This window comes from Homo sapiens, chromosome 20 (genome assembly GCF_000001405.40).
Source record: "Homo sapiens chromosome 20, GRCh38.p14 Primary Assembly".
NCBI lineage: Eukaryota > Metazoa > Chordata > Mammalia > Primates > Hominidae > Homo > Homo sapiens.
In genome coordinates, this window is record NC_000020.11 from 23,972,270 (window position 1) to 24,042,559 (window position 70,290).

The 70,290-nt window shown below is 47.4% G+C and overlaps 1 protein-coding gene, 1 long non-coding RNA gene and 1 pseudogene across 11 annotated transcripts, besides 5 other annotated features; 2 read left to right on the plus strand and 1 right to left on the minus strand.

Moving 5' to 3' along the window:
- Positions 12,607-13,603: an enhancer, noted in NCBI's record as "H3K4me1 hESC enhancer chr20:23965513-23966509 (GRCh37/hg19 assembly coordinates)". NCBI's record gives its function as "activates a minimal SCP1, AML or CMV promoter by ChIP-STARR-seq in naive H9 embryonic stem cells {active_cell/tissue: H9 hESC(naive)}" and the evidence as "EXISTENCE:reporter gene assay evidence [ECO:0000049][PMID:30033119]".
- Positions 12,784-16,510, minus strand: GGTLC1 (gamma-glutamyltransferase light chain 1). 9 transcript variants are annotated; one of them, XM_011529392.3, is made up of 7 exons: positions 16,340-16,510; positions 14,508-14,660; positions 14,167-14,315; positions 13,807-13,934; positions 13,593-13,705; positions 13,398-13,511; positions 12,784-13,093 (listed from the first exon to the last, which is right to left on the minus strand). In XM_011529392.3, exons 3-7 carry the CDS (start codon positions 14,250-14,252, stop codon positions 12,947-12,949), a joined length of 588 nt encoding a protein of 195 aa, XP_011527694.1. In that variant the 5' UTR covers positions 14,253-14,315; positions 14,508-14,660; positions 16,340-16,510; the 3' UTR covers positions 12,784-12,946. The 9 variants fall into 9 exon arrangements, with proteins under 9 accessions (XP_011527694.1, XP_005260922.1, XP_011527695.1 ...); XM_005260865.5 differs by having other exon boundaries at positions 14,167-14,376; XM_011529393.3 differs by lacking the exon at positions 14,508-14,660.
- POM121L3P (POM121 transmembrane nucleoporin like 3, pseudogene) lies at positions 17,023-18,178 on the plus strand (annotated as a pseudogene).
- Positions 21,479-22,198: an enhancer, noted in NCBI's record as "H3K4me1 hESC enhancer chr20:23974385-23975104 (GRCh37/hg19 assembly coordinates)". NCBI's record gives its function as "activates a minimal SCP1, AML or CMV promoter by ChIP-STARR-seq in naive H9 embryonic stem cells {active_cell/tissue: H9 hESC(naive)}" and the evidence as "EXISTENCE:reporter gene assay evidence [ECO:0000049][PMID:30033119]".
- LOC107985438 (uncharacterized) lies at positions 21,839-24,288 on the plus strand. Of its 2 annotated transcripts, none has more exons than XR_001754556.3 (3): positions 21,839-21,858; positions 21,977-22,606; positions 24,187-24,288. It is a non-coding gene; the product is annotated as an uncharacterized LOC107985438 (long non-coding RNA). The 2 variants fall into 2 exon arrangements; XR_001754555.3 differs by having other exon boundaries at positions 24,184-24,286.
- Positions 22,919-23,637: an enhancer, noted in NCBI's record as "H3K4me1 hESC enhancer chr20:23975825-23976543 (GRCh37/hg19 assembly coordinates)". NCBI's record gives its function as "activates a minimal SCP1, AML or CMV promoter by ChIP-STARR-seq in primed H9 embryonic stem cells {active_cell/tissue: H9 hESC(primed)}" and the evidence as "EXISTENCE:reporter gene assay evidence [ECO:0000049][PMID:30033119]".
- Positions 46,186-47,385: an enhancer, noted in NCBI's record as "MED14-independent group 3 enhancer chr20:23999092-24000291 (GRCh37/hg19 assembly coordinates)". NCBI's record gives its function as "activates an origin of replication core promoter dependent on BRD2, BRD4, P300/CBP and CDK7 cofactors, and independent of MED14, by STARR-seq in HCT116 cells {active_cell/tissue: HCT116}" and the evidence as "EXISTENCE:reporter gene assay evidence [ECO:0000049][PMID:35650434]".
- Positions 62,623-62,917: an enhancer, noted in NCBI's record as "tiled region #10846; HepG2 Activating DNase matched - State 8:EnhW". NCBI's record gives its function as "activates a minimal TATA promoter and a strong SV40 promoter by Sharpr-MPRA in HepG2 cells {active_cell/tissue: HepG2}" and the evidence as "EXISTENCE:reporter gene assay evidence [ECO:0000049][PMID:27701403]".

Consider the following 70,290-nt stretch of genomic DNA (forward strand, 5'->3'; position numbering starts at 1 on the left):
AATGCCTTGATGATGAAAAATGCATAAAATGAAGCCCTCGATTTAAAATAAATCAGGCGAAATGTAAGATGAATGTAATCAATTCTAAAATTAAAAAGATTAAAGTACCAACAGTGGCTGCATCATGAAGACCATCCTGGTCTACGGTGTTTCTGGTCCATTCTAGAACCTGTGCCCACAGTTGGGTGAAAATGATCCCGATAGGATGAAAAAGCATACTTTGCTTAATGGAGGGAGGGAGGTGGAGAGGGGTTGAAAACAGAAATTGATCAATGTGTTCTGGCAGCCAGGGGCTTGGCTTTGCCTTAGAAACTTGCTTTGGCTTCTTCAGAGTCCCGGGGCAAAGGAGAATGAAAGGCCATCGGCTTTCATTCATTAAGGGGTTGGCTCAGGCTGGAGGGCATTTCCCCTTAATTAGAGGTTTCTCAAAATGGATTAATGAACTATCCTAGAAAGAGGGCTCTGCCTTCAAATTGCTGTGTGAAGAGCTATGTACTCCATTCTTGCTCTCCCAATCCCTGTGTGTACTTAGCATTTTAAAGATCCCAGAAGTCCTTCAGTCAAGACCCCTGGCTCCCTTTGTTTAACTCAGTGTTCTCCGAGCTTATTGGACTGAGGACCATCAGGTGCCCACAGACCAGGGCCAGGGCAATCCTGCTCAGTTTCACTGAGCGCTGCTTGCTCGGATCCCGACTCCCGTGAGAAGTCAGGATGTGGTTCCTGCTCAGAGGGTTTCCCAGTTCTGTGCAAAAGTTGGCATGCCTGCAGAGACACAGTGAGGTCCCAGAGCAAAGTAGAGGGCATCAGAGCATGGGCTCTGCAAGCCACTGTCGGGGGCTGAGTCCTGGCTCTGCTCAGTAGTGCTACTAAGAAAATTGCTTATCCTTTCTGTGTCTCAGTTTCCTCATCTGTAAAAGGGGTGCAATGATAATACCTGTCTCACAAGTGTCTGTGTAGATTGGGCACATGAGGCAATATGTGTAAAGCACTTAGAACAGCACCCGACACACAGGACATGCCCCAAATTGGTAGCTGTTGTTCTTAGGAACTCAGGTGCTTTCGGCAGCTCTGGCTAGAGTGGAGCCTTAGACCTCTTGTGCATTACAGCAAGGGGAGGGCATCTCCACATGTGCTTATTACTTCTCCAAGTAGAAACTGTGAGTCCATGGAACAATGCAGTTACACCTTCTCCTTTCTTTATTTGGAATACAAGTTTTCTGTTCTCTATCTGTGCAGGTGTCCATATAGAAAGCCATGAGCAGAAGGACTTTAAACAGAGTGCATTTGCCAAGATGGGAAAGACTGTGGGAGATGTAGCTTTAGGGGACCTCTGACAGACTGGCTTCGGATGTGTAAATTTGAGACACCTATTAAATATCAAAACAGAGATGTTCTTGGGAAGTATAAGCTAGAATTTACAGGCAAGATGAGGACAGGAGTTACAAATTTAGATGTCATCACCAAATAGATGGTATTTGAAGCCAAGAGACTGGAAGAGATTCCCAAGGCAGCAAGTGGACAAAGGAGAGAAGACCAAGGGCTGAGCCCCTGGAAGCCAAAATTTAGAAGTCTGAGCAAAATTATAGATTGTGAGACAACATTGTTGGCTATAAGAATGAAGAATGGATGACAAAGGTTTGAAGTTGCTTCTGAAGCTTGGTCTTGCAGGAACTGAAAGCTGTTGGGTGACACAATGACCAATTTCAAGGATTCTGTGCCAATGATCCATGTCCAGAAGGGATAACTTGTATTTCCTTAATGCCTGGCAGCATGGAGATTCTAAGAAGCTTCACCCTGAGGTCACTGTCCAAGCTGGGCAGGGATGCTGCCCTCCCAGCTCTGGTCCCCTCAAAGCAGCTCTGAGGATCTGACTGCCAGTCAACAGTGGGTTCACTCCTGTGAGGAAGACCTTAGTGGCAGGTGTCAAGAAGGGCAGCAGTGGGAGTTGATTAGTTCTCTGGGTAAAGGTTACAGGCTGTACATTATGCACAGAATTCAAGGGAAGCTGGTAGCAATTTCAAATACAAGTATCATTTTGCTAAAGCGAAGTATGGCTTAATTGATTGGCATTATTTTAAAGTATGAATCTTCTCAACTGTAGTAGCTGCAGAAGTGCCTGGCTTTCTTCCCTGGTTCGAGAAAGATCACCATCCTGAGTTCTGTGACTCCCTGGCTTGAGGATGAAATGGTCCAACTCTGTACTGCAGGGGAGTGTTGCTTGAGGCCTTCCTCTCCATCCCTCATTTCATCTTCTCTGCCTGACTGACCAACGGTTTCTACTTTGTGCCTGGGGAGATGCCTCTTAAACTTGAAGCCTGGAATTGTCACCCATAAATGGGGATGCTTCATAGAAATCAGCTCTCTATCCATTCACCCATTCATTCACTCATATGTCCATTCATCCATCCACTCACTAACCTATTTATCCACCCATCCATTGTCCATCTGTCCACCCATCCACCCATCTACCCATCTATGTAACCATCCACCCATCCAACAACACAAATTATTAATCTATCACATGCCATGAGCTCTGCTGGGGCTGCTCCTGGGAGGAGGCGGATGAGTAGACACAGTGCAGTGCAGCACCATAGGTAGAGGGCACACAAGGAGGTGCACAGGTGGGGAGCTAGGAAATCTCTTTACAGGAGCTGTCATCTAAGTCTATCTCAGTGATTCTGAACTGCAGATGATTTTGCTTCCTACGTGACATTTGGCAATGCTTGGGGACATTTTTGCTTGTCGCAACTAAAGAGATGGGATCGACAGCTGTGCATGGAGGCCACATGACAAAGCCCACAATGAAAAGAATAATTTGACCCAGCATATCCATAACGCTAAGGCTGAGAAACCCTGCCCTGGAGTGACAGGCGAGTGGTGAGGAAGGTAGAAAGGGGCTGAGCGGGTCTCAGGGAGCACTGGGCATGTAGGGGGCGTGGTCCTGCACTGTCGGAGCCCTTGGGAGCTAGGAGTGACAGAGGTGCCAGATTCTCAACTGTCTTGAAGGCAATTGAGAGAGGCGACTGGTTTTAAGCAGGGGAGGGACCTAATCAGGTTCAGGTTTTCAAAATGTGAACTACTCCAGCAGCAGTGTGAAGGGTGGTCCCAGGCAGGGGTGGGGGCCAGCACCAGGAATTGGGGGGGCCACAGGCACATAGGGGATGCCTCCTACCTGTAGGACCTCATGACCAGGATCCCTGGTATTCTATGTTTAATACTTTCACTTTTGAATATATGGTATACTGCACATTCCTTTTGCCACATTTCAATAGTTCTTTATCTTTTTATCTTTTTAAAATGTATTTTTTTTGTTGTTTTTTTGAGATAGAGTCTTGCTCTGTCTCCCAGGCTGGAGTGCAGTGGCACAATCTTGGCTCACTGAAACCTCTGCTTCCTGAATTCAAAAGATTCTCCTGCCTCAGCCTCTCCAGTAGCTGGGATTACAGGCGCCTGCCACCACACCCTGCTAATTTTTTTGTATTTTTGGTAGAGATGGGGTTTCTCCATGTTGGCCAGGTTGGCCTCGAACTCCTGACCTCAGGTGATCTGCCTGCCTCAGGCTCCCAGTGTGCTAGGATTACAGGCATGTGCCATTGCGTGGCCTTTTTTTTTTTTTTTTTTTTTTTAGAAATTGTTTTTAATAATATTTCTTCCAAAACACAGACCAGATGATATGAAAGGGACTGTCACTGCATTTGGGTCTTAGAAAGTGGGTCTGGGGCAGCCATGGAACGAAGGCTGGACCCTTGCTGACATCAGAAGCACCCCTAGAATCACACTGTAGCTGGAGATGAAATTCATGGTAGTGCCCAGAAAATGGGAGCAGCCGCAGCCCGCTCCAGTCATTCCGAACGTGGACAATTCCCTAGCAGAATTCTAGGCTAGCCCATTTTTCTGGCCTTAGTTCTGACTAACCAAATGAAAGATTTAATTTAACCCAAAGAAAAATCAATTTCCCCTTTTAATTTTAATTGGACCTTTCAGCTGTTGAGAGCACTGCAAAATGAACTTCATTCCCTGGATCCAGGTATCTGGATCTGTTGGGGAAAAAAAATTAGAAACTATGTATAAAACTTAAAAATATTCAAGCATCGAAAGGTTATTTAGGATGAAAGTTTTAAAACAAGTCATCAGCAAGCTGCTACCACCAAGTGGAGACTTATGCAAAAGTTGAGCAAGTCCACTGAGCTGAGAGGACAGAAATGAAGTCACCTGTGCTGGGGCAGGGGCAGGGACACTGGGGGCAGGGAGTGTGTGGGCAGAGAAGCCAGAGACGTCCAGGCCTGTGGAAGCCAAACAGGAGAGCATGGGCCGGAAGGGCGGTCAGGATCGGGGGACGATCCTAATAATACTACTAATCTAATAATACTTTTCTTCTTAAAGTCTACTTCATTAAAAATAGTTATGCTGGGCATGGTGGCTCATGACTGTAATCTCGGCACTTTGTTGGAGGTCGAGGTGGGTGGATCACTGAAGCCCAGGAGTTCAAGACCAGCCTGACGAACATGGAGAAGCCCTGTCTCTACTAAAAATACAAAAATTAGCCAAGCATGGTGGCACATGCCTGTAATCCCAGCTACTCAGGAGGCTGAGGGAGGAGAATTGCTTGGACCCAGGAAGTGGAGGTTGCGGTGAGCTGAGATTGTGCCATTGCATTCCAGCCTGGGCAACAAGACCAAAACTCTGTCTCAAAAAAACAAAAAAAAAAAGAAGTTACTAGCTAGTTTCAGTAATTCTTAACATCCAGGAAACTGGATGTGAAAGCTTTTCAGAGAAACTAAACCAATAGGTTATACATAGAGAGAGATTTATTTAGGAATTGGCTCACATGATTGTGGGGACTAGCAAGTTTAAAATCTGTAGGGCAAGCCAGCAGGCTATAAATTCAGGTAAGAGTTGATCTCGAAGTCTGGAACCTAAAATCTGTAGAGCAGTCAGCAGGCCAGAAACTCAGGCAGGGTTTGTGTGTTATAGTCTTGAAGCAGAATTCCTGCTTCTCTTGGAAACCTCAGTTTTTGTTCTTAAGGCCTTCAACTGATTGGAGGTGGCCCACCCATATTATGGTGGGTAATCTGTTTTACTTAAAGTCAATTGACTGTCAGTGTTAATCACATCTATGAAATATTACCTCCCAGCAAGATATTGACAAGTATTTGACCAAACAACGGGGCACCATAGCTTAGCCAAGTTGACACATAAATTAACCATCAGGAGCGAGTAGAATATCCAAAAAACAACATACTAGGGGTATTATATCTTATATAGCTATTATAATTATATAAAACATATAATTATAGAATGAAGATATTAAGATAACCATTAGAACAAAAATATAAACTTTTCTTTCTTTCTTTTTTTTTTTTTTTTGAGACCAAGTCTTGCTCTGTCACCCAGGCTGGAGTGCAGTGGTGCAATCTTGGCTTACTGCAACCTTTGCCTCCTGGGTTCAAGTGATTCTCCTGTCTCAGCCTCCCAAGTAGCTGGGATTACAGGCACCCGCTACCATGCCCAGCTAATTTTTGTATTTTTAGGAGAGACGTGGTTTCACCATGTTGCCCAGGCTGGTCTCCAACTCCTGACCTCAAGTGAGCCACCCCCCTCAGCCTCCCAAAGTGCTGGGATTACAGGTGTGAGCCACCACACCCAGCCAAAAATCACCTTTTTTACAAGGATCAAAACAGTCATTATGCTGGAGATGACAGACCTCACTGTCACCATGCTCCTTTTGTATGTCTACTAGGCACGGTGCTGGGTCCACACTCACAGAAAGCTTAGGAACTCGCACCCAGGGGCTCCAGCTGTAGCAGAATCCCAAGAGTAAAACCTGGTGCTGAAAGAGTAGGAGATGGGGCCGGGCACCACGACTCACTCCTTTAATTCCAGCACTTTGGGAGGCCAAGGCGGGCGAATCAAGAGATAGAGACCATCCCGGCCAGCATGGTGAAACCCCGTCTCTACTAAAAATACAAAAATTAGCTGGGCGTGGTGGCTGGCACCTGCAGTCCCAGCTACTCAGGAGGCTGAGGCAGGAGAATCATTTGAACCAAGGAAGCAGAGGTTGCAGTGAGCTGAGATCGCGCCACTGCACTCCAGCCTGGTGACAGAGCGAGACACCATCTCAAAAAAAAAAAAAAAAAAAAGCAGGAGACTGAACTCTGGGAGGGCCTCCTGGTGAGAGGTGAGCACAAAGGGGAGAGATGGAGGCAGGAACATGGGCTTCTGGTGGCCCCAGCAGACCCTGTGGCAGCGTGGCCAGGGTCCTCTGCAGGGAGGAATCTTGGCCAGGATGATGCTGTAGCAGGCCTCTTCCTGAGGCCTCCAGCCAGCCCGGCCAGGGACCCAGCATCCAGTGACCCCTGTTTCGCAGCAGCAGCTGGGGCCAGCCCCAGGCTCTCTTCCACTCCCAGCTTCTTAAAACAGGAAGTGGAGAGAGTTGTTTGATAAAACTCTCTCTTCACCAAGGGAGAGTTCGAGGGGATGCCAGCAGAGGGAGCTTTAGAGTAGAGACCCCTACCCAACCAGTGACAGTCACGCACACAGCAGGGCATGCTATGGAGACCCCCAGACAGTCACTCGGGGAGACCCAGCAGGTCCAGACTCTTCAGAGATCTGTGGCAGCAGGTCCCCACTCCCAAAAGCCACGTGCCCACGGGTGGTCTCTGGTGCCTGAGACCCCAGTCTCATTTGCATCTTTGCAACTTTGAGTTTAAGTGGGTGTCGCATCCTTTATGTCCTCCTGAGCAGAGGAGGGGCACAGCCTGGGGTGGCAGCTGGCGTCAAACCCTCAAATCCCCTGAGAGCCACTGGGGAGACTAAGCAGTCCCCAGCCCCCACTTGTCCCTGAGCTGCCATTCTCAGCCCTGTGGGAGGAGACAGAAAGCCCTGAAGAGAAACCAAAGGACCAGGTCAGGAGGGGCTGGGGGGGTGGCATGAGCAATCAGGGCAGGGAAGGATGGACAGATGGGGGAATGGAGGGAAGAAGGAATGAATGAAAAGGTGAATGAATGAACAAAGAGAGAGAACGGCCACTCCTCCCTTGCTTTAGTTTACGAAGTACTGGGATCCTCCCAACAGCCTGCAAGACAATTTCTGGGAAGCAGACCAGGTGGCTGGCAGGGAGGGGAGGCTTGCCCTGGCTTTTGTGGGCCCAATGGGAGGCAGGGGGCAGGAAGGGGCATCCTGTATGTGTCCTCCCTGCAGCGGCAGCAGCACCTTCCTGGAAGAGGGTCAGGAAACACCCACTGTGGCCCCTCTCCATCACGCCCTCATCCAGGACACCAAGTATCAGTCACTCAGCTCACGAGACCCAGGCCCTGATTCAGGGAGAGAGGATGTGAGGGGTGGGGCACCGGGCTCCTCAGGACTGAGAGACCTGAGATGTGGCCCCGGGCTGGGTGTTAGGGCAGACTGGCTATGGCAGCATTGTGTGTACCCCAGCAGGCCAGTACCCACGCAGGGAGCCTCCAAACCCCTTCACCCATGACCCTGGGAGAAGACCCCAGCCTTGGAGAATTGGCCTCACTGAAGGGGCCTGCACCGGCCAGCAGGGTCAGGCGGGGCCAGACAGGTTCCCACCTGGGATATGCAAATGGGCCTCCTGAATCCTGGAGCCAGGTATGGACTCACACACCACCATTGTTCCCAAGTCCCCATCTGCCCCACGGGCACACCCTGCCACCTGTTCTGTGCAAAGTCCCTGAGGCTGTCTCCTTGCGCTCAAGCCCTGCAGGTGTTGAAGCTCACACACACAGCTCCTGCTTCTTGGGCCAGTGCACGTTCACACACACGCGCACACACACACTCACACACCCACACATACACATACCCACACACAATCACACACATTCATACACACCCACACCCCCATACTCACACTCACACACTCACACACACCCACAAACACCCACACATACACTCACACACACATTTACACACACCCACACACTCACACACACACTCATAGTCACACACACCCTCACACAGCAAAACACAATCACACACATTCACACCCACCCACGCCCCCCACACTCACACTCACATACCCACACACACCCACACACTCATACACACACAAACAAACACAATCACACACATTTACACACACCCACACTCACACATACACACACAAACACGATCACACACATTCACACACACCCACACCCCACACTCACACTCACACATATACCCACACACACTCACATATAATCTCTCACACACACATATGCTCACACACACACTCTCACATACACGCCTTCTCCAGGAGGGGCTGGCTGCCAAGGGCCACCCAGCTTCCTCCCACGTCTCACTCACCCTACAATATTTGAGCAGACCTTGGAGTCAGCAGCAACAGCGGCGTGGGCAAAGGCCTGGGGGTCAAATGGGGCCTGGTGTCGAGAGAGGACCACAGCCAGCACAATGACAGCCAGCGCCAGCCCCAGCCCCAGAAGGACCAGGCCAACCATGGCTCTGCAGTCCTGGACCGTGGCTCTGCGGCCCAGAAGGAGAGGGGAGGCCGGTGGGCAGACGGAGGGACAGATGGGTGGGCAGATGAATGGACAAGAAAATGCATAGATAGACTCACAGGTAATTGGACAGATGGACAAACAGGTGGGGGCTGAAGACAGACACGAAGATGGATCGACAGATAGGCCAGATAGCTAGACAAAGAGGACAGTAAGAGAAAGATGGTCAGATAGACAATGGGACAGAGATGGGCTTACAGATGGGCGGACAGACAGACAGGTCTGAACAGCGGGCTGCCAGATGGACAGATGGGTGAATGGACAGACGCCTGGCAGCTGTGGCGAGTTGCTGCCCTCACCAAGTGCACACTACGGAGTGGCCAAACTCACGCCTCAACTTCTAGTTTTCAGCTCCTGCTTGTTGCTGGCAGGAGGCCAGGCAGCAAAGTGTCTGAGGGGAGTTTTCCTTGCCTACAGAAGTCAGCTGCTGTGTTAACTCCCTCACTGCTGGTAGGTCCAAAGGCCCCACCTACCGCCCGCCAGAGCCCAGGGTCACACTGTCGCAATGTGCAGGAGAACTTGGTGCCTGCTGCATTGCGGTTGCCAGGTAGGGGCAGGGCTCCCCGGAACCTCCACACCATTTCCCGGGTTCTCAGCAGCTCTAGGAAAGCAGAGCTGGGGCCGCTTAACTCTGCCCTGGATCCGGCAAGGCTGCCCCCGTCTCAGAGTGGAGCCCTGCTCCCCAGCTCCCATCTCTATCCCCTAACCCTCTCCTCATGGCCCAGCCTAGTCAGCATCAAGGTGGAGCTGAACAGAGGCAGAGGGAGGAGGACCCAAGGTGGTGTCACTCAGGACCCGGGTTCAAGTCCTTATGCTTCTGCAGCCTGGCCTGGGTCCCCCAACCCCCCAGGGTGATCAAGGGCTTCCCAGTCTGCACAGACGACAGGGGGACTTGACAGCATCAAATGCTGGTGACTACAAGACGCCCCTGTGGGGAATGCAGACAGACCATGCCTCTAGCCCTTGGCACCCGGCACCATCCATCCCTGGGACTTGCTGTCCTGGAAATGCAGCATGGACCTCCAGGGAGGGGGGCTGTGCCATGTGGGGGCTCCACCCCTCCTGCAGCTCTTTCCCACCCTGGCTGCAGGTCTGCTTCCCTGAATCCAAATCCGCTACTACTGTGCTGGCAGCGCAGCCTCTCTGGGGACACTGGCCTGGCTCTGTTCTCCCCAGGCCTCAGGGTGCCTAAATGGGAGGCAGCCAGGAGAGTGAGGACCCACTGAGGGGCTCTGTTGACCAGGCTCAGCAGGGGTGCAGGTGATGTGGGCTGGACTTCTTCCCACGTGGCCCCCATAGTCCTCCGCACTTCCTCCCCAGCTGAACACTGCCTGCTCCAGATGTCTACACCTGGAGTCTGGGCCCCTCCATCTGGGCAGCAGAGAAACTGAGGCACAGAGACAGACTGTGTCCTTACAGGCCACACAGCCTGCCAGGCCCCTATGTCTGGCCAGAGCCCCTGGTGAGCCTGGGCTGCAGTGATTGTTTAGAGGCAGGCTGTTCCCACGGCTGCTTCTCATGGTAGGGGGGCCTGCGGACGCCTCCTCCCGTCCCCACCCGACTCCCAAGCCTCAGTGACATTGCTCAACCAGGAGCTGAAGTGCATTCCTGGGCTCAGGCCAGCCCACCCACCCACCCGCTGCAGTCCTGGAAGCTCAGAGGCCTGGGCAGCAGGAACAGTGGGGGCAGCAGGAACAGTGGAGACAGCAGCGTGGGGGACGTCCCCCCTCCTCTCTCCACCATCCTGGTCAGGCAAGAGGACAGGGTGCAGGGACCGCCTGAGCAAAGGCCCAGGGAAATGAATGGGTGTCATTCTGGTCCTGACCTGAGGCACAGCCAGGAAGGTCCCTGTGGGGAAAAGAAAGAGATATCAGACTGTTACTGTGTCTATGTAGAAAGAAGTAGACGTAAGAGGCTCCATTTTGTTCTGTACTAAGAAAAATTCTTTTGCCTTGAGATGCTGTTAATCTGTAACCCTAGCCCCAACCCTGTGCTCACAGAAACATGTCCTGTGTCAACTCAAGGTTTAATGGATTAAGGGCTGTGCCAGGATGTGCTTTGTTAAACAAATGCTTGAAGGCAGCATGCTTGTTAAAAGTCATCACCACTCCCTAATCTCAAGTAAGCAGGGACACAAAACACTGCAGAAGGCCGCAGGGACCTCTGCCTAGGAAAGCCAGGTATTGTCCAAGGTTTCTCCCCATGTGACAGTCTGAAATATGGCCTCGTGGCAAGGGAAAGACCTGACCATCCCCCAGCCTGACACCCGTAAAGGGTCTGTGCTGAGGAGGATTAGTAAAAGAGGAAGGCCTCTTTGCAGCTGAGATAAGAGGAAGGCATCTCTCTCCTGATCGTCCCTGGGCAAAGGAATGTCTCAGTGTAAAACCCAATTGTATATTCCATCTACTGAGATAGGAGAAAACTGCCTTAGGGCTGGAGGTGGGACATGCTGGTGGCAATACTGCTCTTTAATGCATTGAGATGTTTATGTATATGCACATCAAAGCACAGCACCTTTTTCTTAACCTTGTTTATGACACAGAGACATTTGTTCACATGTTTTCCTGCTGACCCTCTCCTCACTATTACCATATTGTCCTGCCACATCCCCTTCTCTGAGATGGTAGAGATAATGATCAATAAATACTAGGGAACTCAGAGACTGGTGCCAGCGTGGGGACTCCGTATGCTGAGCGCAGGTCCCCTGGGCCCACTTTTCTTTCTCCATACTTTGTCTCTGTGTCTCTTTCTTTTCTCAGTCTCTTGTCCAACCTGATGAGAAACACCCACAGATGTGGAGGGGCAGGCCACTCCTTCAGGTCCCTGAATGTCCTTCCTCAGGAAATGATGGGGGAAGGGGCGATGAGAATGAAGGAGAGGATTTAAGTCCCTCACCACCCGAGGTAGTCCTGGGCTGAGCCCCATGGGACCTGGAGAACCAGGGTGTACCCCACCAGTGTGTCGAGTCGAGGAAGCCTTGTGGCCAGCTCCCACTTCTCTTGCTGCTGTGCAACCCAGAGCAAGGCCTGCCCCTCCAGCTTCAGTCTTCTCCCCTGTAAATGGGGCCACGGCCTTTCCTCTCAGGCCAAAATAAGGATTGAGGCCGGGTGCAGTGGCTCACCCCTGTAATCTTAGCACTTTGGGAGACTGAGATGGGGGCACTGCTTGAAGTCAGGAGTTAAGACCAGCCTGGTCAACATAGTGAGACCCCATCTCTATTGGTTTAATTTTTTTTTAAAAAAATTAAATAAATAAAATAAGGATTGAGGAATGACTTGTACACCATTTGAGCCCACCTCCGTCTCACCCCTGCAGAGCCCCAGAGACACAGCCCTCCAGAGCTCAGACCCAGTGGGACTTGACTCCACAGGCATAAAACCCTGTTTGTCTATGGGCCCTTTGGAATCACCAGGTTTTCGGGGCTCCTGAAGGATAGCCCCGACCTGGCCTCACCTGGCCCCTGGCCCCAGTGCCCCTGGTGATATCCAGGTGCTGGGCTGTGATCACCGCCTCCCACCAGCCCACCTCCACCAGCCCTTCCCAGAACCCTGCCCCAGGTGTTGGAACTGTGCACAGAGGAGGGAGCAGGCCCTGAGGGAGGCCTGGAGGGGCTGCGGATGGTGAAGGCTGCTGTGTCTAGCTGTTTCCTTCTGGACCCACTCCCTCTGGGCTGCGTCCCCGGCTGGTCCAAGCCCTGATCCCTGGGATCTGGGGACATCTTCCCGTTTGCTGTTCCCTGAGAACCAGGCCTCCCTCTGGAGAGGATCACAAGCTTGGGTTTCACTCTGGGCTTGCTCTTGGAAACCCCCCAGGGGCGTGGCTCTGACCGAGATGTTTTCCTGCAGCCTGTTGCCCAGTCCCCATTCCTCGGACCTCAGCTTCACATCCAGTGTCCTCGGCAGGGTGAGCTAGACGCCTACGGGTCTGAGAAGGCGCCCGGGTTCCCAGCATCAGCTGGCCACCCTCTGCCTAAGAAAGTGCCAGGGTCGTGGCACCCCCTGGTGGCTGATCCTAGGTAGTGTCACTGCCCAGCCCCAGTAAGGGAGGGCCTGGCCCCAAAGTTCAAGGGATCAGGGTGGAAAGGGGCAGGGCTTGGTGTGAACCTTCCCCTGGCCCCCAGCCATGTGCCTGGCTCTCCCCATGCTGAAGATGCTGAGGCTAGTTCCAGTGCCCGCATTGTGAAGATCTCCGAATCCCACCTCTCTGTTCCTCCCCAGCCAGATGGCTCCATTTCACACACAATACACTGAGGCCCAGAGAGTGGGGAGACAGGCCAGGGAGGCCACCTGGAGCCTGGCACAGTGGCCTCATTTATTGTGCTGCTCTGCTGCTCACAGGAGAAGCCTGTCCCCCAAAGTCCTCTTCCTCGTCCTGGTGAGTATTTTGTTCCTGGATTGCTTGTCAGCCTTGTCCGCCTGGAGCAATCAGTAGCCAGCAGGTTCCCCACCTTTCCTGGAGTCCGAGGCAGCTGCCCAGCCACCAGCCATGCGGACGATGGCTTGCACCACAGCAATGAAGGTGGACGTGATCTGGGTGTGATGGTGCCGGGTCTCCAGGGCTGCAGTCACTTCCTGGGGGTGGGAGGAGAGGGGAAGCCTGAGCAGGGCTCCAGATGCCACCTGAACCACACCTGTGTGGTCACAGGCCTCAGCCCAGGTGGTGCCATTTCAGGCCAGGTCATCAGGAAGAGCAGGTTGGGGCCTGCTGGGTCTCATTGGAGCAAGGGGTTTGGCCCTCATGGCACAGGGGCTCCAGATGGCCCAGGCACTAGAGAGAGGACACCAACCATTGTCCACTCTGTGATGATCCAGGCCTCCAGCCCACGATGCCCTGGGGCCCCACACCGTGACTCAGTTTCTCCAACCCCCAGCCCACCTGGTCAATGTTTCTCTCCACTGTCGTGACGTTGGGCAGAAGCTGGTTGTGCAGCCGGGGCTCCTCCACGGCCCACTTCACGTCATAGCCGAACCAGAGGTTGTAGATGATGGCCTGGGGCATGGGAGTGTGATCAGCATGGCTTGGGGGCTGTGCAGGGTGGGCACGGCCAGGGAGAAAAGGTGTGACACATACCAGTGCAGTGGCCATGGTGATCTGCGTGCCCCCGGCAGCTCCCACCACCATCCGGACCTGGCCGTCCTGGCCCACCATGATCGTCGGGCACATGGACGAGAGCGGCTGCTTCCCTGCGGCCAATGGGAGAAGACAGGGATGCCCGTCAGCTGCCTGCCCAGGACACCCGCCCCTCTCCACCCCAGTCCCCCACCCTCGGACCTCCACCCCATACCTGGCTGGATGAAATTGGCAGGTGAGGGGGGTACCCCAAACTCGTTGGTGATGCTGGTAGAGCTGAAGTCATCCATTTCATTATTGAGCAGGATCCCGCTGACTGGGGAGCGCACCTTGGAGCCAAAGCTATCGCCCAGCCAGGTCAGACAGTGCCCGACCTTGCCTGGCCCAGCCTGGTCCCTATCCACCCACTGAGGCTCAAACATACTCACTGAGAGGCTCAGGATAAGCTACCAAGGTTGGGCCTCAGTTTCCCACCAGGAAAAGAGGTGATGGAGCCACCTTACTGGATAAGTGGGCAGTCCCTGAGCCACCCTCCCCTGGCCCTTTCCCACCCAGGCGGCCCAGCAGCCCCTACTAGAGGTTGATGGTGCTGGTGGCGGACACAGCACTGCCGTCCTCTGCGACCACAGACAGGTGAGCAGTGCCCCCGTCATCCGGCATGTAGAACTCGGGCTTGTAGTAGGAGATCGGGTGAGTGGTGTCGTCAGAGATCTGGGCCCGGAGCTGGGCAGAGAAGAACTCGGAGGTCATGTCGCGGACCACCTGCCGAGACCCCAGAGCTGGCCTAGGGAGGTGGGGAGGGAGGGTGGGGAGGGGGCACAGGTCTCAGAAGGCCCCTGACTGTGGCTCTGACCACAACCCTCTGGCACCCACAACCTTCCGTGGCTCCCCAGGACCCAAGGGCAGGCCCAGGACCTTGCATGACCAGTCTGACTCCCTGTCTCTGTCGCATTCCAGCAACTCTGAATGTTTGTCTGCCTGGTCCTCAGCCTCCAGACCCTTGCTGCATTCAATCACTCATTCCTTCATGCAAAAAATATTTCTAGAGTTTGCACTGCATGCCTGGCACTGGGGAATCAATAGGAAACAGACACTTAGGTCCTGCCCTCATGCCAAGAAAAACAAACACACACAGCGAAAGTGCTGAAACCACAAGCCAGGTAAGGGGAATCAAGAGGCATGAGGTATGGGCAGAGTGGTTAGGGAGAGCTTCTCAGAGGAGGCAATGTGTGAAAAGAGCCTGGAATGTGGCCTAAATGGTCAGTGCAAAGGCCCTGAGGCAGGTGGTATAGGCTGGTGAGCGATAGGCAGAGAGTGAATGGAGTGGGGTGGGGAGAAAAGGCTGAAGATGCAGGCTGGGGCCCATCCCACAGGACATCCTAGGTCCCATAACAACTGGCTTTTGCTCTGTGCCATGCAGGCTTAGGGCAGAGGAATGAGCAGGCTGGGGAGTGTTTTCACAGGGTCCCTCTGGCAGCTATGACGGGGATAAGGATAAAGTCCAAAGGGGAGGCTGTGGGTATCAACCAGGCAAGAGATGATGGCCTGGGTGGGAGAAAGAGAAGAATCAAGGATGGCGCCGACTAGCGAGGTAAACTCTGCAGAAGGGGCAGGTTTGGGGATGGTCAGGAGCTTGATTTTGGATACTTCATCAGACCTGAAGAGCATGGGTGCACGTATAAAAAAAATAAATAAATAAGCATGGGTTCACGGGCAAGGGCGGGCTGAGAGATGAACATGGAGGTATTGACATTGAGTGGCTGCTGGATGCCATGAGCCTGGCCAAGGTCCCCAAGGCAGTGGCGAGGAGGAGATGAGGAGGTCAAGGAGGAGACAGAGAGGATGGACCCGAAGGCCGAAGAAAATGCCTCAAGGGAGTTTCAACACCGGGCGCGGTGGCTCACGGCTGTAATCCCAGCACTTTGGGAGGCCGAGGCCTGTAATCCCAGCACTTTGGGAGGGCGGATCACGACGTCAGGAGATCGAGACCATCCTGGCTAACACAGTGAAACCCCGTCTCTACTAAAAATACAAAAAATTAGCCGGGTGTGGTGGCGGGCGCCTGTAGTCCCAACTCCAGAGGCTGAGGCAGGAGAATGGCGTGAACCCGGTAGGCGGAGCTTGCGGTGAGCCGAGATCAGGCCACTGGAATCCAGGCTGGGCGACAGAGGGAGACTCCATCTCAAAAAAAAAAAAAAAAAAAAAAAGAGTCTGGCTCTGTTGCCCAGGCTGGAGTGCAGTGGCGTGATCTCGGCACATCACAATCCCTTCCCCACCCCCGGGTTCAAGTGATTCTTGTGTCTCAACCGCCGGAGTAGCTGGGACTACAGGCGCATGCCACCATGTCTGACTAAATTTGTATTTTTACTAGAGACGGGGTTTCGCTATGTTGGCCAGGCTGGTCTCCAACTCCTGAGCTCGTGATCCGTCCGCTCCGACCTCCCAAAGTGCTAGGATTATAGGCATAAGCCACCACGCCCGGCCTCTTTTTTTTCTTTTTCTTTATTTGGAGACTGAGTTTTGCACTTGTTGCCCAGGCTGGAGTGCAATGGCGCGATCTCAGCTCACTGCAATCTCCACCTCAGCAGGAGAGCAGGAATCTTCAGTGATCCACGGGCAGATCTGCCGCCATTGTGGGCACCTGTTCCTCCCGCGACCTTTGTGCCCGTGTCTCTCCTTCCAGTACCTATTGCATGACCCCCCACGTCCGCCTCCCGCCATTGCCAGCAAGTGCCTTGCGCGGGTACCTGGCTGCGCTTATTAATCCGTTAAGCTCACTCTGTCACCGGCGCCATTAAGTGCTCACGCGCCCACTCCCTCAGGTTTAAAAGGCGCGTTGCCCGGCAGCAGAAGAAACTGCTGGCTTCGCCTTTGGCCGAGTTGGCGGCTGGACGAGGACGCAGAGCCCAGCTCTCGAGAGTTCAAGCAACCGACGGTTCCCCAGGGCTCCCAGGAGCGGTTACCTGGGCACTCTGTGCCCCTCCTTCCTGTTCGGGCCCAGGCCTAGGACCTGCCAGTAGGGCTCAGTTGCCTGGAGCCGGTTCAGCCCATCCCCCAGTTCACTTTGCTTGTGGGATCTCCCCGTTGCTCCTGCCTGTGGACTGAGTGGCAGGCCATCCTACAAGCACCCGGACACTTGACATCAGTGGTGTCAAGACAACTCTAAGAAGGTTTTCCGTGATCCTGCAAGCCCTGCGTTCCTTCCTGGGATCCTGCTTTCAATTTGATTGCACAGGTACCACAGCAAGCCAGTGCTGTGTGCTCTGAGTTCCAGGGCGTCCTCCAGCTCAGCCACTCCACTGAGCACAAGGACTCTCTGTGGGGCCCAGGAGCCGGGAGTCACCCCTTTGGTGTCCAAAACACCCGGCTGTCCCCAGACTTGTGTCCAGGGAAGACAGTGTTGAGGGCCCTCAAGGAGAGCGGGGCAGGGATGCCTGAGCAGGACAAGGACCCTAGAGTCCAAGAGAATCCTGATGATCAGAGAAGGGTCCCCGAGGTCACCGGGGATGCACGGTCTGCATTTCGGCCCCTGCGGGACAATGGAGGCCTCTCTCTCCCTTTGTGCCCGGGCCCGGGCCTCTGCAGACAGACCTCCATACCCAGAGGTGAGAAATCAGATATAACCAGACATCCCAGACCTCCTGGACGAGCTCCTGCACCAAACGAAATGCCATCTCCAGCTCCTGCAGCTCCACGGGAGGCTTGCCGGGGCTAAAGCGGAGGAGGGGACCAGCCTCATCCCACAGCCAGCTGACCCTCAGTTCCTCAAAGACAGTGGGTGAGGACAGGCTTCAGGCTGTCTCTTCGGGTCACACCCAGTGTGAAAAGGCAGCAGATATAGCACCAGGGCAGACACTCACCCTCAGGAATGACTCCTCCATATCCGAGGCCTCTAGGCCCAGTATACACAAGTTTCCCCTGCTGCCATGCAGGCGAGGGGAGCCTTTGATGCTGCCACCTCCCTTAGAGCTGGGGTACCGGGTCACTGTTGAAGACCTGGACCGGGAGAAGGAGGCAGCATTCCAGCGCATCAATAGTGCACTGCAGGTTGAGGACAAGGCCATCTCGGACTGCAGACTCTCACGGCCTTCCCACACTTTGTCCTCACTTGCAACAGGGACTTCTGGTCTGCCTGCCGTTTCTAAAGCACCCAGTATGGATGCACAGCAGGAGAGACACAAGTCCCAAGACTGCCTGGGCCTACTGGCCCCCCTAGCACCTGCTGCAGAGGTCCCCTCTACAGCTCCCATGTCTGGGAAGAAGCACAGACCACCAGGCCCCCTGTTCTCCTCCTCAGATCCCCTTCCTGCCACCTCTTCCCACTCCCAGGACTCAGCCCAGGTCACCTCGCTGATTCCTGCCCCCTTCCCAGCTGCAAGCATGGATGCGGGCATGAGAAGAACAAGCCCTGGCACTTCTGCTCCTGCAGCCGCAGCAGCCCCTCCCCCCTCCACATTGAACCCCACGTTGGGGTCACTACTAGAGTGGATAGAGGCCCTTCACATTTCTGGGCCTCAGCCACAGCTGCAGCAGGTGCCCAGAGGTCAGAACCAGAGATCCCAGACCTCCCGGACCAGCTCGTGCCCCAAACGAAAGGCCATCTCCAGCTCCTACAGCTCTACGGGAGGCCTCCCGGAACGAAAGCGGAGGAGGGGGCCAGCCTCATCCCACTGCCAGCTGACCCTCAGTTCCTCAAACACAGTGAGTGAGGACGGACCTCAGGCTGTCTCTTCGGGTCACACCCATTGTGAAAAGACGGCAGATACAGCACCAGGGCAGACACTCGCCCCCAGGGGTGGCTTCCCCAGATCCCAGGCCTCTAGGCCCTGTAGACACAAGTTTCCCCTGCTGCCACGCAGGCGAGGGGAGCCTTTGATGCTGCCTCCTCCCTTAGAGCTGGGGTACCGGGTCACTGCTGAAGACCTGGACCGGGAGAAGGAGGTGGCATTCCAGCGCATCAAGAGTGCACTGCAGGTTGAGGACAAGGCCATCTAGGACTGCAGACCCTCATGGCCTTCCCACACTTTGTCCTCACTTGCAACAGGGGCTTCTGGTCTGCCTGCCATTTCTAAAGCACCCAGTATGGATGCACAGCAGGAGAGACACAAGTCCCAAGACTGCCTGGGCCTAGTGGCCCCCCAGCATCTGCTGCACAGGCCTGTAGTCCCAGCTACTCGGGAGGCTGAGGCAGGAGAACGGCATAAACCCGGGAGGCAGAGCTTGCAGTGAGCTGAGATTGTGCCACTGCACTCCAGCCTGGGTGGCAGAGCGAGACTCCGTCTCAAAAAAAAAGAAAAAGAAAAAAAAGTTCTTGTGACATTTGTGTATGAAATCAGCCTTCACTACATGGATAGGACCAGCACGCTTCCGCGGCACGACTCTGCAATCTTACTACATTTTTTTTTTATTTTGTATTTTATTTATTCCTTTTGAGACAGAGTCTCACTCTGTCACCCAGGCTGAAGTGCAGCCGAGATCTCGGCTCACTGCAACCTCCACCTCCTGGGTTCAAGCAATTCTCCTGTCTCAGCCTCCCAAGTAGCTGGGACTACAGGCACATGTCAAAACGCCCGGCTAATTTTTGTAATTTTAGTAGAGATGGAGTTTTGCCATATTGGTCAGGCTGGTCTCGAACTCCTGACCTCAGGTGATCGACCTGTCTTAGCCTCCCGAAGTGCTAGGATTACAGGTGTATGTTTATTTATTTATTTAAGATGGAATCTTGCTCTGTATTTATTAATTTATTTATTTGAGATGGAGTCTTGCTCCATCGCCCAGGCTAGACTGCAGTGGTGCAATCTCGGCTCCCTGCAACCTCTGACTTCCAGTTTCAAGCGATTCTCCTGCCTCAGTGTCCCAAGTAGCTGGGATTACAGGTGCCTGCCACCACAGCTGGCTAATTTTTGTATTTTTAGTAGAGACAGTGTTTCACCATCTTGGCCAGGCTGGTCTCGGGCTCCTGACCTCATGAGCCACCTGCCTCAGCCTCGCAAAGTGTTGGGACTACAGGTCTAAGGCACCATGCTCGGCCATATTTATTTATTTAATTATTTAGAGACAAAGTCTTGCTCTGTCACCCAGGCTGGAGTGCAGTGGCGCCATCTCAGCTCACTGCAGCCTCCGCCTCCGAGGTTTAAGCGATTCTCATGCCTCAGCCTCCTGAGTAACTGGGACTACAGGTACTCACCACCATGCAGGGATATTTTTTTCTATCTTTTTGTAGAGACACAGTTTCACCATGTTGGCCAGGCTGGTCTCGAACTCCTGACCTTAGGTGATCGGACAGCCTCGTCCTCTCAAAGTACTGGGATTACAGGCATGAGTCACCATACCTGGCCTCTCACTACATTTAAGTGATGCCATGGCTCATGCCTGTAATCCTAGCATTTTGGGAGGCCAAGGCAGGTGGATTACCTGAGGTCAGGAGTTCGACACGAGCCTGGCCAACATGGGGAAACCCCGTCTCTAGTAAAAATACAAAAATTAGTCAGGCATGGTGGTACAAGCCTGTAGGCCCAGCTACTTGGAAGGCTGAGGCAGGAGAATCACTTTAACTGGGAGGCAAAGGTTGCAGTGAGCCAATATCATGCCACTGCACTCCAGCTTGGGTGACAGAGTGAGACATCATCTCAAAAAAAAAAAAAAAGAAAAGAAAAACATATGATGCCGGGGCATCTTGGCCTCAATACCTGCATGAGCACAGTCATGTCCAGGCCAGGGCTGCTGGTCGAGGTCCGGCCCCATCTCTTCCAGCAGAAAGGGAGTAAGCTTGCAGGGAGGCTGGGGGACAAGATCCCAGGATCTCAGCCTCTGCTCATGGATGAGCTCTGAGACCCCAAGTGAGCTGGGGGTGCTCCGTGCGCATTGGTTTCCCCAGCTGTCAAGTAAAGGGATTGGATGAGGAAGTCTTGTCAAGGTGGAATGATCTCAGATTTGGGGCAGCAGTGAATGATCCCGCTCCCTGGGCCGTGCCAGTGTCCCGGCCTCAGCTGAACACAGCCCCAACACTCTGGAATGGGGATGAGGGGGCAGTCAGCTCTTGCTCCTAGTAAGAGAGATGCAATAGGGCTCTGTGGCTGAGCTGGGTGCCTTGCCTCACACCTGTAATCCCAACCTTTGAGAGGCTGAGGCGGGAGGATTGCTTGAGGCCGGGAATTTTGAGAATAGCCTGGACAACATAGCCAGACCCCATGTCTACAAAATAATAATAAAACACACAGCTATAGTCCAAGCTACTTGGCAGGCTGAGGCAGGAAGGTCCCTTGAGTCCGGGAATTGGAGGCTGCATTGAGCTATAATCGCACCACTGCACTCCAGCTTGGGTGACAAACTGAGACCCTGTCTCTAAAAGAAAAAAAATCGGCCTGTGAGCATGGGTTTGATTTTCAAACAGGACCCGGAGGGTAGGGACAGACAGTGCTGTCACCCTTAGGTGCTGAACACTCAGAAACAGGCCAGCGGCAGCCCTTTCCTCACCTGCAGACACCAGATTGGGCAGGACACCACGTGGCACTTGCAGCTCTTGCAGTGAGGGCAGAACCCAGTGTCAACCCTTCTGCCTGTGGGAGGGGCTGCTGAGGCCTGCGGAGAGGCCAGGGTGGAGGCTCGTCCCCTTGTCCAGCCCTTGGCATGGTCTCCATCAGGTTCCCAGCCCACCAGTGCAGGGCGCCCCTGAGCCTGCTGCTGCCACGGGCCCGGTCTCTACCCAGGACGTCCCCCCACCCTCGCAGTGTCAGGGAAATTATCATGGTGGCGGTGACACTCTGCAGGCAGGGCTGCTGAGAGAAGCTGAGAAGGGTCACACTGCAGGCAGGGGCCCATGTGACAAGCCCCTCTCACCCCGAGAGAGCTGACCAGGCAGCTCACAAGCAGAGCCACATCCTGGGAGTCCGAGAAAGGTCCGAGAAAGCTCAGCCACCTCATTGGCTATGGGCAGCCTTTGTCGTGTGAGCCTTGCTCTCCTGGGGAGGCTCAGGCTGACGGCTGATGTGGGCATTGCCGAGGGTAACCTGTGGCCCAGTGGATATGGCCGGGTCTCCTCAAGCTGCATTCATTCAAGTAGGACCCAGGGTGCGTGCCCATCTCCAGCCCAGGGCAGCTCCCCTGTAAGCTGGGTGAGCTACTGAAGCCAAGGCGGGAGGCAGCTGACAACACCCACGGCCCATGTGGAGGTGGTGGAAAGGCTGGACTCAGCAGCAACACCAAATCCCGGACCAGGCAGAAACCACCCAAGACTGAGGGGCTCATGCCAGAGCGGTGGCCACAGGTAAGAACCCGGGCCCAGGCTGTGTGTGGCGGGAATCCTCCATGTCCCAGGGCTTAGCATAGCAAAGGAAGATCAGCTGGGTCACCCTGGTGGCCATCTGTCCCTGTCCCACCTGTAGAGTCAGAACAGCCTCTCCCCAGTGGGGATCATCTCTCTCTGCCAAAGCAACAGCGGTCCCTGCCCCAACCAGACTACCCCACTCAGTGGAGTTACGGATGCTGCTCCAGCATCCTAACACTGCCCAGCTGGCGCCTGCCTGTGCTCACCCACACCCCCAGGCCGGCCTTCCCTGCAGCCTGGGCTTGGCCACCTTGGCCTGATTGAGCACTGAGGCCTCCTGGGCACCCAGCCCCATCACTGCACCTGCTGCTTCCAGCCCCACCCCACTGGCTCAGGGGTCCTTCCCAGCGGCGCTGATCATGAAATCAACATGCAAGCAAGTCGTCTCAGGAAACTTTTTAATGAAAGTGTCGGCCACGGTGGTGTGTAGGTGGCTGAGCTCAGATTGCAGCTGCTAAGACACCAGCCACTTACCAAGAGAAAGCCAGGCTGCTTCAAACCCAGGGCCCGAGGCAAAAAAGCATCACTTCCAGCCGGGGAGTCTGGAAGCCACGCCTTGTGGGAGGTCACACTGGCATCTAGGCCTTCGCCTGCATTGCAGAAGGAGAGCCGGGTCCCCCTCCTGGAGAACGCTGCGTTCCCCAGCCCCACACCGGCTTTGCCACCACACAGGCTTTTGAGGCAGGAGGTGGGTAAGACGTAGCTGTAGACCCAAAGCAACCACCAGCCCTGGGACCCTGCGGGAGAGGAGCACTTTTAGAACATGGAAAAGTGTGGTCATCCCATCATTAGACAGCACACATCCTACATAAATAAAAAGTCGTATGGGGAAGGAGGTTGGGGAGGGAATAAAAAATTGGCACAGACATTGATAGACTGGTTTCCAGTTTCAAGGTAACAGATGCACATCATGAGACCAGAGGAGGCAGAGACAAGGGCTGGATTTGGCTTTTCTAAGCAACATGCGTTCCTGCCCACGGCTGAATGGTCGCTGAGACAGATGGAAGCCAGGACAGGGGAGCCCACCGGGCCCAGATAGGTACAGAGAGCAGAGGCTCCTGTTCTGTCCTCGCCACCCACGAGGGTGACACTGCTTGTAAATGGTGGCCGTGCTCTCCCAGCAAGAAAAAAGCACAACTAAATCCACACTGCACACAGACGCAGACAGAAAGCCTTCAAGTGGCTCTGTTTTCTGCTCCCTGCCTTGCCAGGTCCACAAGCAGAGAGGAGTGTCAGGTGCATGGCCCCACTGTCAGGCTCCCTAGTGAGCTGCGGGTTCAGCAGGAGTTGCCCACTGACACACAGGGGACACCCACTCCTCCCACCTTGGGAGCGGTTGCCCGACAGAGCCGCACTGGGTGCTGGTGTCATCCAGGGACCCCACACACTTCCTTAAATGTGATCCTGCTTCCCTCTGGGCAGCTGCATCCTCTCCTCCTGCAAGATTGTCTGGAAACTTGGCTCTCAGTTTGCTCTCCCTTCTCTCCTCTGCCTGCCCCAAACCCCTCTTTCTAAAAAAGTGATGCCGTGTTCATGGGGTTATTTCTTGAAAACACTTGGCGGCCTCCATGCTTCTGTTTTCTTTGAGCCAGGTGGTCAGGAGGGCTTACAAAGAATGCCTGGGCTTCCCCGCAGGTGCCGGCAGATGGGGTAGCGAATGGTCCTGTGCCTCCACCTGCTCCAGGAGGGAGTCTCCCATCTCTAGGCCTGGCCCCTTCCTAACCCTCCACGTATCCTGTTCTCCAGAGACTTCAGAACCCACTCCTGAGAACAGCGGAGCCAGGCGCTTAGAGGAAGACAAAATGTTATTAATTATTAATAACAAAATGTTATTAATTATTAATATTAATATTTAACATTAAACAGTAATATTTAATGTTAAATATTAATATTGATATTTAATATTAACTATTAATGTTGATATTTAATATTAATATTAAATATCGATATTTAATATTAATATTAATATTTAACATTAATATTTAATATTAATATTTAATATTAATATTTAATATTTAACATTAATATTTAATATTAATATTTAATATTAATTATTAATATTAAAGGAGAAATTAATGTAATTAAAAATAATCACTATGCATTGTTCTGAAATGGCACTCGTGAATTATTTACACGGGAAATGCTGCCCCCTGCTGGCCACCTTAGGACACTAACACCGTGCTTTACCTTTTTCCATTTTCTCTCTTTGGTTGGCATTTTTCTTCTTTAAAAAATTTACGTTGATAGACATTTGCTCATCTCTAGCAGGTACCGTTGGGAATGAATTCTGTGCTGTTGTTGCCAATCCTGGAATGAAGTGAGACTCCCCTCCTCAGCCTCCTGACAGAGTCATCTCATTTCTTCTTTGAAAAATTAAAGAACGAAGGTAATGTGTTTTATCACAGAATTCGGCTTATACTCCAGTGTGGAAGACAAATTTCTGTTTAAGCTAATACTCTCTGCCCAGATGATTTTTCATGCTGCTGTATAATTGAGCCAGCTGCGTAAGGGAACATGGATCTGGCTTGTAAATAAGGTTGCTAGGGGAGCTGAATTATAAATGATAGAAAAAGTTAATCTTTCTCAGGTTAAAAATGTCATAAATCTCTGTTATTAAGGTGTTTCATTTTTTTCCTTCCCAAGTTCAAATTGGATTTTGCATATGGAAAGATGAAATCACTTGCATCCATAGAACTTTATCAGGGCTGTGTGAGAATTATCTGAAGAGATACCAAGAAGCACAGCAGGCTTACACATAGGCAGGCATGCACTGTGAAGTGCTCTTTGTAAATTCTAGAGTGTGGCTTGTAATTTATAACACATATTTTACTTTATTTAGGTTGTAACAACTTGAATCTTCCTTTCCCAATAGCAAGCAATTCCAGGCGGGGGATCTTAGCCATCATTTCATTTCTCCGGCAGCAAACAATATAATGCTAAGCAGGGGAATTCTGCTTCATGACTTGAGTTGATGTTACTGAGCCCTGGAGCACATTTATAGCTGATAAGAAGCATGTAAAAATCCTTATTAAACAATGAGGAAGAGGTGACATGAATGCTGACCTCCTTGGTCTAGAAAGACCAGGAATATTGTTGCTGTCCTGTAAGAGTAGTCAATGGTCAAGCATACCTGTGTGCTACCTGAGCAAGAATCAGAAGACAGCCCCCTACCTTGGCATCCAGGGGTAATCAGCAAGTTACCAACAGAAGTACCACATTTAGATTTCTCCACTATGAGCTGGGATGGGAGACAGAAGAAAACAGCAGGCTTGAGGTCCTTATGACATTCTGCTTCAGTGCTGGGGAGTGTCCTCAGACTGTAGCAAAGTAGGGAGGTTTTCATGGTTATTGGATTTCTCAGGATGCTAAACTGTGGTCTGCTTTTAAAATAAAAAATTAAAGACTTTATTTATTTATTTATTTTTCTTTCTCTCTTTTTTTTTTTGTTTTTGTTTTGTTTTGTTTTGTTTTGTTTTGGAGACAGAGTCTCGCTCTGTCACCCAGGCTGGAGTGCAGTGGTGCGATCTTGGTTCACTGCAGCCTCGGCCTCCCGGGTTCAAACGATTCTCCTGCCTCAGCCTCCCGAGTAGCTGGGATCATAGGCAAGCGCCACGACACTCAGCTAATTTTTGTATTTTTAATAGAGATGCGGTTTCACCGTGTTGGCCAGGCTGGTCTCGAACTCCTGGCCTCAAGTGATCCACCCACCTCAGCCTCCCAAAGTGCTGGGATTAAAGGCATGAGCCATCGCTCTGGGCTTGTTTAATTCTATTTTAGCTTCAAAGGGTACACATACGGATTTTTGATGTAAGGCTGAGGTTTGGGCTTTGATTTAACCCATCACCCAAGTAGAGAACATGGTACTCAATAGGTAGCTTTCCAGCCCTTCTCCCTTCCCTCTCCACTTTTGGAGCCTCCAGTGTCTATTGTTGCTAACATATGCCATGAATACCCATTGTTTATCTCCCACTTATAAGTGAGAACATGCGGTATTTGGTTTTCTGTTTCGCACTAAACCATGATCCTTGAAGTCATTTTCCTTTGAATTCCTGCTAGGAATCAGATTTAAACAAGAACAAAAGTAAAGACCAACATTGATGAACCGTTTATTTCCAAAAATTTGGAAAAGTCTGACAGAATTAGATTAAAAGAACTTTTGGTGACCTATTTATGTTCTGCCTCACTGAACACAGTCTGTGAACTTGCAGAATAAGGCAGGTGGGCCCAGGGTCCCGGTCCCACGGCCTGGCCTGACCTCAGAGGCCATGAAGCTAAGATAGCAGAAGCAAGACAGAATCTTCTCCTTGTATGAGTGCTTCTCTCAATATATCCATCCAGAGGCCACCGGAAACAAAGCATGATGGCATGGGCAGAGGAGCCCCCTGTGGGGCATGCGAGGTGCTGAAGGTGTGTCCATATGCAAGTCCTCTGTGAGGCAGAGTGTGCGGGCAGTCGAGTGCCCTTCCATCCTCTGAACTGAGAATGTCAAGGCATGAGATGGGCATGGATGAAGATCTCCCAACCGCACAGTCCAGCCCCTGAGCAGATAGATGCTCATCACACAGTGGGAACTGCATGTCGCTATGCTCCCAGCTGACCTACTGTGGGGAAGAGGGGGAGAATCAAAGAGAAGCCACGTAGTCACAGCTTGGAGAAATACCAAGTTAACTCTGCATCCCTTAGAAAATGAGTAAATCAAGAAAACCAAAATGTTGCCTCCCTCCTCCACCCCTGAGAAAACACACTTCAGATCTGGGGAAAGAGAATATCATGCAGATATGCAGAATAAGAGCATGCACTGGCATTTCCTTGCCTAGAAAACCGGCATCCTCAATAGCATGTAAATAGGCATGGCTGTGTAAGCCTGGAGCAGAAAGCTGCGGAAAGATGAACGGAGATGAAAAGACAGCAGGTGGTACAAAGAGACTAGAGGATAGGATGCAAAGGCAATGCAATGAGATGGAAAATGATCTGCTTGAAATACGGATTTCAACAAAGGTCCTTTTGAAAGAAGGACTTTTGCTTGGTAAATAACATGGATAGAACTGCAGGAAGTGAAATCCCTGATGGAAAATTTTTGAGAAACCCTCATGGAATGCATAAAATACGGACAAATAGGTATGATCTGTAAGAGGGTGAATGACAGGTGAAGAAAATGAACTGTGAGCTAAAGACATAGGTGCCCCTGACAAGGTAACATGGGCAACTAGCACAGTTGCCATAATCAAGAGAAGGATTTCTTGAATTAGCACAATTCAAGAATTTTTTTCTTTTTGACAGTGATCCCCAAGGAATAATACCTGGAGTCCTAGAACAAAGTTTTATTTAGAAGGATGAAGGGAAATCCCTTCACCCCACAAGCATCCAGAGAGAAAAAGAAGTTACTAACAAAAGAATCAAATTCATTCTTCTGCACTAAGGTTTAAATAATACTTACAGTTTTTGGAGAGGGAAGATTATCACAAACAAGCTTCATTCACATCTGAAAATGAAATGGTCAGACACTCAAAGACATGTATCAAATTTTATTTTTGATACAAAGAAGTTAAGCTGATATCATAGAAATGAAGAGCTCTGGGATGAGAGAATGGGGAGGGTGGGATAGTAAAAAAGTGGGCTGGGCACGGTGACTCACGCCTGTAATCCCAGCACTTTGGGAGGCCAAGGTGGGTGGATCATGAGGTCAAGAGTTCGAGACTAGCCTGGTCGATGCGGTGAAACCCAATCTCTACTAAAAGTACAAAAATTAGCTGGGCGTGGTGGTGTGCACCTGTTAAAAAGAGAGATTATGAATAGTGAAAGGGAGAATTAACCTAAAGCACTGTCATACATTTGTTAATCTAGAGGCATGTATTACAACTAATATTTGTTACCAGGAAAAGTATAAAAATTAATTACATGGAGAATTCCAAGGTCTAGTTTATATATTTAAAAAATCAAAAGTCGGGGGGTAGAACATGAAGAAGGAAAATCATTCTAAATTCTAAATATTGTATATCTGAGGCAGCAGAGTCAAAAGACACATTTCCTCTGTCTCTGTGTTGTGTTGTGTTGTGTTGTGTTGTGTTGTTTGTTGGTTTATTTGAGACAGGGTATTGCTTTGTCACTCAGGCTGGACTGCAGCCGTGCAAACATGGCTCATTGCAGCCTCCACCTCCTAGGTTCAAGGGGACCTCCCACCTCAGCCTCTTGAGTAGCTGGGACTACAGGCATGCATCACCATGGCCAGCACATTTTTAAATTATTTTTAGATATGGGGTCTCACTATGTTGCCCAGGCTAGTCTTGGACTCCTGGCCTCAAGCAATCCTCCTGCCTTGGCCACCCAAAATGCTGAGATTACAGGTGTGAGCCATTGCACCTGGCACATCTTTCTTGATTTGAATAAGGAATTATAGGTTGAACAATTAAACCAGAATGTAAATGTAATAAACCATTTGAGAAAATAAAGTGAAACATAATACTCTTAATATTTATTCCAATATAATAAAATAACAAATATGGCAGGGATTACAATAAAGGTAAGTAGGCTGGGCTCTGTGAAAAAAGATGTATACTTTCTAGCTGCATTAAAACTCAGTATCCACGTATGTGCTTACATTCTAGAACAGTTTAATGAATAAAACATTTAAAATTTAGCTTGTATATCAAGAAACAAAACGACAACATAGATGGCAACATGGTTTTCAAAGAAGTAAAATTCAAGGAGGAAAACAAATAGGTTGACTGAGAAAATATTATAAGGGACATAAACATTCATAAACATTAATATACTGATTAATATTGCATGAAAATATATAAAGCAAAAATTATCCAAATAAAATGAGAAATTGAGAGATGATCTTTACAGGATTTAGGAATGTAGCTCTCTGAGCCCTTGATAAGCCCAGCAAACATGTGACAAAAAACGTCGTAGAGAATTAAAGTCGGATTGAAGTAATTATTACCTTTTTGTGTTGGAAACACACTTTTAAAAATGTTTATAAAACATTTACAAAAATCATCAGAATTTCTACAAATTTTTAAATGGGAAACACTTGTCATACTCCCATAAAGCTACAGTAAAACAAGAAATGAATATGAAAAATTCTGCAAAAATTAACCAGATATCTAAAAATACTTGTATAAAATTATTGGATCAAAGGAGAAATGAAATTTCAATTTTAAGTTATTAGAATACTATATATCTTAAAATTGAATTAAACATGCAAAAAGTACAAATTTACAGACAAAATAAATAATGAACAAGTTATATAACAAAATAAGTTTAAAATAAAAAAGTAATTCTTGGGAAGCAAAAAAAGAAAATAATAATGAATAATAAATTAATTCATTAGATTTTCATAATCTAGTTCTGTGGTGAAGCTGTTGGCAAATCTCAAGGAAAGATAAAAATAACAACCAAAAAATAACCCAATGTGAGAAATGATGATATTAACAGAGAATAAATTCCATAATCTGTATCCTAGTAAATGATGAAAACTTCTGGAAAGACTGATTTGAAGCTGATTCTTGACTTCCATGTCCTATGGGATTTCTTGGAGAGAGAGAGTAAGTGTGAGGCTTTGTCCTTGACAGACAGGAGAGCCTGTGGGGCTGCGGGAGAACTTAAGGCTTATATATTGCTGTGTAGCAAAGCACACCCACTTAGTGACTTCAAGCAATGGCCATTTGATTTGCTTATGATTCTGCAGTCTGGGCTGGGTCAGCTGGGCAGTTCTCCTGATCTCACACTGGTCAAGCTGACAGGTCATCTGGGCTGGGCTCAGCTGGGATGCTGCAACAGCCTCTGTCTTTCTCTCCACTAGTTGCACAGTCTTGCTCTCTCCAAGGGGTCTGTCCATCATGGTACCTGAGCCTTGGGGTTTCCCAAAGCAGAAAAGCGGAAGCTGCTGGCTCTTTTTTAAGCTTAAGCCTAGAACGGGTACAGCATCACTTCCTCCGTATTTAATTGGGTAAAGCTTTTACAAGATCATCCCAGACTTGAGCAGGGCGAACCACCTGAGGGTATGAACACCTGAGGGCATGGTTCTTGGGGAGTCATGCATGTAATTGAAAGACACAGCTATTCTGGGGGCTGTGAAGGTTATTTATACCCCAGTGTGGCTTGACCAGCCGAAGTCTATGAGTCTCTCCAGGAAAGAGCTGCAGTGTGCAGGTGCAGTTCGAGCTTTCTGGTCTTGATGACCCTGGAGAAAGAGAAAATTGATGTTGGGTTGGATTGTGTGCAGCTTCTCTGGTTGGGTGAAGACTGTGTTTGGCATTTTGAAGCAGAAAAACGTCCTTTCCATGTTCCAAAATGAAGGTGATGATTTGCCAGCCCACTCCCTGCACATCCTCAGGGAGCAGGAGTCATACATCTTCCCTTGCTGTTGAAGTCATCCTGCCCCAGACGCCCTAAAAGCCTGATGGGTCTGGATGAGGAGAGGACACACCAGGAGGAGCAGGCAAAGAAAAGTTTCAGCTCCTCCGGAGCCCTTGAGTACGTGCAGAGCAAGGAAGTCCAAAGCAAGTAATGTAACACTCAGCTCCCCCTGAACTGGTGAGAGAGCTACATGAGAACTTAACAAAAACCACAAATGACAAGCCCTAGGAGACGTAGCTAGAACACAAAATACTCTCAGGATCTATAGACAGAAGAATGGATTTTTCAATTAAATGAAAATGTTTAACAGATGAAGTGAGAGATGGTCACAGCGGATAACTGATATACAGATGTGGGGGACCAGGTAGACATTCTGCAATCCTGTGAACACACGCACACACATGCACACTCACACACATGCACACACGCACACTCACACACACATGCACACACACATGCACACTGACACACATCCACGCACACACACATTCACACACATGCACACACGCACACACACATGTACACACATGCACACACACATGCATACACATGCACACAAGCACACTCACACATACATACACATGCACACGTACACACACCCACACACGCATGTGCAAACACATATGCACACACGCACACACACATACACGCACACGTATGCACACAGACGCACACCCACGCACACTCACACGTGCACACACACGCACACACATGCACACACACAGAGACACAAAAGCCACAAGGCAATATAAAGAGACCTGAAGAACAAATCCAGGATACCCAATATGTGAATAACAGACCTTCAAAATGGTAAACAAAAAAGAACCAGTAGAAGAAAAGTCACACTCGAAAATTAAGTGTATGTGATGAGAGGCCAGAATGATTATCCCGGTGGGTCTCACAGTGGAAGCAAGTGTGAGAAAAACAGTCTGTAACTTCGCTTTGGACATACTCATATTACAAAAGTGTGGCCCCTAAGAGGATATGCTACTGTCCCGTGGGATGCCAAGCCTTTTGCTCTGTCAGGGTGCAGATTTCAGGTGACATATATTAGCTTAATGCACTGAAAGAAACCAAAATATTCTCCCCTACCTACTGAGGATTATGGAGCTTAAGAAGATTCAGATGCAGGGAGACTCCGCCCTGCCTCTGCTTGCCAGGTAGCAGGACAGCAATTTACAAAACCAAGGTATTCTTCCTTCCTCTCTGTCATTCCCACCTAAAGACAGGCCCCTTTCCAACACTTGCTTATAAGCTCAGAGACAGCCACGCCAGAGAATCTAGGAGCTGGCTTTACTCTTCCCACAATTACTTTCCCATGTATCTCACTTTTTTTAAGCCTGAAGATGCTCTTTTCTTTGTCTTGTCACTAAATAGGATTTATGGCTCTTTGTTAAAATAATTTTTTTTTAAGTGGAGTCTCTGTTGCCAAGGCTGGAGTGTAGTGGCACAATCCCGGCTCACTGCAACCTCTGCCTCCCAGGTTCAAGCGGTTCTCCTGCCTCAGCCTCCTGAGTAGCTGGGATTACAGATGCCTGCCACCACGCCTGGCTAATTTTTCTGTTTTTAGTAGAGACAGGGTTTCACTATGTTGGCTAGGCTGGTCTTGAACTCCTGACCTCAAGTGATCTGTCCGCCTCGGCCTCCCAAAATGCTGGGATTACAGGCGTGAGCCACTGCACCCGGCCAATACTTTTTAAGTATTGGCCCCTAAGCCACTGCCTTGAGAGAGAAATAATTTTGAACTGAAGCCTTTCCCAGGTGATGGGTACAGCAAGTGTTAATAAACTCCTGCTGGGTTTTCTCTTGTTAATCTGACTTTTGTTTTCAAGCAAGTCTAAACTAAGAATCTATAAGGGAAAGAAAAGAAATTACATTTCCTCACCTATAGCACTGAAGGAACCCAGGGAACTTCACCCAAAAATATGGCTCCCTAGTATAGTGAGTATTTTGAATTGAAAATCCTTAGAGATCAACAGAGGCCAAGAGAGTTTTCCCTTATCTGCATAAAGACCGACCCCCAAGGAGAACAGTTGCTTTCCTTCTCCTCCCTGTTATCTCCTTATCCACTGCAGAAAAGAATCCCGAGGAATACCGCCTCGCCTGAGCAGGCCCTTTGGCCCTCTAAGTATGCCATCCGTCCCCTTGACAACCAGGCCCCCTCCTGAGGCGGTCCGGGGTCAATCACCACATTCGCATAGAAACAGACACTTGTCACTTTGGAGACTCCAAGCTTTTTAGGAGCTGTGTGCCAGGGAGCAGGACAAAAACCAAATATATATTTCTTATCATAAATCACAATGTCATACTACCGTCTATTCATCCCTCCCCTCGGGACAGATAAGCTTGTCAGTTATCCTTTGGGTGGCTTACAGAAACATCTAACCCCACAGGGATGTTCTAAGAGGCTGACACATAAGAAAGGTAGAGGACATCCATCAGCTGTGCCTACTTAGGGCTCAAGCAGACCTGGTTATATTGCAGTCATTTCTGTCAACAAGAGCCTCCTGTGGCCCTGATGCTACGTAGCCTTAAAAATACTCTCCCCTGGAAGTAGACCCCTTTACCAGCCCCAGCAGACCAAAGCAAAATGAAGTCACTCATGCTAAAGTTCCATGTCACCAAACCAAAACTAAGCTACTTGACCTTCTGAGAAATCAGGAGAGAGAAATATAACCAAAGAGGCCAGCTTTAGCTGGCACAATAAGGAAGTCTGTCCTGCGTTAACTCTCACAAAGAAGTAACCTAATGCTATTAATTGATCAGTTATTTTTCTATGGTTTTGTTTCCTTGTTTTCCCCTTAGAAAACTCACTGTTCTGCTACTGGTTGGTGGAAGCTTTCAAGCTTTCATTTTATTTTGTAGGATGGAGGCTGCCCTGATTCACGAATCACACATAAAAGCCAATTAAGATCTTTAAATTTGTTGTGATTTTGTCTTTTGACACAACTGTGGTTATTTATTCTGCTCATGAATTTGAAGATTGCAGGGCTTGGTGGAGAGAGCTTGCCTTGCTCTCTGGGGCACCCTCTGGGGCAGACCCCTGGAGGGTAGAGGACCTGCTTCGGAGATGTCTTACTCTGGGGCTGAAGTGTGGTTCCAGTCGTTGTCGGGGAGGGCAGCAAGGGCGGTGGGCCCCAGGTTTTGGTTTCTCTCCACACGGGGCCTTCTCCAAGGTCTGCCTGGGCTTTCTTACAGCACGGTGTCTGGTTCTAGGAGTAACGTCCCAGGAGAACAAAGAGGAAGAACCTAGAATTTCCATGATCTGGTCTCAGGAGTCACAGGGCTTCACTTTGCTCTACTCTGTGTTGAGGCAGTCAAAGAGGTCTACTCTGATTCAGAGGGGGGGACACAGCCCTGATATCTTGGTGTCACAGATGACCTGTCACTGTGTAAGGAGATTGTGGGGGATGAGAGATATTGATGGCGCCATCTTTGGAAAATCCAATCTGCCAAAACTCTCCTGGGAAGTGATGACTTCCAAAACTCTCCTGGGAAGTGATGACTTCCTTCCCAGCCTGGGGGCTGGAGGTCGGGCAGCCTAGAAGGATCTGGGCTGTTCACCTTGAAGAGCGCAATCACTGAGGAGGTGGGTGAATTCCTTCCTGATCCTGGTCGGAAGTCAGGACTGCACTGAATGCACCTCGTGAGGGGGGCCAGCAAGCATGGCAATTGGGGCACTGGAAGGGTTGGGTTTTCCTCAGCGAGAGGGACCAGCAAGAGCAGAGATGTGATCTGCGTCTCTGCCACTTCTTCAAGCCTTAAACTACAGCCCTCAGGTTCCTTCCACCCTCAGCAGGAAGAATGTATATCTTGCTCTGTTGTGATTAAACATTTCTCCTTGATGAAGGCAGGGAGGTACCAGGGAGCTGCTGATCCCTCAGGCTCAGCTGTGTCTGTACCAGTGCCTCCAGCATCTGCTTATAGATCCACACACAGCCCAGCATTTTGTTACCTATATTGATCACTGATGAGGAATTGAATGGAGTCTGGAATTTGGTTTCTGGTGAAGAAACTAGGGCACAGGAGCCGAAAGCCACATTTTCAGGTGTTTTCCTGGCTTTTTCCCCTCAGCGGAGACAGATTCTTTGATTAACGCAGAGCTAGTGTCTTTGCAGCTCCTAAGTGATCGATATGCTACTGGTCTCATCCGGACCTCTCAGCTACTCCAGTGAGTTAAGGCGATATTTAAAATGCTCACTGCAACTGCTTTGCATTTCTCCGGTGTCATCTACCTTGCTAATTGCTTGTGTTAAGCAATTAGCAGCTTCGCCAATCAGCCTGGGGTGTGCTGGCTGTGGGGATGAGATTTCTTCATGACTTGCTTTTCCCAGTGGATTGAGTGCATATTTCCAATTGGCATTAGTAAGGTTGAGTTTGCAATAGCAGCTGCCAGTGCCAGCTCCAGCCTGGAGAACAGGGACAGCCCCTGCCCTGATTTTTCCTCCCACTGGTCTCCCTTCATGTTTGTTATATCACCCAACCCCAGGCTCACAGGAGTAACTGAGGAACGGAAGCATGAAGCACAGACTATGCCTCCAGTTGTTAATGAGCCAGACCAGGTTTGCTGCAAAACAACCAGGTCACAGTAGTTTGGAGCACAGCTTCCATGCCTCCTAAAGCACAGTGACAAATTGCTATTGGGAGTTTTTTGTTTTTAATTAAATTGGGAACAAGTGCTCCTGGAGCACTGGCAATGTCTCTGCTGACATGCACGGGGGCGCACGTTGCTCTGACACCCACTTCTATGCATGTGCTGAGGACACAAGAAGCTAAGCATTGCTCTGCCTGAGACTTAGCGCCTTCCATGAAGATATCTGAAGCTGAAAAATATCCCGTGTCCGGACATACTGTGAATTACAGCACACTCAGCCAAAAATAGATCAGAGAGACTTTCTGAGAGTCACTCACTTCTCTGTCCACTTCGGAGAACTCAGCTTTGATTGGCATTATGGACAAAACAGATCTGATTTCTGTCCTCAACAGGCATTAAACAATCCTAGGAAAATACATCGCATATTATGATATGTGCTATGAATAATAATAATCTTAACAATCACAAACCATGATTAACATTAAGGAGCAGTTACTGTGAGTCAGACATTGTTCTAAGCAACTGACATTTATCAACTCATTTGATGCTTACAACAATTTTTTCATTATTATCTCCACTTTACAAATGAAGAAATTTAGCATAGATGATGTGAAAACACCTTGCCAAAGTCAAGAGCTAATATGCTGTGGAGTCAGGACCTGGATGTGCAGCCAGACCCCAGGGCTCAGCTCATAACAGGGGAATGTGAATTCAAAGTCATGAGCTAATATGCTGTGCAGTCAGGACCTGGATGTGCAGACAGACTCCAGGGCTCAGCTCATAACAGGGGAATGTGAATTCATCCTTTGCTGGTTTTCTCTGGACTCTTATCTGGTCAGACTTGAGTCCCCACAGCCCTGCAGACACTGCTCTTGTCAAGGTCACCTTCATGATCTAAGCCCGGGGGTCTGTTCTCAGTCTTGGCCTCCCTGAATTCATCTGCGGCTTGCACAGCTGATTCCTTGAAGCACCATGGACGTGTGGCTGCAGCCAGATCCTGCTGCTTATCCTTCTACCTTTCTGTTCCTTGCACACTGTTCTCCTAGTTCCTTCTTGTCTCCCAACGTCCAAACCTCACTGCCCTGGGCTCACTCCTTGGACCTCTTTGCCGTTTTATATGTGCTTACTTCCTTGATGACCTCGCCCCATCTAATGTCTTCGAATAAATCTATATGGTGATGATTCCAGTTTACCTTGTGTTTTGACTTTTCCCTCAACCCTGGAGGACCAGCAAATCTAACTACGTACTCAGCATTTTCATTTGGATGTCTAGTAGGACATTTCCAGGGTGATCTGCCCAAGATAGAGCTCCTGTCCACCCTCCCATCCTACTACCAAACTGACCTCATTCCCTGGCCTTCTGCATCCTGCCAGTGGTAATGCTCTCCTTCCAGTTGTTCAGGCTAAGACATTTGGTGTTATCCTTGATTGCCTTCTTGGCTTTGTTTATAAAAGATGCCCAGAATCTCCCTGTGCCCAGCACGGCCTCTCAGCACCCTGGTCCCAGCCCTGCTGCCTCCAGGCAGGCTTGATGCAGCAGCCAGTTTTCCTGTTCCTGGCATCCCTGCTGCAGCCACACAGGGCCCTGGTAGTGTGCAGGGATGTGGACCCCCGCATGGTCTAGAGCTTGACTTAGAAATTCAACTTTTGCTTCCGCTTCTGATAACTGTGCTTCTATGAGAATGTCATTTAGACTCTTGTGGACGGAAAATGGGCCTGATATTAGTTTTTGCCCCTCAGAGTTGTTGATGTAGGTAAAGAGTTTGAACTTAGGTCTGGCTCATATTGAGGGCTCTACAACACTGCTATTATTATGAACGCAAAAGGCAAAGCACAGGACCCAGGGCTCAAATCCTCCACTGGCCTCCAGGTCGAAGTGAAACATAAACCACAACAGTGGCCTCCAGGGCTTCACCTTTCACCTCTGCCCCCTCTTCTTTTCTCCAGTCACCTCCTGCACTCACTCTGATGTGCCAGGCTCTGGCCTGTGGCCTCTGCACGTACTGTTTCCTCTGTCTGAAAGTCTCTTCCCCTATGAGGCCATCTCTGGTTTCCTATTCCACGTGGCAGTGCTGCTCCCAGGCCATCCACTCTTCACCCAGCTTTCCCTTCCTGCATAGCAGCTGTCACCACTGACATCACACTGGTTATTGATCTTGTTCGTTGCCAGTCTCTCTGCTAGAATGTAAGCTTGGTGAAGGCAGTGGGTAGGAGGGAGTACTTTATTCTCTTCCACATCCCAGCCTCTAGAGCCATGTTTTAACTGCCTACACAGTAGGCAGTTAATAATGGATGTTAATTGAATGATTAAATTAAATATAAAAACAGCTGGCACTTATTGGGTGCCAACAATCTTGCATACTGATTCCCATTCAATCCCACCATAGCTCTGTGCCATAGGGCCTTATTTTTAGATCTTTCACTTTGCTGATGAACAGAGTGAAGCACGGCGTGGCTGATGTGCCCAAAGCCAATGGTGGGTGGGTGTGAAGCCAAGAGGCACCTCCGAAAGCCTAATTCTAGAGCTGCAACCATTCTGAATTTCAGTGAATTCTCAACCTGTCTGCTGTGTACATTTGCTTCCTCTCAGTGATCTCTATATTCTGAGTGGGGTTAGACCCTTGAAGTGTGGCTTGTGCCACTGAGGAGCTGAATTTTTAATTGGCTTCATTTGTATTAATTTAAATTTACATAGTTACACATGGCTGGTGGCTATCTTATTGTACAGTCCAGGTCAGCATGGCCTCTTACCAACAAAGCCCTCTCTTTCTCATTGTCTTGTGCCAACATTTCTTTTAAAAATAGATGTCTGCTATAGACTGAATATTTGTGTTCCCTCAAAATTCATGTTTTGAAATCCTCACTCCCCAAGTTGATGATATTAGGAGGCAGGGCCTTTGGAAGTTGACTCCAACATGAGAGTGGAGCCCTCGAGAATGGGATTAGTGCCCTAATAAAAGAGGCCCCAGAGAGCTCCCTCACCCCTTTGCCATGTGAGGAAGCAGTAAGAAGGCACCATCTCTGAAGCAGAGAGCAGCCCTCAGCAGACACTGAATATGCCGGCGCCTGGATCTTGGACTTCCCAGCCTTCAGAACTGTGGGCAAGACGTCTCTATTTTTTCTAAATTATCAAGTCAAAGATATTTTGTTTCAGCAAGTTGAATAGGCTAAGACAATGTCCTTACAGCCAGGTGAAGTGGGCCCTTCCTTTGACTAAGAGAAATGCATTATCCACTGTGGCAATGTCATTGAAGGTCATCTGCTCATTGTGGCACAGAATTTTTGCCTGTCATTTTGCCGAAGATCTCATTTGCTTTCAAATTGCAAGTCTAGCAGAATCCCAGGGATCAAGTGGCCCTGATTCTCTGATTGTGTGTAATAGTAAATATTCTGTAGCAGTTGGAGAAGTGTGTTAATAGATGTCAACAGAGATGCAAGGTGATGCTTGTCAAATCACTGATTTTTAGAGCAGGGGGTTTTCAGAGTAGGTCTGGCAGGAATGGGTATGTTCCTTCCCCCAAGGCCATGACACCTTTTATTCAAACATAAATCATTCTATTCTTTCACAGACAGACAAATGAGACAACTCTGGGATTGACCAAAGGGTATTCTTTCCATTTCAATTCCAACTTGTTGGTTCTGATATTCCTTTGGGGGCCACTTTTATTTGCCATGCTATGTTGATTGTCTGAGGAAGTAACTCAACAGGAAATACAATTATTGCAGAACTGTGGTGCTGTACTGCAAATTTCACAACAGAGTTGCTGGGATTCCTGGTTCTTAGGGCCCATGTTTGTTGAGGTTCACAGCAGCATAGGATTGACAGAGCAATGCACACCTGCATGGATCCCTTGGCTTAGGAATGGGAGCGTTGCAGTTGGCTGGGACTGCTGACACTTAACTGCAACCCAGGGATCTCTCGAAGCAGTTGCTGGTTTGGCTCCAATTACTGTCATGTATCTAATACTTTAAAGGGTATGCAAGAAACACAGAAGCAAAACCAATTTCAGACTCAGCTTTGTTCTCTCAAGGATCCCCATGTAGCCCAATGCTTGGGGAAGACGGCTGGATGAGTGGTGGCATGCAAGGTGGTTAGAAAGCTGCTATTTCCAAGTCATTCAGACCAAGCCTTTGAAGGACACTCATGGCCTCAGTCACTCAGTATGCACCTACCAGCCACTTTCTCCTGCGTGCATCTCTGTCATCACTGTGTTTTGTCAGTGGAGGCGAGACGCAGTGCTGCCCAGGGCTGGGATGGTGGTGAGCACGCCTCATAAACATGCTCTGTGAGTGGGAGAATTCGAATGCTGCATGCCAGCTGACTTTCTGTCACCCACACTGACCCTCTCAATACTGCATGCTGAGCTCCACTAACTCCCATACTATGTAATTGATGGAGTGGAACAAACTTCACAGCAAGTTAAATGCAGACTTTATTCAAGCTCCAAGGGACTTGGAAAGACCTTCAGCCCAGTCAGCCCAGATGAGCCCACCTCTGTGAGCCCCTTGATTTGGAATGGCGGCTTGTATGTCTGTGTCAACAGGAAGCTCACTGCATTGTGACTCAGGTGAGGAGGCCTGCCCTGGGAGCAAACTCCTCTGCAGCCATCATCACGACAGGCACAGCACAAGGGTGAGTCTCTCATCTGGCCAGAGCCTCCCCAACCCACTGGGGCAGCAGTCACATCAAAGGCCTGCCCTGCGATGCACCAGCCTGGAGGGGGGCATCATGCCCATTAGGGCTTTGGTGCCTCCAGTGGGTACAGAAGTCTGGAAGAGCTGGGAATGTTTCTCTCGGGGGAAAGGTTGACTTTACGTGCAAACCAATTTATATGTGTCTGCCTTTTCTGGAGGATGACCTGGAAAAATGATGTGCACATACTATCCATGCACTGAGAGACAAGGTAGGACACCCCATGAGAGTGGTACAGGCAGTTATTTTGGGTGCTAAGCAGTTAGGGTGATTTTTGGCTGGAGGTATTCAGGGAGGCTAATCTCTGGCATTTTGATTGGTGGGATCAAGAAGGCAGGGAAAAAGCTACAGAGATAGGGATAAGGGGAACCCACGCAGGCTGGAGTTTTTGGAGAGTGGAGTGAGGTGGAGAATATGGCAGCACATGGACCCTAACAGTATCACAGCAGCCTGTGGACACCAGTCACAGAGCTCAGGTCCAACTCGGAAAGCATCAGGAGCATTTGAGAATTTGGGGAAAGAAAGATCTCATCAAGGTGGGCTTCTAAGAAGACTCCCCCTGCCAGTTGAGCAGGAAGCGGGAGGGAGGATGGAAGCCAGTGTCTCCCCCTGCCTCCTTGCAGAGGAACGATGTTTGTAACAGCAGGTTCTTGGGGGTGGATGTGGTCTCAACTAAGATGGCAGGTCCAGGGTGACACCAGCGGGATTCAGGCTCTGCCAGGTCACAAGTTTTGGAGATGGTGACTACACCTGCTTTGAACTCCTAAAAACCAGTAATGAATGCCCCAGGATACAGGAATGGTGTGGCGGGTACAGGGCAGCCTGTCAGCCTCCAGGTCCAGCCCATGGCCTTCCCCTATGGACCTGTCTCTGGTAGGCCTTGCAGACCCTTCCCCTGGCAGGGCAACCTTGCCACACACTCCTCATCCCCTCATCCCCCCTTGCCCAGGCTTCCCTACTTAGCCAGTGATTTGATTTCCTTTGCGTATGAGTGCATCCGCCTTCCCTCCTCTTCATAACACGCCTGTACCCGTGGCCCACTCAGTCCTGCACCTTGACTCAAATCTTTTTGTGATTGTCCTTCAGTGTGACCCCCTCTGAATGGACTCCCTCTTCTCTCTGTAAAGACACTCGAAAACATAAATAGTCCTCCGAGCAAACCTATCACTCAACCCCACTGCCTTCCTGCTTCACATCCTGTGACATCGAGGGGAGACCAAAGGCTCCAGGGAGGGGAGGACCTCAGGAAAGGAGCCTCCTAGCTCCTGCCTCTGCCCCAGGAAAGGAGTGGACAACACACACCATCGGCTCCAGAACAAGATCGCTTTGTTCTGTTCATTGTTACTGTCCTGTGTTTGTTCATTATTCCCCATGTTTCCTAATATATGTTTTCTAAGCCAACACATTAGTTCAAATTACTGCATTTTTCTTGAATCTTGACAAGAAAATTATGTAGGAAGTAGATTTGAGTTTTTGCATAGCTGTGTCTACTGTGACCCAATGGACTTTCACCCTGAACCTTTCATTTCTTGTGCAAATCACACTTCTCTGCATCCTTTCCTACCATGTTACTCGAGAGCTGCGGCTGAGTAACGTTTTAGCACAGCATCAATTTCCCTGGCATTAGGTCTTGATTTGTCCAGAAAATGAAAACTTAAGCTCTCTCAAGGACACACCTGAAATTTTATCCCTTTAGAACTAGTAGCTTGATTTTGTCAATGATGATTTGATCCTGTTGAATTTCTGACCCTTTCAGGTAAGCCCTGGACCAAGCCACAAAGGTAGCAAGATTGGTTTTCGGAGTTTCTCGTAGGCTGTTCTTCTTGCCTTCTGTCACACTCACTCCATCAGGGCCTGTTTGCTGCCCAGATGAGCCACACACATCGGCTGGATGAAATGAAACTTGCCCTTCTTGTCCTACATGTCTGTATCTAAAAGTATACATTTTGGAAAGAGGCCTTATTAATCTAAATACTTTTTATTTTAAGGTAAGAATTTTAATTTCTATTTCATTTGGTGATATTTTGTTCATATTAGTTGTCCTGTGGGTTTGCAAGGAAATCCGTCAAGGTTACAAAAGAACATTTTATAACTCTTATTTTTAACCTAGAAATAGCAAAGAAACAAAACATTAGTACTGTTTTAAACATGGGTGGACACTTACAGCTCATTTGGCTTAAATGATGGCAGGTTATCTGTTAGCTGAGGATTCAAGACATCTGAGGGAAGAGTGGGGTACAGGGAGCAGCGTGGGGGCTGAAATGCACAGTGTCATGTGTGTGGGAGTGTGATGTGCATGCAGTGTGCATGTGTGTGTGGGATGTGTGTGATAGATGATGTATGTGTGCCTGTGATCTGGTGTGTGTGTATGTGTGTGTGCAGGTGTCTGCGTTGGAGTAGTTTAGTGGGAATCCCTGACTCCTGACAGCTGATCAAGCTTCCCACCTCCACCATCCCCCAGGAGATGTCTGAACCCTGTCTGCTTTCAGCAAGAATCCTACTAGGTCGGGTTAGCCAGATTCCCCCACCTACAGGCCGGATGCTTCCTCTTATTGATTTAGCATCCGCTGACCCCACCCTGCTCTTTGGTGAAAGTCCCCACTGTCCATGCTGTAGGAGTGACCCATGTTCTACTTTGAGGCTTCTTTTATCCTACTGCAATCATTCCTGAACCAAATCTATTTTTACAGCTTTAACTATTGTCCAGTTCTGGTTTTCTTTAGCGGAGGGAAGCAGCCAGGGGGGTCTCCATAGTCAACTTGACCTTGATCTTCATAAAGGTACGAAGGCACTTTCAGGCCAAACTTCTAGTGAACCTGGGACATTTTGGGAGCTAAGTGAGCTGCCAGCGGCCCTAGGATCAGAGTGGGGAAGGGACTAGGGTTTTCCTCAATCTCAGGCTTAATGACTGGGGGCATTTCAGCTCCACTTACTGCTCTGTCTTTCATAACTTTGTCCAAACCCTTTTTTGGGATTCTTCCAGAAGCAAAGGGAAGCACAGTGTTGATTACTCGCTGTGTGAGCAGTGCGTTCCCTTCTGTGCTATATGAGTACTTTGCTCACATCTTACATTTCACTTTACACATGTGTGTCAGGGTTTGGGAAACCAGTCTCGTTTTATCCTTGACTTTATTTTTTGGCATCTTGACTGGAGCATCTCTATGTGCATGCACCCTCACTGCCATCTCCTGGGTTCTCTGTTCCAGTGTCTTGTGGATTTTCTCCTCCCCTATTTCTGACCATGAAAGGCAGCATCCCCGCTGCCCTGCCCATCGGTGGCACTGCTCCCTGCAGTTCTCTGGCCAGATTCAGAACCCACAAAACGAGACCTTGTCTCCCTTTCCCTTTTCCAGCCCAGACTCAGACCCAGACCCACCCTATGCAGCCTGGGACACCCTTGCAATGGCTCCCAGCCTCCTCAGCTCTCTTGCAGCGCTTGTTATTGTAAACCAAACCCATTGCTTCCTTTCATATACCTGGTGCTAACCTAACCTGTCCTGATTCCCTTTCTCTACTTCTCGTGTCCTTCCAATACTTCAAAACTACATTTAATACTCCATGTTCACATGAATCATGTATGAAAAGAAAAGCTATTGATTTATATTTTCTTTTTTGTTGTTTTAATGATATGCCTTCCTTCGCATTCTCATTTTTGTATATGGTTGCCTATTACAGCAAGTTCCTCAAAGAAAAATGTGAAGTGATGTCTGTGGCTTTGTATTATAAGGTAGATATCTTAAATTCCTTCTTTTAAAAAATAACTATATCAGGTCATTATTTATCTCTAAAAGAACTAACTTTTATTAATAAACCTTAAGGCTCATTTGCCACTCTACCTACTCATAGGAACTTCTAATAAACTCATCTGTATAAGAGGAAACATCCTTGGCATGTCATGGGTCTTTGCAGAGATTAATGTAGTAAATAAGTTACATCGAACAGTTCCTAACTCTGCTCTAGTGACAACAGCAGCAGCTGGCCCCCTTGTCCTCATGCCCACTCCCTATACAAGAGTGGATTCTGTGCCCTTACTTAAGCATCATTGTCTCCTTGTGCAGTGTTCACCAGGACCCGCAGCGGGGTGAGTTTACTAAGATGGTGTTGAGTCCTGGTTCCCAAGGACAGGCCTCACAGCCTGTGTCAGAAAACAGCACAGGGGAGGTGTAGGTCCGAGAGGTGGGTTGTCCATTGCAGTCCACCTATCACCTTCTCCAGACAACACAGCGGGGCTGCTCTGTGCTAGGAGTATTATTGCTTTCTGAAATTGTGCAGGGATCTATGCACTGCTCCTTTTAGTTTGAAATACTTTCAGACTGTAAGCAGTTTAAACTAGATAAACTGTATTTCCTTCCAGCTAAAATATTCTCTCATCCTGTCTTCATAAAACCCATGCATGCAGAGAATCCAAAAATAAATCACGCAATGCATGTCACCTTCGTTTCCCATTGCCTTGCAGCCCAATCAAACAAAAATTCCTTAAACACAGCCTTATTAAAGTCACTGCTTTGTAACTGCTGGGAATATGAAACAAGCAATTTAGTCTCACTTGAGGGACAGACCCCACCTTCTGGTGTTTGATTCTGTGCCCTTCCTATCTGAACCACCTTCCTTGACGATCTCTGCTGTTAGCTTAGAAGGAAAACACTATCCATGATTGTTCTATGTTCCCAGCTGATTGGAGCTATGGAGGTGAGGTGTACTTGAAGCTGGAGAACCTCCTATGCTTGATATGTTTTATGTTTTGCAAATTCCTCTAAATACACAAGAATGCTAGTTGCTGAGACAGGCAGGACTGCAAGAACTTGGTATTTACCTAAGACCCTGTAGCACTTTTCTGTAACACTCCAAAATCCTGGCACCTCCTGGCCATCATCCTCACTGCTTCTCCCACAGAGTCCCGGTCAATCATTAACACCAGCCTCACTCATCGCTCAGCCACTCAGTACGACAATGATGGTGGGAACGCAGATCTGCTGTCCCTCTAATAACTGTCGAGTAGGAGATCGCAGAATGTCAGCTCCAGAAATGGCTCGCATATTTCCTGTGTGTTATTGCTTTTTAACCCAGATCATCTTGGAAGAGAAATAGCTTTCATTTATATTCTAAACTCATGCAAAGGGTGGTAAAGCTTGCTGATTCAAGAATCTGATTTATTTTACAGAAATTAACATAACCACTAAAATCAAACCCATTCCCTTCCCCAGTGTGGTTGCTAAAGTGGCCCAATTATGATAAAGAGAGTGCAAGAGTATGAGTCTCATTTTCTGCTCATCTATTTTATTTTGATGCCTTTATTAAATGCAGGAGGCACGGCTGCTCTGATGGGTCTCCTCCCTTCACTCCTCTGGAACAGCCCTACCTTGCCATCAGCATCTGGTTTTTTTTTAAACAATATGTCTTCTGATTTAAACAATGCCTTTATTATTGTATTAAAATATACATAACATAAAATTTACCATCTTAACCCTTTTAAAGTACACAGTTCAGTGATATTAAGTACATTTACATTGTTGCACAATCATCACCAGCCCCATCTCCAGAACACTTTTCATCTTCAAAACTGAAACTCTGTACCCATTAAACACTCCCCACTCTCCCCCTCCCAGCCCCTGGCAGCCACCATTCTACTTTGTCGTGACGAATTTGATGACTCTAGCCACTTACATAAGTGGAATCATTGTAAGTAATGAATCACTGGCTTATTTCATTTAGCATAATGTCCTCAGAGTTCATCCGTGTTGTGATATGTGTCAGAATTTCCTTCCTTTTTAAGGCTGAACACTGTTCCATTGTATGGAAATGCCACATTTTGGATACTGTCTTATTTCTCTACCTGTATTTCCTGGAAACAACTTCCCACTTAGCATCTATACCCAAGCTCTTAGCTCAGTGTGTGCTTTAGAGGGAACACAAATCAAGGAGGATTTACATGTTTTTTACCCCTTTGAGGTGTTTTAGACCCTGGCTTATAAGTGAAATCAAAAAACAAGGGAAAGAAATGCTGAACATGAAAAAAAAAATTCTTCTGAAGGAACAGAAAAGAATACCAGGGCTACTTAGAGAAAACTCAGGGCAACAGAGTTGATATAAGGGCGTGTAACTCATGGTAAATGCAAGGGGAGAGTCCACAGACTCAGCCAGAAGACACAGCAATCGTGAGTCGAGGCAAATGGATCAGGGTCTGTGGCCAGTGACTTCTTGGTGTGAGGGACCCAGAGGAGGCTCATTCCCAGCACAAGTCCCCAGAGAGCTGGACAACAGCTTAGGGCTCTACAGGGAGCAAGAACCTAGGCAAAGGTGATGGTTCTCAAGGACTCAGGTAGATGAGACAGGTGAGCAGCCTGCTCCAAAAGATAGGCATGAGAGTGAAATTTCTAATATTCTCCCCTGGCTGGTTCTCTCTTGGTCCTGGCTGGTGACAGCTGTGGCCAGTTGGGGAAGGATTAAAGTGGCAAACCAATCTGAACTTCTTAAAGTTTCCCCCAAATGTTATATTTGCTTCAGTGGATTCCACGGTTGAGTCTACAAATATCAGAACTTTGGGTGTGTGAGCTTGTGTTCTCTTTTCCCTTCTCTGAGACTGTCTGTGCAGTCCACAGTCCTAATGACCATCTTCCCATCCTTTGGCAGAGCGGCTGAGCTGCCATCAGGAAGAAAGGTCTTGTGAGTAGCTGCACAGTTCATCCCCACTGTAGATCACAGCTCAGGGCTTTTCCGTTGAGCACTACTGATTCATTCTGGGTTGCCCCTTAGTTCGATTATGAGGTGCTCTGTGTAACACGGCTGTCTCTTGTAAGCCTGCTCTTTCCAAGACAGAAGAATGAAGATGTCTTCAATAAAGGAAGTGGATAATACTGAGCCCTTCGTGACATCCTTTACAAGCTGAGCATGCGCAAGCACAGGGGCAAGTGCTCCATAAACTACCAAGTTTAGTAGGGGTGAGGAGGTCCTACTAAAGGACTGGAGAGACCAGGTGAGTGCAGAATGAGAGGAGCTCCTGGGGGTTTATGTGGCAACAGGGGCCATCCCCTGGAGGTGGTGCAGATCCAACAACCCTGCATCCTTTAGCCTGGCTGTTCTTTCACTGTGACTCGGAATGGGGAATCAGTAGCCAGAGAACAAAGCCTTGTGGCAGCTGCTCTCACAGCCACACCCACATTCCCTGGACACTGACTGCTCTCAAACCCTCATGTGGAGTACTAGGGTGTGTGCCGGTGACTCCCCAGGGCTTGCTCTCCCCACTCACAGGAAGTGCCAGAGCCCAATTCCCCAGGAGCAGCCTTCAGCCAAGGAGGATGGGGTGCTGGGTGGAAAACAAAATTGCCCTCTTCCTCACTTTTTCAGGCAAGTCTGAGACAAGTTCCACACCAACAAGCCCCCAGGTTGCATATGAGGTGCTCACAGCAGAGACCTGCTCATTAACTGCTTCCCCTCCTTCCCTGTCTCACTTTTTCACAAGTCATCTGTGTCTTCCTGGAAGCAGATGCTGGGAAGGAGTTAGAAGTGCAAGTAATTCCTTGAGGTGCATAATACCTGTAAAAGAAAACTGGGTGTGATTGTTAATACTGTCTGTTAATGTAATTGGATTGAAGGATGCAAAATATTGATCCTGGGTGTGTCTGTGAGGGTGTTGCCCAAGGAGATGAACATTTGAGTCAGTGGGCTGGGAAAGACAGACCCACCCTTAATCTGGGTGAGCACCATCCAATCAGCTGCCAGCGAGGCTAGAACATAAAGCAGGCCGGAAAACGTGAAAAAACTAGACTGGCCTAGCCTCCCAGCTTACATCTTTCTTCCATGCTGGATGCTTCCTGCCCTCAAACATCAGACTCCAAATTCTTCAGTTTTGGGACTCAGACTGGCTCTCCTTGCTCCTCAGCTTATAGATGGCCTATTGTGGGACCTTGTGATTGTGTGAGTTAATACTTAATAAACTCCCCTTTATATATATAGTTCTGTCCCTCTAGAGAACCATAACTATTACAGACTTTGGTACCAGGAGTGGTTCTAGAGAAACAGAATATTAAGAATGGAGTTTTTTCATTGGTTTTGGGTTTCTGGAGTTGGCTGCTTAATATAATTAGATCCAAAAATGATAAGGACTCTACTTCTAATAGTATGGAGAACACTGATAGTCCTTGGTGTGAACTGTTTAGAGAGTTACGCAAAATAAATGCATCTGACACTCCTAATTCACCACTCACAAGAGGCAAGGAGTTTGGTGACTCTATACATAATACCTTTGACTATATGTGGAGAACCAAGGAACATAATGAAGCTGGTTGGTTGCTCCTAAGTTTGGTGGAAAAAGTGACAAAAGAAAATGATGAACTCCGGGATTCTAACTCCCAGCTTCAGAAGCAGATACTGAGGCTCAAATCTGGTAAGACTGCCCTGAGTGAGGGTCTTATCTCCTGTAGAGAAATAACTAAAATTGTGGAAAAACAGACATAAGCTCTTACAATGCGAGTGGCTGACCTGCAACGAAAGGTGCATGCAGAGCTTCCCCAGGTGTCTGCTGTTAAAGTGAGGGCATTGATAGGAAGAGAATGGGACCGTGCAACTTGGAATGGGGATGTGTGGGAGGACCCTGATGACACTGGGGACACTGAGTTTGTAAACTCTGATGAAGCTTTTTTTGCCAGAAGAAACAGCTTCCCTATCCCCAGTAGTGGCAACATCCCCTCCCCGACCCATGCTGCCATCAGCCTTTCCACCTTTGTCTGAGGAGTTAAACCCTGTGCTGCCTGAGGCAACAGTGATGATGGCCTCAAGGCAGTTGCCAGGCAAGATAATGTTGATTCTCCTGAGGAGCCACCCCCAACACCCCTGTTTTCTTCGAGACCTATAACTAGACTAAAGTCCCAGCGGGCCCCTAGACATAAGGTTGAGAGTGTGACCCATGAGGAGTTGCAGTACACTCGAAAAGAACTGCTTGAGCTTTCTAATTTATATAAGCAGAAATCTGGAGAACAGGCATGGAAATAGATATTAAGGGTGTAGGATAATGGTGGAAGGAACATAGAGTTGGATCAAGCTGAATTTATTGCTTTGGGCCCACGAAGTAGGGACTCTGCATTTAATATTGCAGCTTGGGGAGTTAAAAAGGGTTCTAATAGTTTATTTGTTTGGTTAGCTGAAATATGGATGAAAAGATGGCCTACTATGAGCGAGCTGGAAATGCCTGATCTCCCTTGGTTTAATGTAAAGGAAGGGATTCAAAGGCATTGGGAGATTGGGATGGTGGAGTGGATTAGTCACTTTAGATCTACTTATTCCAACTGGGAGCATCCAGAAGATATACCTTTGACCAATGCCTTGCAAAATAGATTTGTGAGGGCAGCACCTGCATCTCTGAAGAGCCCTGTAATTGCTCTTCTCAGATCTCACAGTGGGAAACTACAACAGCCCAATCCAGGTAGGACTACAAATTGCCCAGACTCTTTAGGAATGAAGGTTTGGCTTACTCCACAAGGAAAAAAAAAACACACACACACAACCTGCTGAGGCACTTGCTAAAGGCAAAGGGAATACAGAATGGGTAGAAGAATGTAGTCATCAATACCAGCTATGACCACAAGACCAGAAGCGTGACCAGACCTTTTTATATATATAAAGGGGAGTTTATATGTGTGTGTGTGTGTATATGTGTGTGTGTATATGTGTGTATGTATATGTGTATATATATATGTGTGTGTGTGTGTGTGTATATATACATAAAAATATATATAGATATATATCCTATTAGTTCTGTCCCTCTAGAAAACGCTAATACAGTTGGGGAAGAAAACCTGACACCAAGTGCAGGGCCAGTGTTGGGCAGGGGGAGCCTTGGACTGTGGTGCTGACTGAGGAAGGCTCCGCCAACCCAGAGATTGCCCATTAGAGGCGTCCAATGCTGGGTGCACTGAGTTGGGCTGCAGCACCAGCCAAGTGCAGGCCGTGGCAGGGATGGCCTGCAAAGAGTTTGTCTGAGTAGGAAAGCAGGGGCAGATCCTGGTGGCAGCCAGTGAAGGCTGCAGAAACCCGCCTTCCTTGCAGCTGGGCAAGTTCTCCCTTGAGGGGAAGAGAGGTATTCCACAGTGCTCCCCACCACTGCTCCCTCCAAATCGCCACTCAAACCAATTCCTGCTCTGGATCCTTTCCTCAAGGTCTGCTTCTGGGGGAATGAGCCTAAACCAAACTTTCAGTTAATATTTATTATGCTTCATGTGCCCCACTGTGCAAGGTGCATATCCCTAAAAACCGTGGGTTCTTAATGAATGTGTTTCCTGCTCCCAATAAGTTCATTCCAGTTTTTCTCCTGTGCAGTTTTATGCTGCACATAAAAATACATGAAGGGAGATTGCAGGATCCCTACTAGAGAAGCAGGGCCACTTGCAAATTGCAAGCAACTGAACTAACATGATGTAGAGGAAAGCTGATATCTGTCACTTGCATGAATGTGTACTCTGAACAAGGAAGGCAAAGGACATGGGGCAGGCATGGAGGAGAACAACCTTGAGGTGGGTCATCACAGCCACAGTGCCCCAAGTGCTCTGAGTTCCAGCTTGCAAGGCTGTCCTGGGAGGTGCCTGTTTCTACTTCATTTTCCCTTTATGACACCCCAAATAAATGGCACAGCCAGATGCACAAGAAACAAAAGACTTTTGAAGATTTACAGGATTTAAGATAAGGATCCTTGTATCAGGAAGCAATTGTATGAAAAAAATAGTTAAGAGCAAGGTTTCCAATTTATATGAACACTCAGATTTGTCCCACAGGTTATTAAAGCTGAACAACAAGCTTTTCATTCTGCTTGGAGGCCAAAAGCCGAAAAGCTATTAACTTGCATACATCTTGTGTGCTTCAAAATTGAAATTAGCTTCTTTAATTGCATCAGCATAAAACAAATATCTGTTCCTCAGAGGACCTGGTTTTAAAGGCAGCTTGAAATTAAGTGACCCCAAGGCCCACACAGATGTCATGACAGCAGCTATGAAAAGAGGTGATTTACTGTGTAATTGGGAGTGGTGCAGAAAAGTTGAAATAATGAGAGAATTGTTTTTCTTTGTGTTTTCTTCCTTATTCTCTGGATTTTATTTTCAGCAATTAAGTGCTGATTAGTTCCTCTACTGCCTGATGCTTTGAGACATGCATAACAATCAGCGAGCCTGCAAATTGAGTGGAAACCCCTAATTGCTTAGATAATGATCCCAACAGAAGCTGCTCCTCAGGAGAGGAACCGCTCATGATATTACCAGGCGGGGGCCTAGGTGTCCTCTTCTTCCTTTCTTCTCACCTGTCTCAGCACAGGCCAATTCCACCAGCAAAGGTGCCCAGCTCACCTGCTTGGTCCCCTGGAGAAATATTGAGGCCACAGGAAAATGGGGCCTGAAGACTGATACTCCCAGGAAGAAGCAAGACTGAGAGCAAGAAGGAGACAAGGGGACCAAGAGCAACAGGAGCAGAAAAAGAAAGAGGAAGAGGACGAGGGAGGGAGGAAGGAGAGAAGGGCAAGAAAGATGACTTATTTGTCCACAGTGCCAATGACAGGTGCACCTTCCATCTTTCCCCACTAGGCCGATTGTTAACTTGGCATCAAACCAAGAGTATTCTTAAATTTGCTATTTGAAAAATTCAATAATTATAATACAGATAACTTGCTTTTTTTGTAGTGTTTTTCTCTGAAATATTTGTGATGATATCTTATAATTTTGGTGCACAAGTTTCTTTCATTTGGGTTACCTCTTTGAGTCACCCCATAGACCTCAAGGAAGTCAAGGTTATGTAAGAAATGATACTAATGAGGGGTCCAGGCAATTCTTGTAGGGGCTGAGAGGTATTTGCTGACTATCTTTACATACCAAAACTTAGTGCCTTAAAACACCATTAATTCAGCTCATAATTTTTGCAGGTCAGGTGTTTAGGAAGGTCTAAGCAATTCTTGGTTGGATTTCTCATGCTTGTTGCAATCAGCCTTGGCTGGAGCTGCCCTCAGCTGAGACACTTGCGCTGGAGGTCCAAGAACTTGCTCAGCTGATGTCCCCCTCAGCCTCTCCAGCATGGGGACCTTAGAGGAGTTACATTTTTGATTGGGCATCCAGGTTCCCTTGGCATGACCATCCCAGGAGAACCAGGTAGAAAGTTTATGCCCTTTACCTGCTGATGGAAGTCACACAATGCCCTTCCATTCTGCCTGTCCTTGCAGTGACTCTTTATGGTCTGCCCAGATTCAAGCGGGAGGCTCATAGACCTCTCAATAAAGCACCAATAAACTGCTGCCGTATTTTATTATCGCAAGAGACATTTGCAATGCAGTGATTGAAGAAATATGGCCCCAGATGAGTCTTGTCCCAGGACTAGAATCTTAGGTGTCCTAGCAGTATTCCAGGACTGCTTCTGTGCCCAACAAGTGCTTCTTGGCTCTCTAGGCATAAAACACACAGGACACTCCATCATGGGACCTAGTGTACTGCATTATTAAATAGAATAAAAAATTAGCCATGAAAAGAGAGGGGAAGGGATTAATCACACTCCTATGCTTACATGCAGAACTGCCCCCACTCTGGCTGAGTTGCAGCAGAGATAACCACTGTGTCACAGCACTTGTGATACTGCTGTAATTTATTATTTATGGTACACAAGTAGCATGCATGCATCTTTTCAGATATCATGTGAGGTACTTTTAAAACATCACATAGCTGCAGGCACTAGGCCTGCATAAAAGTAAAGCAAAATTACCCTCACTGTCAACCCAGCTGTGGGGATGGCTCTTGACTTTTAGAAGTACAAAGGTGGAGCAGCTTCTCCTTCTCATTAATCATTCTGGGAAGCCGTCATACAAGCAGAAACTGTTGTTCTCATTTTTATTAGTTTTCCCTATAGGGATTCAGACCAGTGATGCTTATCACCTTCTTTCCAGGATGTGAAGGGTCAATGTGCCTATTTTCAGCTAGAGAGGGATTAGAGACGGAGGGAATTTGGTATTACTGCTACAGAATTAGATCTGATGGAGCCGGATAGTTACATGACTGTATCATGTTTGGGATCATAGAGCCTACCTATTAAGACATGTGAGAAGTAGAGTGGAAATAGGAATACTTTTATACAATAAGTAATAGTAAAATTCATAATGATTATCAATATAATATGCACATACGATAAATAAAAATAAAAAGGTACCCAGGTGCACCATGAAAACACAGCCTCTTGTGCACCCTTGTGCCTTCCCCCAGACTTGCAACTTGTTCTGCCTTCTGGTGGCTACCACCACAGCACTAACTAATGTGCCCATTACGCTTTTTCGTTCGTTCTAAAATAATTTTCAGACATCATCTGGTAAATTTCTGATTTAAAATTTAAAAAAATTAGCTCACCTAAATCATTTTATTCTCTCTTTTCCACCTCTTCCCAATTGTAGGCAGGCCTTCCATTAGTTACTGTGTAAATACAAGTAATATCATTAAATATAGATTTATGTTTCTATCAATTTATAAAGTATCTTTGGATTCATCTCTATTTCTGCACCCACTCCCAAACCTCTATCAATTGGATCTTTGTTAGGGAAGATAACATCTATTTTATATTCTGTACCATAGGTGATTTAAAAGTTCAAAACTAATAAACATACTCAATAAAATATGGCAAAGTAAGTGTGGTTTACCCCATAGCCAAGTACTGTGGTTGACTTACATTTCCTTCTCCAAGCCCAGAATCGTGGCCTGGGACAACACAGGCAGATATTTCTAGGAGAAAAATCAAGTTATACCCCCACTGCCCAGCAGACAACATCTTAGTTTGCTTCATATTTGAACCATAATGTTCTTGAAAATATTTTGCTTTGCCTGAAATTTCTAATTGCCTTTTGTTTCTTGAATCTTGTGCAGGTTCCACATTTTCCCAAATGTATGAGCCTCTAACCTAAGACATGTCCAAAAGTTCTTTACTTACAGGGACATGATCTAGGGGCTTAGAGGGCCCTGGAAAAGTAAGATAATATATTTTAAAGACCCAATTTTACACAAAAGAACAAAAAGAGGAAGAACTATAGCAGAATGCCACTGCTGTGGATTCAGACTTCACCTCCCTGCCCACGGAGATGATTGAAGGGGAAAAAGGACAGAACATGAAACTAACAAGCTTGAGGCCTTATCAGTGTCTATATTGGCAAATTGAGGAGCGATGCACTCCCCAAGGTGGGTAAGCTGGTGGAAATGGCACTGCTGACTCCCAGGCAGGTGTTTGTATACTGATGTTTGTCTTCCCACACACGAATGAAAAAGACCAGGTAGAGTGAGCTCCTAGCCCACCCCTCTCGCCCTCTCTCCATACCACCGTGCTTCCTCTGTCCCTGTTCAGCAACGAGAAACAAGCTGAAATGATCTGTGCATACATATTGCAAACAACAACAACAAAAAAAACAATGAACGCAAAATCAAATAAAAACATACATCAGAAGTGAAATTAACCAAAGGAGAATGAATGTAAACACACAGTTCTCTAAGATGCTCAATAAATCACAAATATCATTACTCCATAAAATCAGTTAACAGATAAATACGTACAGCTAATATGTATCAACTGAAAAAAAAAGTTAAAAGATAAATAGAAATTCAGGTAGATATTATAAAATATCAGAGACAGACCCATAAATGCACTGATCAGGTTTCACGAAGATGAGAACAGAAGAAATAGAACAGAAATAATGTATCCAAGTGGTAGTAAAACAAAATATTGTTGAAATGAGCAGCTGAGTCTGTAGACTTAGAGGCCACACCATTCCAGGCAACACACATACTCTGGAAAATGTGTGATGAGTGCCCTCCTTTAATTCTTGGGACATTTATCGGTCCCTGTATTTATACTTCAGTGTTTATGGTTTTTGAATATTTTGAATTGGGATTTCCAAATATTTTCTCCCATTTTCCATCATCTTTACTTTTTTATTTATAGTCCTAGAGGGCTTTGTCTTTCAGCCTTACCAATAATTTTATTTGAACTTCAGAAATACTAATTTTAACTACCAAGAATATTTTCTTGTCCTTGATTCTTTCCCCGCAGCCTGTCCTTGTCTTAAGGATATAGTTTCTCAAATACTTGTGATGATGTTTTGGAGCTTTGAAAATGATCTCTTTTGAATTATCTCAATTTCCTGCAAAATATGTTACTTTTGTCGGCTTTGGCTGTTCCCCTTGGAATTGTCGCCTTTCCTCCGCCTCATTGAGCAGAGCTTCCTTGAGGACTGGAACAATTCCAATAGCTCATCTCCACCTGTGTGCATCTCCCCTCACTCCAGCCACAGAGGTCAGCATCTCTCTGAATTTTGGTTTCGCCGTTCTCTTTTTTGAATACATAAGTCTAACCTTCATATATGTATGTTTAAGTAATATTTATTTTAAATTTTAAAAATATATTGAAATACTATTAAAGTATGTTTCTCCAGGGACCTATTTCTTATTTTTCCTCCCTTAACAAAGTGTTTCTATGATCAGTCCTTGTTGCTGTGTGTAGCAGTAGTTGATTTTCAGACAGGAAGCTCTTGTAAATTACTCTGGCCAGTGAAACAAGTAAAAGGGTACATGTGTCAGTTCCAGGAAGTGTTTACGAGTCAGCGCGTGATTTCCTGTGCTCACGCCCATGGCTGCCACATCTGGGGAAGCATGTGTTGACGTGGAGCTGCCACAAGATCAGCACCTCCTGGAGTGATGGGCTGCAGCCCCGAGAAGGTGGCCCTGGAGAGTTCTGGGAGCCAAAGCAAAAGTGGCATGAACAAGAAATACATTTTGCTGTGCCACATCAGTAAGATTTTCCAGCTATTTCTTAGCACAGGATAATCTACCATACCTTTTCCTTCCTTTCATTTTTGCGTCTGCAGTGATGGTATTCTATTTCACTTTTCTATACAGATCACTGATTGTCTACCTCCACCTACGAAGCAGTCCTTTCCTCCCCCAGGGGCCTGCAGTGCATCTATTTGTGTGAGCCTGTTTTGGGCTTCCTTCTGCTCCATCATCAGCTCATCAGTCCTGAACAAATACCTCTGTAGTCTTCATTACTGCAGCTTAATAGTATCTGGTGTAGTAACTCTCTCTACTTTCTATTTCTTTTTCAGGACTGTCTTTTCCAACCTTACTTTACTCATCCATTAAGTTTTAGAAACCTACAACCACATACACAATGGAAAGCTTGTTGGGGTTTTGGTTGTGATTGCATTTGAGGAGCTTATCGTTACAATATTGAGTGTTCCTACTCATCGTAGCTGGGCTATGGGCTATTTTTCTTTTTTGATATATCTAAAGCATTATAACTTTTTGGAACAAAAGAATAGGATTTCTTGAGTTTAGGCAACCATCTGGAATTAGAAGTCTATTTGCAACAGTGTTTCACAGAGATAAACTCAGGACTCAATACCATAAAGCAAAGTACAGGGAGGAGAGGGGTTGGGGAGAGGACTAAGCTTCAGGTATTTTCTCTGTGTCGGATGCCCCTTGGGTGTCATGCATGCAGTATTTCAATTTATTCCCATGAAACCTCTATCTAACATGTAGCATTTTCTCCATGAAATCAAGACCCAGTTATGTTAAGCAAACTATCAAAGCTCAAACCCTGGTAAAAAGTGACAGGGCTAAGAATTGGAGAAGGCCACTTGGATTTCAAGCCAGGCTTCCCCAATATCATCATGACAAGTGTATTAAAGAAATTCGAAAGATTTTGCCTGGCTTTCTTGAGGTTGATGGATTGGCTTATTGTCTTGGCTAATGCTTTCTATCAAATTTTTAATTATTACAATAAATTTTATTTTTATTATTTATTTATTTATATTTTATTTTTTGAGATGGAGTTCCATTCTTGTTGCCCAGGCTGGGGTGCAATGGCATGACCTCAGCTCACTGCAATTTCTGCCTCCCTGGTTCAAGTGATTCTCCTGCCTCAGCCTCCCGAGTAGCTGGGATTATAGGCGCCCGCCACCATGACTGGCTAATTTTTTGTATCTTTAGTAGAGACGGGTTTTCACCATGTTGACCATACTCGTCTTGAACTCCTGACCTCAGGTGATCCACCTGCCTCAGCCTCTCAAAGTACTAAGATCACAGGCGTGAGCCACCACGCCCGGCCTACAATAAATTTTAGAATAATATCCTGCATAGGCTGATAAAAAGTTTATGACTTTAAAAAGTGTCTATCCACAGGCCAATTTGGCAGAGATCAAGAGATATTTTGTCATCTTTCCATCAGCAGATGTTGGTGAACTTAACACTTGAAGGAATAAAACAGCAACAATGCTGTCAGTTCTGGAGAGGCGCACAAGATGGGCACAGCTGTTGCAATGTTTTGAGAAAGGACATTAGTTTCTTCTTAGTCTCCATCGTCATATTCTTCTTCCATAACCTAGGGGGCAATTTATTACCAGTAGAAATAAATTGCATTGTGTACCAGCTCTGGCTTTGAAGTTTTCATTTTCTGTCTGTGTAATAACATGCTATGATTATGTATGAACTTCTAAATGGGAACAGAGGAGACTTAATTCCATTACATTTCCCTGGAGAAAGGAAGTCTAATTCAGTTCATACACAAGGATTCTTCTTGTTATATAACCGTAGTGTTTGGAGCATTATTTTCAGAGTTGTTGACTGTGGCTTGATGAGATTTTATTTTATGTAGCCAGTCCAGGCTACCAATATTTGACTTAACTTGAGAGGCAATAATACAAAGAATTTTCTTCCTTCTGAACTTGTAAAATGTACCTGACTTTCCTGCCCCAACCGTAGGGGAATATGAATTTAGCTCTGATAAAATTTAGCATCTAAGTTAATTTTGCTCTCTCCTTTCCACAGGCTGAATGTTTTTCTACCAATGCATAAGATCTACCAGCCACAGACAGGCACTGTTTTTAGATGGTCTTGAGGCATCTCATTTTACAAAGGATATAGAAACAGACGGATGCTATATAGAAACTGGTGGAGTGGGGTGGAAGAGAAGACAGAAGACAAGGGTTATAATTTAATCATATAAACTCTGGATGCAATAACCAAGGTCTCCCCAGAAAGCTGTCAGTGTATACTTGTGTGGTGAGTAGATTTCTAATCAGCTCTAGAAGGGTGGCCAAACACAGCTAAACTGTGTCTTTTAGTAGCAGGAAAAGCATCTGCTATAGTTTAGATGTTTGTCCCCCAAACTCCATATTGAAATTTGACCCCCAATATTGGATGGGGGCCTAAGGGGAGGTGTTTGGATCCTGAGGACAGATCCCTCATGAATGTCTTGGTACTGTCCTCACAGTGAAGAGTGAGTTCTCACACTATCAGCTCCCTTGAGAAACTGGTTGTCAAAACAAGCCTGGCACTCCCCATCCCCTCACCACGTGGTCTCTGCACACACGAGCTTCCATTCACTTTTCATCATGTATGGAACCAACCCGAGGACCTCATTGGAAAGAGAGTGGATGCTGGCACCATGCTTCTTGTTCAGCCTGCAGAACTGGGAGACAACATAAACCTCTTTCCTTTATAACTTACCCAGACTTGAGTATTTCTTTGTAGCAATACAAACAGACAAAGCATCTGACAAGCAAGTTGTTCAATGAAGAGATTGTTAGAGCCTGGGGAAGAGTCATCATGTTCAATTGGTACAAGATGCAATTAACTAATATGATTTGGGACAGCTGTCTCCATTGAGGTCACCAGGGTGTCATGGAGTGAAGCTTCAGGAGGAAGAGCTGACTACTTCCTACCCTGGGCTCCATTTTTGTCAGGGCTCTACAGAGAGACAGAACTGACAAGATATAAAGAGAGGAATAAAACAAAAATCCAGATATTTCTATAAATCCGATTATTTGCCAAATTAAATGTGAAAGCTTGCCTCTATCTCTTTCCATTGTGTGCAGATATTTTGCACAGTGTGGATTTGGTCTCTAGGTGTGAGTGTGCCCTGGACACAATGCATAGTAGACAGACATTGTGCTTCGTTGTAGACACTGTGCTAGGCACGTATTACACATTGCCCCAAATCCTTATCACAAACACATCAGGAGTATGATGGCCAAGGAGGAAGCTGTGGCTCAGCCCATTGAGGCTGTATATCCAGGGATCAACAGCCAGTAAGTGGGTGTGCTGACTCCCAAGGCCAAAGCCCACCTACTTGCCAGGTAACTTTCTAGGGATATGAAGGCATTCTATGTTATGATGGTGTGTGTTACATGAGTGTATCTGTCTACCAAAAGTGTGCTTCCATGATTTATGCAATCAGATATGGGATATAATGGTAACTCATGTTTTTACCCAAGGATTTTTTCATCACCATAAAACATCACTTCTACTCAGCTTTATTCTAATGATTTGAGGCAGAGTTTAAAAATCTGTCAAAATTAAATATATTTTTAACAAAGTGAAGACATCTAGACAAACAGACAATGGGGTAGGAAAGATGGAGCTAAAACCAGGGCTGAGTTTCATTCACAGATGGCTCGAGGTCCTACTCAATTACTAGAAATGGGCTAAATATTCACCTCTAAGCTTTCCAATAAGCAACACAGTAGGAACAATATCAACGCAATAGGCCTCAGAGTCCATGAGAAATAAACTAAACAGTTGCTTAGGGAAAGCAGAGCTATTTCTGGTAAGAAATTCAGAGAGAGTTTTCCTTTGAGTCTTCATAAAGAAGACACTCTTCGATGTAGGGCGCAGCATTAACTACATTCTTATGCAAGTTGTAAAGGCTAAATCTCATAAAATATTTTAATATAGGCCATAACACCAAGCAGCAAAAATAGAGAACTAGAGGATGGGGAGATGGAATTTGCTGTGTTTGGAAATTAATACGATTATTGGTTTTCTGTGTTCTCACTTAATCCAGGGTTTTAAGGAATCTAGAGAAAAATCAGGATTGATGTTTTTCATTAGTGCGTTTTCTTACAACTAAAGCTCTTGAACGCTCTGGGTGGTGGGGAGTTTGGGTTGCACTTGGCTTGTGATGAGTTTCCCAGGGAGATGCACTTCTCAGCTGGACCACCTGAGCACACCACCAGGAAAAGCTTTTGGGTAACCCCGGAGGCAGGAAAATTTCCTATGGGTGCTTTATTCAGCTGTAGTCCTATAATCAGCCTTTCACATAATTTGATAGAACTGACCAATGTGAAATGAAACTGTTAATAAGATCCCAAACTCTCCAGAGAAGAGGACTCTCTATGGCTAGTAGAAACACCCAAATTAAAATAATGGAAACCCAATGGCCATAGTTAGAGAAGGGTGGTCACGTGCCTTTTGTTTCTGAAGAGGGCAGTTCCAAACAAACATGCTGTCTGTGCCTCTGAGCTAAGACAGTTCTTGTAAAGGGAGCTGAGGCACCATGGCTGGAAATCTCCTCCAACCAGCCTGAAAGGGCATCCAATAGACACTTATGGTTTGGGGTTTAGAAAGTACCCAGTCAAGACTGTTATTTTCAACCAATCAGAATTGAATGTGTTCAAATCATTCATTTACATATACAGACCTGATTGAAGACTGTGACAGGAATTTTCTTTATTTAAGCCAGACCCTTTCTTTGTTCTCCAGAATGTGCTTTTGTTTTCCACCAAAGCCTGTGTCTTCCCGATACCTAGATTGTTTTCTATTTAATAAAAAATAAAGTTCTCAACTTTTCCTCCACAGATCTCATGGTTTTTTGTTAGCACCTCAAATAGATGTGTATAAAGGTGGAAAAAGCAAATTTCCAGTGCGTTAGCTGGGGTTAAAGTCTCTGTTTTCACGCGTCGGATTTGGGCTTCATTCCCCAGAACCCACTTCCTTTTAACCAAGTGCATGCTTTCCCTCATGCATATACTTGAGTGATTTCATCAGGTGAAAGGAAGATTATAATGAACATCTCAAACTTTATACAATTTGAGGAAGTCCTTTTCAATATTTGTTTCTGTTTCCATCTTGCCAACCCAGCTCAGGCTGGCCTGACTTCCTTCCACCTTTCCTTTCTTCCTTGTTTACTTCCCATTTTTTGTTGTTGTTGTTGTTGTTGGGTAATTTAGGTATAAGTGTAATAGTCCTTATCACACTTCATACTAGGGAAATGGAGTTCATGATTTCTGGGTTTGGGGCAAGGATTTTATATTAAAAATCATCCAATGATTGGAGGCAAGAAGGAAAATCTCTTCTTTGGGGCCTCCTGAGAAAAGCTTCTAAAGATTTTCAGGGAGCCGTGTGTCCCCAGTGGAAACTGAAAGTATTTCATTTGTTTTATTTTCTTCAGTTGTGGTAGATGGAAAAATGGTCACAGTTCTATGCACCTCCACTCATCAAAAGGCAGGATCAGTTTCCCTCTTCATTGACCCTGAGTTTGACCAGGTTTGGCCAATAGAAGTCAGAGGAAGTGACAGGTGCCAGTTACAAGAAGTTCCACAACCCCTTTTAGAAATCAACTAAACCACTGTGTGAATAAAGCCAGGTTAGCCTGCTGGAGAATGAGGCCCAATTGCTCCCATCATCTCACATGACAGCCAACCAACCACCAGTCATGTGACTGAGGTCATCTTGGACCAGCCAAATTCCAACCAACCTTTTCAGTAGACCTCAGACACATGAACAAACCCAACTAAGATCAACCAACCCTAGACAGTTCTGCAGAGTTGCCCAGTAACACACAGAATCATGACCAATAATAAATGTGTACTGTTTGAAGTTGCCACATTGTTAAGTGGTTTGTTATGCCACAAAAACTAACTGACACATCAACTCTGAAACCTCCTTGGTTTAATCAGGGTGCTGGCAGGTACGGAGCAACTGTGCCCAGGGTAACATTACTTAGTCTCAGAATCATAATTAATTAAATTGCAAGTGACAGAAATATAATAAAATCTGACTTACTTAAAAAGGGGAATTTTTTGGTTCACAGAACCACGCTGCAGCAAGTACAAGAGTGCAACTGCGGACTCTTGGTTGACTAGAACTAGGAATGTGAGCCACATTGAAGTTTGCTCTTTCAGATTCAGTGCAATTGAGTGTGATGGAAACCTTTCTTTAGAAAAGAAAAAAGAAACATCATTCCAGGGTATGTTTACCATACATTCTCATGCAGGGAGGGTGAGGTTGATAAAAGATTGATTTTGTATGCTCCTTGCTAAGTAGCTCTGCCCTCTGGAAGATTCCCTTTGTCTCATGGCCTTTAGAGCTGAGAGCAGAATTAGGCAGACCTCACATGTTGAGGACTCATGGTGGAATTTGTTTTTTCTTTTTCTCTTTCTTTCTTTCTTTTTTTTTTTTTTTTTTGAGACAGGGTTTTGCTCTCGTTGCCCAGGCTGGAATGCAGTGGCATGATCTTGGCTCACTGCAACCTCCGCCTCCCGGGTTCAAGTGATTCTCCTGCCTCAGCCTCCTGAGTAGCTGGGATTACAGGCACCCGCCACCAGGCCAGGCTAATTTTTGTATTTTTAGTAGAGACGGGGTTTCACCATGTTGGCCAGGCTGGTCTTGAACTCCTGACCTCATGATCCGCCCACCTCGGCCTCCCAAAGTGCTGGGATTACAGGAGTGAGCCACCGTGCCTGGCCGGAATTTGTTTTTCTTTCCGGGTGCCTGGAATCTGAACCACCTTCCTATATTTTGGGGATCCTCTACCCACTGTGGCAGAATCTGGCCCCCATTATGTAAATGGAAAAGCCCGGATAGTGCGTTCCCAGCCTCCCTTGCAGCTGGGGCCTAGTCAACATGACCTGCCTCTGCCAATCAGGCACCTGCCCTCAGCTTACAAGACACCTGTGATATGAGGTGGCCATGGCTGCTGGGAACCCATTCTGTGATGATGGTGGTCCTGGGCAGCTGGCCCTGGGTTCTGTGGGGATCCGCAGCAGAGTTTCTAAGGAAAGCACCCAGTGTTCAGTGTCAGAGGTGCATCTTCAGCCAGCAGCTGAAACAGAGGTACTTCTACCAGGCCAGTTTTTGGGCTGCTGATGGCTGCACTGCTTCCTAGCCTGGCTCCCCTGTCTCCTTCAAGATTCAGTGAGCTTTCCAGAACACATTTTTGTTTGTTTGTTTACATTCCCCAGTCATTAGCTATTGCATACAACTATGAAGCCAGGATAAAACCACAGAGCATCTCAGTGAGAGCCCAGGTCCCATCTGTGCTGGTGCCAGCCCTGAAGCTGGACTCAGATTGGGCCATCACAGGCATGGGGATTTTCCTGTAATGCGATCCCTTTGAACTTTGCATATTTATTTTGCCTTGAGTGACTGTTGGCTTGCAACCAATGCCAAAAATCGAGTCATGTCATGATTGCTGAACCTTTGCTTACACTCTGAGGCACAGAATCCAGCCCCATGACTCAGCAAGGTGGACAGGTGTCAGGTCCAAGTATCTTTGCATCCATGGTCATGACCTGAGGAACACTGTCTGCACCATAATCTTACTCTTTTCTATCTGCACTCCGATGGCCCCATTTGAACCAGTTTGTTTCTTATGGCATCTTATTAAAACTCAAAAGCAGCAGTACAAAAAAAATGAGAAAACTTTGAAATGTCTTTTTCAAAAATCCAAGATTGTCCAGTGTTCTTATTATTCATTTTTTATGTAACAAATTACTCTCCAGTTTAGTGGCTTCAAATAATAATTTATTATCTCTCATGATTGGGTTCAACTGATGAATTCTCATGTGGGGTCTCTCAGGTTATTGCATTTACATATTGGCTAAGAGAAGAAGCATCTTAAGGCTCAGTGGGCTGGAAGTTCAAGGTGGCTTCTTCTGTCCCATGTCAGATGTCCAGCTGAGATGGCTGACTGGCAGGAGCTGGCCAACAGATCTCTCTTTCCATGCAGCCTCTTGAAGTGACCACCTCGGGCTTTCTCACGGCCTGGCTGTTGGATTTAGGGGAGAGTTTTCAGATCCAGCACAGTGCCACTTCCACCATATTTTATTGTTCAAAGCAATCCCAGAGTCTCCCCAGATTCAAGGGCAGAATAACATAGACCCCACCTTTCAGTGGAAGGAATATCAACGAATTTGTAGCTATCTTTATTCCTCTACTTGTTGGCGAGAGTTGAAGTCCCAAGAGAAAAACCTGTTATCTGTTGTCTTAACTTGGATTTCCCCAGAAAGAGATACTGAGGCAAAGATTGTGAGTTCAATGTTACCTGTGGAAACACTAGCAGGGTAGTGAGACAGAGGAGGGAAGAGATCCAATGAAAGGTACATTATCAAGCAGGTGACTGAGTATAGGAGATAGGGCTAATCCCAGTAGGGAACTCGGACAATATGTGGATATGTGCAGTCATGCTGACAGAGGTGTGTGGGAGCTGGGATTGTCCACTGCTGCTTCCAGATGTTAACTCCCTGGCACTTCCAGCCACTCTGGCATGTGTGTGCAGAGAAGATCTGGGAGCTTTTCAGGTGGAGAGAAGGCAGGCTTAGGGCTGGAAGCTTTCGGTTGGCAGCACTGGGTTGGGGCATGTTGATAGGCCACCGGCCATATCTGCACCCTAGTGAACCAGTGGCTTCTCTACCAAAATAGGAGCTGGAGGGACCTACGATACTCCTTAACATTTTTCTTCCTTCCCTTTGTGACTTCGTTCTCCCCTTTTGGAAACTATCACTTGGGATTATCTAGTTTCACCATTTATTGTTTCTGCCACAGAACTTTTTGGTTACAAGTTGCAGACTAGCTTGGGATAAAAATAGGGAAATATTGGTTTATGTCTCCAAACCGTAGTAAGGAAAGAGACAGAAGAAGGCATCAGGGATAGCTGGGTCCAGAAATCCATTACTGTCAGGCCTCTTACTCTTTCTGTCTCTTACTTCTTGCTTTCTCTGCACTTCAGCAGTACTCTCAGACCTGCTTCTCCACAGTATGGAAATGTGATTGAGGGCCTCTCAGGGCTCATATCATCCAAGCATTGCTACCAAAAATGAATTTGAACTTCCAAGTTTTAAAATTCTGTGGAATCACTCAGACTGACACAGCATGGCTCACTTGCCCAGCTCTGAAATGAATGGAAGGCAGGAGTGGGAGATGAGTGAATTATGAACGATAGTTTTCCTTGGAACTATGCTATTGTAGGGGTTTGGGGACACTATTTCCAAAAATAAGGGAGGTACCTTACCTGGAGTGGAAGCAGAAGCAGTGCTAATCAGAGGAGCTTTCGTCTTTAAATGAGTGGCTTATAAGACAACATTTCTCAAACTCTAGTGGTTCCCCTCAGACCTCCTGGCCATCCTCTGGAGGGGGCCCTGCAGAGCACAGAGAAGCAGAGTGAATAAAAGCTCAAGAGTATCCAAGAGAAAATACATATTTGAGAAGACGGCCTGTTCATTGATCAGGGAAAAGTTTCTTCACAACTTCATCCTCCACCTTTCCCACCTTCAAAGCCAACTTGTTGTAGCAACAAAGGACTATTTATGTAATAAAAATGTGGAGTCCCCTGCTTGAGGAGTGGGTAGTTTGTAAGGGGGAAATCTGCATAGGGCCCTGATTGTGCCCTCACCCTCTAGGGAGGCTCTTGGGGACCTCCTGGCTCACAGCAGTCCCTCCCTCTTTCAGCAATGCCTCCACTGGGCTCCCAAGGTGGGCAGTCATGGCGACATCATGCAGGACCCCAACTGGTAGTTAACTGACCCAGGGAGGGCCACATGGCCCAAGCTGAGTCTATCAGATTCTCTTTCTTGGAAAATTTGAATTTTGGAATCTGAACAAAGCTTATCTGAACTATGAGTTTTTGTGGTCAACATGCATCCCAGCTAAGTTTTTCTATTATGTATTGGCTATGTATAGTGAACAAATCCTGACTCCAAGCATGCTGGAGAGAAATGATTTTTTCACCCAACTTTGAGGTCTTGAGTTTCTGATGTGAAAGGGATGCTGGGAATGTATGAGAAAGGATCCTAAAGAGGCAGAGAAAGACAATCAAGTGGGGTGGAGGATGTAAAGAATTAAAGAAATTCTGGAACCTTAGATAGGGATGCTCCATCATGTTTTCTGTTACAAAGGATTCAAATAAATTGAGAACTGAGTGACCACTGGCACTTGGCGACCTGGTCAGAACAAGTTCTGCTCCACAGGTACCTGAATTCTCCTTTCCTCACAGGACTGCACTTGCTCAGTGGACTTTTGAGCAAAGCGTGGTGGCAGGCACAGAGCACAGCCCTGGGCTCCAGAGCCTGCCTTTTCCTTCAACTGGGTATCAACCCTAAAGTTCCATTTTGCCAGACAGAGCAACCTGGCTTGAGCTCCATCCTCAGCACAATAATATGGACTCACCATCTCACGCGCCTCTCCCTGGAATCCTCAACTATTTGCAGGGATAGCCCCAGCAGCCTGGCTGGCACAGTGTGACTCTTGCCCTGCAGTCATCTGTGCTTGATTCTAGGCTAGTCATGTGACCTGAACTTGGCCTATCATATCCTGTTCAGCAGAAATTTTAATATGAAGAACTAACTGAGGCAGGCACTGGGGTGGCTGGAGCATAGCTAAGCTGATGGCAGCATTTGGAGGGAAGGGTTTCCTTTCTCTGCTGAGCTTTCTGGTTGTTTCACACCTCACTGCTGGGGTGCTCAGTCCTTCCTGGAACTCATGAGGTGTCCACTCACCTTTTCATAGACCCTATTTGTTGCTTAGATATTGCAGTTAAAGTTAAGCAGTTGGTTTCCACTGGTTGCAGAAAATAGAACTTTAGTGATAATATTCACTTGCTTTTTTACCCAAAATTATGAGGACACTTAAGCCCTTTAAATTTAGTCACAAGCAGAAGGAAAGAGGAGGCTGGGAATGAGTGACAGGTTTTCTTTGGAGGGGTAGAAGGATACTAGTGACTCCTTAATTCAAACGTATGGAAATTCCAAGTTTGTAGCAGCAAAGCTCAAACTAAATAACTTTTTGTACATTTCAAGAAACTCTAAATAATGCAGAACAATAAAATGCTTTATTTCTAACCAACACTCAATCTTGCAAAGCCTGATGTTCGAAAGAGGTCAGTGAGATTTAAGAGTTTTAGCTGAACTCTGGATCTATACAATTTTGAATGCCAGAAATTTCAATCCTTTCAGACCTTCTAAAAAGAATATCCATCTGGGACCATTCAGCAAAGAAAATGAAATTCTGGCCTCCAGGCAGTTCTGCATCTGCAGGCATGAGAAGCATTTTTCATAACCATTGTGCTTTCTTGGGTGGCTTTGAGCCCCCATGCCACCAAGGACTGTCCAGCTACACGAGTCAGCCTGGAGTGTGCTCCCTGTTCCACCTGAAGCCATGCAGGCAAAGGCTGCAGCATGAGGCTTCTGAGGCTCCCAAGGTGTGTTCAGATGCTGTGTCTTTCCCCCCACCTCATCTACAGGTCAAGCCCAGGTAAGATGAACGCCCTGCCCTTTGCAAAGGCCTTGTGAAATGCAAGAGCAGCTTCCACAGAGAGATGCAGACACTGAGGGCCCATGTAGCTGAAGCCTCAGAAGCTGGTCCACCATGTTCTGCCAGAACAGGGGAATCATCATCCTTATAACCACCCGGAAGCATGGAGACAGGGCCTCATAAATCATGCAGCACAAAACCCTGGTTGGACAGCAGGCAGGGTGGCAGCCCTGACACCCACAAGGATTGCCTGGGGCTGCAGCTCATTAGTGGTACCTTGAAAAAGCTGGAATCTGGGTGTCCCCAGGAGATCTTTCCCCGCCTGCTGGCTTCTTTCCATGGTGCTGTTTGCCTGCTGGCCCCTGGTGAGGGCCCTGCAGGGCGGGAAAATGGGGACTTCTTATTCCTTTCCACTCTGTGTGAATTGATTTTCCCAACTAAGCCCCAAGTTCCAGTAACTTACTGGGTTGTTGGAGTCACTGGCTATTTTAAACTATCATTTTCATCTGAAGCATTTCACTCTTTAGACTGACATTTAAATGCATGTTCAAATGTGGGCAGCCTTCCCTCAGAGCCCAGGCACTGGGCTGGACCCATGCATAGATGCTCCTCCTTTGCCCCCACGTGGAAACCACGAGACACACACTCCATGCCTGCTGAGGAGGTGAGGAAAACAACTCCAGAGAGTGTAAGAAGTGCATGTGCAGACACACACAGGACCGGGTCCCCTTGGTCCTAGGGGCTGTCCTAGAGGTGAAGTCTGCGCCCCTCTCCTCCCACCTCCTCCTGAGCACGTTGCTCCTCTGCAGCTTCTTGTGCTGAATGTGTCTCCCCTGCAGGCCTCTTAGCATGTGGCCTGAACTTGGGGTGCAATGGCTCTTCTCTCTCCTCATTGCCACTTCCACACCACTCTCCCTCCTTAAAATCCCAGCCCCGAGGCTCATGACGTGAGCCATACCACCTGCTGCCCCTCTTTAGACAGTTGGGTATAGACCCCTGTGGCCGTTTTCCTTTATTCCTTGGAGGTTTCAGCTTCCCTGACCATCCAGTCCTCCACATGGAAGACCACGCAGAGGCTCTGTCCAGTGCCCTAGCCTCGCAGCTCCTTCGCGCCTCCATAACAAAGCCTTGCCCTCCACTCACTGCAGCCACTCATGCTGCCCACCCCCGAGACCTTGTCATTAGCAAACAAAACAGGGAAACTTCTATCATCTGGATTCAAAGCAGCCCACATCCTTACCACCTCTTATCTTAACATAATTTAATAGTTGCAGAAAAAGTCCCCCACACCAAAATTTAAAAAAAATTAGTTGTACACATGCAGGGCAGGATAGATTTGGCTAAACAGAAATCTAAATGATATAAGCTGAAATAAGCAAAGGTTGTGTTAATGGAAATTTTCAGTATTGGAGCAAAGACAGAAATCCTGCTGTAGATGAACTGGGGAGGCCAGGTCATAGCACCATGCCCATTTTCTGGTAAGACTATTGAGGCGAATCCTCTTCAGGAATGTTGGAAGTGAAGACGTCCATGATACCTAGTGGGTGAGGTGAGTTGATCCTGGAGAAGTGAAGTCTCAGTGGCAATGTTGGTCCTGAGGCCACTGGCCATACTGTTAAAAAAATTTTGATTTATGACCAACTCATTTATCATAAAAACCTATTTTTTATGAGAAGTTTGTAACTTCAGAAAAAAGTCTAAAGATTTGGCAGTGTTAACTTCTTTTGCCCATGACTACCACAGGGGCCCCTTGGGTTCACTACAGGCCTCACCCTGTACCCTCCTCCACCTCTACCCAACCTACTCCTGTTTTCTCCTCATTCTACTCCAATTGAGTGTCCATGCCCTCCACTCAACCAAAACTGCCCATTTCAAGGTTACTATTGATGGCCACACTGCAAAATACAGAGCTGAATGCTCAGTTCTCACCTTACTTGAAGTTCCTGCAATGTTTTTGTTGTACTTGAGCCAACTAGCAATTATTACATGCAATTGCTCCCAGTGTGAGGAAGTCAATGGGAAGAGGTAACCAAGAAGTACAAAACACTTTTTGCAAACTAACCACACATTTATTCCCATTTAACAAGTTAATTAAGCAATTAATAGATAAAACAATTAGGGTGAATTCAGCAGTCAAGCCATTATGTGAGCTAGCTTCTTGCCTTGGAGCTAATTTCCTAGGTTAGAAGGGCAGCACTACCACCCCTGGGGATCTGTCCAGTTGGTCAGGCTCTCCTAAGGCCTCCAGCCTCCTGGCTACCCCCAGCCAACACGGAATTGACTTCTGGTGGATGATATCTTCATTCCATCTCCTCAAGGAAATCACACAGTGACAACTCCGTGCCCTCCAGAGAGGTTTCTGGAGACCAAAGCCTATCTTGGTATTTTGGTTGCAGACTGAGTTTTTGTATTAAATATTTGCTTCTTTGGGTTTTTTTTTGTTATTTGTTTTTTTTGTTTTTTTTTTTTTTTTTTTTTTTTACGTTTTTTATCCTTGCAGTGTCTCAGGGTGAAATGTTGGAATGATAGGCTATGCGTCTCCTCTTCCACACTCACAGCCAGCCTAAGAGCAAATTTAGAGCCTCGCCTTTCAGCACAGATCCGGATTCTGGCCACTCCTTAGAGCCTCCACCACCTCCACATGGATCCAGCAAGACCATCTTTTTTGGGGCGATGGCAAAGGCCTCCCTGCTGCTTTCTCCGCACCTCCCTTGCCACCCTCTTCTCCCAGCCATGCCAGTGTGGCCTTTTGTAATGTGAATTTTAGAGTTCACTCCCCTGTTCAAAACCCCATTCCAGGGTAAAAGCTAAAGTCCCCCCATCTGCTCCCACCCAGGGTGACTCTCCAACCCTCCTTCGCACCCCTTGCTCACTCTGTTTCAGCCATGCTGACCTCTCTGCTTCACAGCCTTTGCCCTTTGCCCTTTGCCCTCTTGGCTTCCTCTGCTGAGAACGTCCCCACCAGCCATCAGCCTGGCTCCTGTCCTTTCCACCTTCTTTCCACACACCCATCTCTTCCTTCCCATTTACCCCACTGGATTCTCCCATAGCACCCACTTTCTAGGCCCCATGCACTTTACTGAGTGATTTGTTATCTGTTGCCCCCACTGTAAAATCGGCTTCACAGGTGAGGGGATTTTTGTTTTTTTTCCCCCACTTCTGCATTCCCCAAGAAAGTAAGTGTCAGATACTGAGTAGGTGTTCCAAGGTGCCCGTTGAATGAATGAGGAATAAGCCTAGCTGTTTGGTGTGTTCCTTGTGAGCCTTCTCTTTGTGTTTGAACATGTTACCAAATCATGGCAAGGATAAAATCTGTGTCTTTTCAACACTGGTGTTCCCTTTCATATGTGATCATTCATCCCATAGAATTTGGTGTGGTCGATCACTGGTTTCCATGAAGTCTGTCCCAATACTAACAGCAAACA

Excerpts from the sequence above, each read along its gene's own strand:
- GGTLC1 (XM_005260863.5), bottom strand. The coding sequence starts at position 14,342 with ATGACCTCCGAGTTCTTCTCTGCCCAGCTCCGGGCCCAGATCTCTGAC. Across the intron at positions 13,935-14,166 it reads ACCAGCACCATCAACCTCTA|CTTTGGCTCCAAGGTGCGCT; the intron begins GTAGGGGCTGCT and ends GCTGGGCGATAG. Across the intron at positions 13,094-13,397 it reads TGGAGAGAAACATTGACCAG|GAAGTGACTGCAGCCCTGGA; the intron begins GTGGGCTGGGGG and ends TCCCACCCCCAG.